General features: G+C 45.3%; 2 protein-coding genes across 6 annotated transcripts; both read left to right on the forward strand.

Annotated features, from left to right (window-relative positions):
• Positions 1-16,231: 16,231 nt before the first annotated feature.
• Positions 16,232-38,983, forward strand: Syx17 (syntaxin 17). 3 transcript variants are annotated; one of them, XM_077646809.1, is made up of 7 exons: positions 16,232-16,366; positions 16,885-17,087; positions 17,503-17,698; positions 17,796-17,989; positions 21,961-22,011; positions 35,468-35,684; positions 38,737-38,983. In XM_077646809.1, exons 2-7 carry the CDS (start codon positions 16,923-16,925, stop codon positions 38,874-38,876), a joined length of 963 nt encoding a protein of 320 aa, XP_077502935.1. In that variant the 5' UTR covers positions 16,232-16,366; positions 16,885-16,922; the 3' UTR covers positions 38,877-38,983. The 3 variants fall into 3 exon arrangements, with proteins under 3 accessions (XP_077502935.1, XP_077502936.1, XP_077502934.1); XM_077646810.1 differs by lacking the exon at positions 16,232-16,366 and having other exon boundaries at positions 16,401-17,087; positions 35,468-35,635; XM_077646808.1 differs by lacking the exon at positions 16,232-16,366 and having other exon boundaries at positions 16,404-17,087.
• Positions 38,984-46,667: 7,684 nt separating this feature from the next.
• Positions 46,668-59,909, forward strand: Ubc2 (ubiquitin conjugating enzyme 2). 3 transcript variants are annotated; one of them, XM_077646812.1, is made up of 6 exons: positions 46,668-46,798; positions 47,173-47,306; positions 47,502-47,552; positions 49,383-49,515; positions 52,361-52,508; positions 58,719-59,909. In XM_077646812.1, exons 2-6 carry the CDS (start codon positions 47,275-47,277, stop codon positions 58,814-58,816), a joined length of 462 nt encoding a protein of 153 aa, XP_077502938.1. In that variant the 5' UTR covers positions 46,668-46,798; positions 47,173-47,274; the 3' UTR covers positions 58,817-59,909. The 3 variants fall into 3 exon arrangements, with proteins under 3 accessions (XP_077502938.1, XP_077502939.1, XP_077502937.1); XM_077646813.1 differs by lacking the exon at positions 46,668-46,798 and adding an exon at positions 46,822-46,979; XM_077646811.1 differs by lacking the exon at positions 46,668-46,798 and having other exon boundaries at positions 47,137-47,306.
• Positions 59,910-65,747: the final 5,838 nt, after the last annotated feature.

The following is a 65,747-nucleotide window of genomic DNA, read 5'->3' on the forward strand; positions in this document are numbered from 1 at the left end:
CTTTCTACGCCCGGTGGCCAAATAACTTACAAGTTTCTCATGCTTCATGCTAGTATTTGTAATTCTTGGTTGTCTTTCCAGAGAAGTATGTATTCAGTAACTAAATCTGTGTCATTACTCCATATTGTAGGTTTATGAATACACAGAGACCCATGGAGTGATAACTGCTAGCCCTATGCCTGGAAATTTTCTTGTGTACATTCATGGGAATGCCTAGACCATGGAAATAAATTTAGATTAATGCTAACAAAGAGAACTTTTTCTCAGGTCATACGAGGCTATCTTAATTCATGTGGGAGCTGGCTCTTCATGAGAGGGGATCTGTCAGACTGAAACCAGCTGATTTTTTGAATTGCAAGCCCAGGAAGTTTCTCTTGCTGCTTTTTCAGCAGACTGACAACCGTGCCGTGTCTTTGTTGCAGCACAGATATTATGCACGATACTCTTAGTCAGGTTTAAATTACTAGGAAGTTTCCCTGAGCCTGCAGTGTCCTCAACGGCCAGTCTGCTTTCACACAGGTGTAAAGGTTCCGAATGGTGGCAGTCATTGAATGAAGTACGTAATGAACACTGAATTCACTTTACTGGCCAAATGTTAAAGGTGTGAGGCATCGGCGCTTTCAACTGGGTGGTCATGCTCATGCTGTGTGGCTCACTACGCGACTGCACATGGGAGCTTAGCAAAAGGAATGCTAATTCCTTTTTAATGCGACAGCATTAGAGGTCCCATTCACAAGAAAGTTGGCTTCTATCCGTCCATGTCACAAAAAAGCAGGTGGCAGTGAAATTAATTCAAATAATTTCAATGCAATTCCCACCTGCTCACCATGGAACTGCGCATCAGCTCTCTCGGTGAGAGATAATACAGCCTCTCAAATAACTGCCTCCAAAAATTAGCCTTATGGGAGCTCAGTAAGAGCAACCAATGTCTCGCAAGCCCCATTGGTGGCTCTGTTTTAAACAGTCACTTGCCGGGGCACTGGCGCATGGCTTAACCACTGCGCCAAGAGTGGTATGAGGAGTCCCCGCAATTTATCAATTTATGAAACAGAAGGAGTTCTTGCGCGGGAGGGACCTTGCACTATTGACTCGCACTCCTAAGGGCAGGTTATGCAGCACCCAAGCTTTTTAAACTTTTGTTCATGTTTTTGGGCTTAACATGCACCGTGGCCTTCCATCTCCGGTTGCATCAGCTCGCCACCTTGTTCGAATCAGCAAGGCAATATCGCCAAACCTTATGGCAGTGAAATGCGCACAGAAACAAAAAAATAAATTTAAGGTAGTGCACAGAGTTTCGCATTTGCAACCAAACTGTTGCCTTATATATAAATACACATATCTTACAGAAACCATCCGTTTCAAAAAATTATCTTGTCGTTATTTATAACAAAGGCCATGCAGCCAGGGTCCAACTAAAAGTATCACCCATACAGGTTGCATGTGAATGCTGGAATGCAACATTTATTACTTCTATTAGTATGCAGATTGATATCACGTTGACGTATGTACAATGTCTTGAAAGCAAATGCATTTTGTCTGTGCTGGCAGAACGTTTTCACGTGCATCTCTGTCGATCAAAGATTACAACAGTATGCTGAAATTCAAAGACGCGCATATAGTTTCACTGGGGGCTGTGTGCAGTCTCGCTGTCATGAGGCCGAAAATGGAATAGTCATTCCTCAGAGATAACCTCATTGAAGTATACGGCCTGACAAGCCGTATATATAACTAGCATAGATCGCATGTGAGAGGTTTCCAATTCTGAACAAAATTGTGCAAAGTAAATGCACTGCGAGCCCGGCGTGACGGCGTGTGCTGCGGCATTGACACCTTCAGCATTCTTCCTTTCGAACCTGCACTGTGGCGGTGCTGTTGCGCGATATTCACCCCGCTACATCTTCCTTAGGCATGATACTTTACACATCGCAGCCAGGCTGGCCAGGCAGACAGGTGCACAACACCAGCAAGAACCAGCGAAAGCGAGCGCGACACGCCCCCGTTTTTTCTGTTGTTGTTGCCTTGGTCACATGGCACATACCCACAACGGGGGATTGGCCAGGGTTCAGTGAGGAGACCCCATAAAATAGGAAAACTGGAATCAAGCTAAAGATTGTGCCTTGGGTGAAATTTCAGAGTAATTTAAATGAAAAGAAAAACAAAATATCGGGAGAGAATATCTGAGAATTAAATAATGAAAGATATGAAAATACACAAATGCTTTTTTGAATGCGGAAATTTTCTAAACAATTAGCACGGGAATCTGCCGGTAGCTATTATAATTGTGGAGGTATTCGCAAACTTGATGCAATGTAAAACCCCTGGCGCTCGCGCCGAAAGAGAGGAGAGGAACCGACAAGGTGAGACCCAATTTTGTAATGGGAATTTCTAGGTGTGTTCTCCTCTGGTGTGCAAATCTCAAGCAAGAGAGTAAGAAATGCTCCAATGTCTCTACTTCACCACAAGCCGCACAAAGGTTTGTGGGACTGAACCCGCATTTACATAAGTACAGATTTAAACAGGGAATCCTGCACCGCATTAGTGTCATGTTTACCTTACACTGCCGGGTTTTACACGCACGAGTCTTCTATGGGTACATGAGATGTTGGTAGTCGACAGTAGAGAGTAAGGGATCGTTGCATGCGGCGGTTATAAACTGAAAACACTGAAATCGAGTCATTCCAAAAAGAGCAAGATTAGGGACGCTACTGGCAACTGGTGCATTTAGAGCTGATTTTGCCAAAAAGTCTGCTGCTTCATTTTGTACAATACGACAGTGGCCTGGTATCCAAACGAAGCGCACCTCTTTCACCCCTTAAGGAAGAAAATGTTTAGTGAGCGTCTCAAAAAAGCGTCTCGTGTGGACTCCAGCGCCAGCAAAACAGAGAGACAATCTGAGAGGAATATCGCCTGAGAAACACTTGTGGGAATTGCCAAATTAAGCGGCCAGCCCCAGAGCCATAAACTCTGCTAGAAATATGGTTGTGTAATCCGGGACTCTGACCGAAAAGCTCCACGAGAGAGACTCTGAGAAAATACTAAACCCTGCCTTCCTGTCGACCCCAGACGCATCTGTAGCAATTGCAGTATGTCCGGGTACTGGGCAAGGTGATTCAAGCGGATTCCAGTTAATATCCTTGCAGGCCGATGCTTCGCATTAGGTGGGAAAATGAAATCAAAAAAATATACACAGGGGACGCTGGCCAACCAACTCTGCATACTAAATTGAGACCCACACCAATGTTGGATAACAGATTCCGAGTAAATACAACCTGGGGTAGGCGGAACCTTCGCCAATGAGGAGTGAGAAAAAGGGCTGGGTGGGAGACGAAAATAGGAGGAGCCACACCAGGAGCAGACTCAAATGCTCGCAAAAAAGTCCTGACAGTTAACAGGTGAAAACGGGAGTTAAGGTAGGGAATACGAGCCTCCAAGTACAGAACTGCGGTGGAAACTGATTGAGGGAGACCTAGGCAGAGACGCAGTGCGCGCCTTTCTAGGAGCAGCAACGGATGAAGCTTATATTTAGGGGAGCCAGGAAAGAGTATGCAGCCAAATTCCAAAATGGGTCTGACATAGGCTTTGTAGAGAAGTACAAGCGTGTCCCGGCGCATACCAAATTTCCTATTACTTATCCGTAGTAGCCTACCTAGTGCACGCTCTCCTCTCTCCATGTTAGTTTTGATGTGGGGCCGCCAATCCAAAGTGGCATCATAAATGACGCCTAGATACCTCAACGATTCTACCTGAGGTATGGTGTCCGAGCGATAGCGTAGTGATACATACAGAGGTATGTTGGTTTTAAAAAGCAGTACGCTGCTTTTGTGCACATATAATACCAAATTTAATGTATCCAGCCAAACCTCGAGCGCATTGAGGTAATCCTGGAGAGAGCGATATAGGGCATGAATGTCTGGTGCAGAAGCAAAGAAGGCTATGTCATCTGCATAAACATATACGTAACTTCAGGGTGAACGGGAATGTCGCACATCAGCAGATTGAATAGAAGTGGCGAAAGCACAGAACCTTGTGGCACGCCTCTGGTTTGGGCATATGTGTCTGAAGTGAAGGAACCGTCAGAGCAAAAGAACTGCTGTCCTGTTAAAAATTCGCGGATCCATGCATAAATGTGGTACGGCGTGCGTAATAATGCCAATTTAGAGAGAAGGATCGAATATTCAACACTGTCATACGTTTTAGCAATGTCAAGCGTCACTAATGCTGATACTTCCTTCTTGTGCATAGCAAGGCCGATTCTGCTCTACAAATCGTCATGGGCAGACCAAATGGAGCATCCCCGGCGAAAGCCAATCTGGACAGAGCCTGACAGAGCTCAATGCATTCACTATTAGATATGTGCGGATAGGCGGCTGTGCACAATTCTTTCTGCTTAATTTATTCTTCTTGCGTAGATGGCGCGATGTGCGCAGCCGATGTAGGCGGCGGATTGCTGTTGAGAAGTTCTAATGCAGCAGATCATTTTATTAACAATTCATTTAAGTTTATACAATAAACAATATGCTCGAACAAAAGTGAACATGTAATCGTTTTGTTTTGCTTGTGTTTTTGTGTTCAGTGACGTAACGGAACATCCGCTGCTGCAGTTTCAGGCCTTTGGAAGCACGCATTGGCGCGCACTCGCTAAGCCTGAAGCTGTGTAAATACGGAAGCAATGTGAAAATTTGGCGCGTTTTATCGCTGAAATCTTGTGGTGCTGGCATCTTCAGACAAGGCAAAAACTTCATGTTTCTTTCGTTTGCCGTGAACACGAGACACCGTTCAGCGGTAACGACGAATCGGTAGTGAAGCGAGGGGCCCCGCTTCGACAGGTGCTACCATGTTGCTCGAACGTATTACGTAAGTACAGCTTCGTAGCGGCGGATGTTCTCGTTAGCTTCAAGACTGCGTTCGCAGAGAATGACCAGTGCAGTCATGTAGATCACCACAAAACGCAAGAGGCCCCTGACGTAGGCCGACCCGGAAATGAATCTGCCGACCTGCGTCCATCATATGAAGACGTATTCTTCAAACCCTTCGGGGTGGACATGAGGGCGCCGTGCACCGATGCCGGTGTAGGGCCACCCAAGAGACAACAATTCTGCTGGCACATCACGAAAGTCGGAGTCTAGAACTGATTCTTCGAGAACATTGGTGTCGAGCTCCGCCAGAACTTGCCCTGTAAACTGTCCGTTTTCACGTTCGCGTCCTACTGCAAACCCGAGTGCAGCGACTGCGCACTTGTGTGCGCGACGCTGCTGGAAGAGCTCCTCGCTATCCACCGGTGCATCTGCAGCGTGCACTTCGGCTACAAGGGCCGACTGTTCGCGCTCAAGCCGAACGCGCTCGACCACCTGATCCTCAACGCCGCGATCGAGCAGTTCCACGTGGACGGTCTGCGGATGTCATCTGCCGAGACCCAACGCCTTCTCAGAGCCATGTGCGTGGCCAGCCGGACAGTATCCAGCTCTCCTACGTGGAACTGCGCCACTGCGAAGTGACGATGTTCTCGGATTACGTACAGTCGACCGCGGCGCTGAAGGAACTATCCCTGGTTCAGCTCGGCCTCACAGTGGTCGAAATCATCGCGCTGTTCAAGGCGCTCGAGTCCAGCAAGACGGTGGAAGTTTTGAAGCAGGAGGTCAACACGGCGGGCATACGAGGAGGCGACTCTGCAGAAAGCGAAACTCCAGGCCAGAAGGGTGATGGCCATGGCGTCTGCATTCGCGGTGAACACCACGCTGATGGCGCTGCGGATTGCGAACAACGTTAGTGAAACAACAGGGACGCGGCAGTTGGCCGGCGCGTTGAAGGTCAACAGCTCACTTATGCTTCTGGACTTGCGTGGCAACGCGATGGGCGTCGAAGGAGCACATGCGATCTCCGAGATGCTTGCTGTGAACGTCAAGCTCGAAGAGCTGCACGTGTGTGGCAATGCCATCTCAGACTCTGGAATCGTTCCCGCCGCAAAGTCTCTTCATAACAATACACTCGAGGTTATGTCGCTATCTGCCAACGGCTTTGGCGAGGACGGAGTCACCGCGCTGGACAGAGTGCTGGCCAACAATGAGACGCTGCCGCGACTCAATGCCATTCTGGAATCCACCAACATTGGCAGGAGGCCTCTGGACGCCTTCACTAATGCCCTGGCATCCAACAAGATCCTACGTGCTGTGCAGCTCTTTGTCTGGTTCTCTCCCGCCATGAACCAGCTCTCGCACGCTCTACGGTTGACTGAGACCCTCCAGTACCTGTGTGTCTGCACGTCCGAGGCCGAATTCGAGCAACTGTGCTCCGCGCTGGGAACGAACCATTCTATCCGGGAGGTCGAGATCAACTGCAAGATCAACATAGAAGGTGGGGCGCGTTGGCCCGCCTCTTCGAGCGGACAAAAGCTATTCATACAGTGGCCATCACCAAGAGGGTGAACACCATGTGCCTCACCCGCATTTTCCATGGCCTGGCCAAGAACAAGAGCATTTGGTGGCTCAGCGTCCAGTGTGGAATTCTCGGGATGAGCGCCTGCAAAGCCATCACCGCCGCTATGGAGGTCAACAGGAGGCTCTGCTGCGGTACCTTAGGCCGGCCCTCTTTGGATGAGGAGTGCCTGAGTGTCATCAGTGCGGCAATTGCGAAGAACCCTATGATCCAGATTATGGGACTGGCTTACACAATTTGCAGTAACGTGGCACTCGAGATTAGGGACAGCCTCCGGCGCAACATGTCCATGATGATGCAAGACGTCGAGTTTGCGCTGGCTCCAACGATGAGCAAGGTGGAAGCTGAGGCACGCTCTACGGTTGACTGAGACCCTCCAGTACCTGTGTGTCTGCACGTCCGAGGCCGAATTCGAGCAACTGTGCTCCGCGCTGGGAACGAACCATTCTATCCGGGAGGTCGAGATCAACTGCAAGATCAACATAGAAGGTGGGGCGCGTTGGCCCGCCTCTTCGAGCGGACAAAAGCTATTCAAACAGTGGCCATCACCAAGAGGGTGAACACCATGTGCCTCACCCGCATTTTCCATGGCCTTGCCAAGAACAAGAGCATTTGGTGGCTCAGCGTCTAGTGTGGAACCCTCGGGATGAGCGCCTGCAAGGCCATCAGCGCCACTATGGAGGTCAACAGGAGGCTCTGCTGCGGTACCTTAGGCCGGCCCTCTTTGGATGAGGAGTGCCTGAGTGTCATCAGTGCGGCAATTGCGAAGAACCCTATGATCCAGATTATGGGACTGGCTTACACGATTTGCAGTAACGCGGCACTCGAGATTAGGGACAGCCTCCGGCGCAACATGTCCATGATGATGCAAGACGTCGAGTTTGCGCTGGCTCCAACGGTGAGCAAGGTGGAAGCTGAGGCACGCTCTACGGTTGACTGAGAGCCTCTAGTACCTGTGTGTCTGCACGTCCGAGGCCGAATTCGAGCAACTGTGCTCCGCGCTGGGAACGAACCATTCTATCCGGGAGGTCGAGATCAACTGCAAGATCAACATAGAAGGTGGGGCGCGTTGGCCCGCCTCTTCGAGTGGACTAAAGCTATTCAAACAGTGGCCATCACCAAGAGGGTGAACACCATGTGCCTCACCTGCATTTTCTATGGCCTGGCCAAGAACAAGAGCATTTGGTGGCTCAGCGTCCAGTGTGGAATTCTCGGGATGAGCGCCTGCAAAGCCATCACCGCCACTATGGAGGTCAACAGGAGGCTCTGCTGCGGTACCTTAGGCCGGCCCTCTTTGGATGAGGAGTGCCTGAAGTGTCATCAGTGCGGCAATTGCGAAGAACCCTATGATCCAGATTATGGGACTGGCTTACACGATTTGCAGTAACGCGGCACTCGAGATTAGGGACAGCCTCCGGCGCAACATGTCCATGATGATGCAAGACGTCGAGTTTGCGCTGGCTCCAACGGTGAGCAAGGTGGAAGCTGAGGCACGCTCTACAATTGACTGAGACCCTCCAGTACCTGTGTGTCTGCACGTCCGAGGCCGAATTCGAGCAACTGTGCTCCGCGCTGGGAACGAACCATTCTATCCGGGAGGTCGAGATCAACTGCAAAATCAACATAGAAGGTGGGGCGCGTTGGCCCGCCTCTTCGAGTGGACTAAAGCTATTCAAACAGTGGCCATCACCAAGAGGGTGAACACCATGTGCCTCACCCGCATTTTCCATGGCCTGGCCAAGAACAAGAGCATTTGGTGGCTCAGCGTCCAGTGTGGAATTCTCGGGATGAGCGCCTGCAAAGCCATCACCGCCGCTATGGAGGTCAACAGGAGGCTCTGCTGCGGTACCTTAGGCCGGCCCTCTTTGGATGAGGAGTGCCTGAGTATCATCAGTGCGGCAATTGCGAAGAACCCTATGATCCAGATTATCGGACTGGCTTACACGATTTGCAGTAACGCCGCACTCGAGATTAGGGACAGCCCACGGCGCAACATGTCCATGATGATGCAAGACGTCGAGTTTGCGCTGGCTCCAACGGTGAGCAAGGAAGCTGAGGCTTTCGAGATGTACAAGGAAAACGCATTCTTTCATCAGGAACTGGGCAAGGCTGCAATAAGCAAGGGTCTTCCATCTGCACTGGCCTTGATAAGGGAGACCGAGCTCTTCATTGAAGACTGCTACTTCCGGATCACGGGGGTAGTGAAGCAGGAGGTCGTATGCGTTCGGCCAGTGTGCAAAACTTAAGTGACAGTGTTCGACCCAACAAGTACTGCTTGAAGGAAGCGCTCTCGTGTCTAAAGGTTTCCGACGTGAGATTGTGAACTGCGGCGGTGATTTTTTTTTTTTTTTTGTCACACGAAGTTAAGCTTATAAAAAACCAGTTTCTTCTGTTTGCAGATGGACAAATTTAACTTCCTTTTTGTCCTTTCAAACATAAAATGCTTGCTGAGGCTTTATTCTAAAACGTGCTTCGGCTTTTGGTGCGCGTACTGAGGTGTTGGCACTCTCCCCCCGCCGCGCGCGAGAGCACTGCCAGCTTGTGGCCACTATATGTTCTGGGAGTGGAGGGCGCTGCAAAAGGCGGGCCCACGCTGGGCGGCTCAGTCAGGCGTGACGCGGCACTGCGCACGTGTTTTTGGCACATTTTGGGGTGTGTGGCTGCAGTGCTGGCTTGTTTTTAACAAGTTCTTTTATTTCGCACCATGACTTGGTGTTTGGCTATCGTTGGCAGAGTAGCCCACAGCAGGTAGTCCTGCGCAATGGGACGAAAGTGCTTCGTGCCGAACTGCAATTCGGGCTACCGGACTTGTCCAGAGCGTGTGCCATTATTCAAAGCTCCGTCTGACAATGCTCGTTTGGAGAGGTGGCACCGTGCGATTCCCAGGGCAGACCGGACGTCAATGCCCACCGACCATGTCTGCGCTAAGCATTTTGCAGAAGACGCGATATCCCGGGCATATTGCGCAGAGCTCGATGGAAGAGTGCTACTTGACGCGGAAAAGAGGCCTGTGCTTTCCAGAGATGCAGTTCCTACCTTATTTCCGAATTGTCCCAAGTATATCACACGGCAAGATAGAAAGCAACCTCGGAAGAGGAAACCTCCTGCACAAGCATCCAAGCAACGTCGGCCCAAAGCCAACGACAACAGTGCGGTGCAGCCTCTCCAACCTTCCCTGCCTGCTTTGGTGCCTGCAGATCCGGGTACAGCCTTGGAGCCAGCAGTTAAGCGACAGCATCTTGACTCTGACACTCTGATGCCATGTCTGGGACTTGATGGTGCTTCAACAAATACACCGCCTTGCCATTTAGTCTCCAATGTGAAAGAGCTTATTGAAAATTATGCCCGTTCTATGATCATTTGCTTTGGAATAAAAATGCCGTTTTCTAAAGCTTTCTTGTTGGGTTATGATCCATAATCTGACGCGCACTTTCATCCCGTCTGATACATTTCCGGCGTGAGAAATTCGTACCTAAAACTTCAGTCGTATATAGCCGCGCTATACTTGTGCGCCGCGTCTTGAAAATAGCCCACTCAGCGAAACAATGTTCGAACGGTCTTCGTATAGAGTGAAGAAGCAACGATATAAGCGTGAAGCAAAAACTTTCTGGTGCAATAATTATCTGCCCTTGTGAGCGGAAAAAGGCACCAGGACCCCCCCCCCCTATATTCATTATGCATAGATATGTGATTAGATCAACGGAAACATGAATTGAGCGAGGAAGCGAAACGTCAATGAGCTTCAAGTGCTGCTCGACGGAGTCCATATCATTAACTCATTTACACAAGATAATTTCATGCAAACAAAATTTTAAGACTGCCACACTACTGATTTGAATTTCAAGCAACGAATTTCCTTAGCGTTTTGAATGAATTCACGCCAGAAAAGCGAAAATCGATCTTGGGCAGCGGAATCTCAAGGCGCCAGAACCGCTCGACTGGATGGATGGATAAGGCTGAACCCTTTAAATCGGGCGATGGCTCAAGCCACCTAGCCATGACTTATGCAATTTTATTCTTGTCTTGATTTTAGCCACCAATCGGATAACCTTCGCTTGGTTACTTCTACCCGCTTAAAATCTAATTTCCCTTCACTGTCCTTAAACACAAATGCCTTAGATAAATCAGCCCCGCTGCTTTCCACAGTAGGGTGAAGCTCTTTACAGAAAAGTATCAAGTGTTCAGCCGTTTCCTTCTCTCTGCACGCAACGCACGTGTCTGTCTCGTGGTACCTGACTCTATATGTCTTAGTCCACAAAACTCCCGTCATGGCTTCAAACAACAAAGGGCTTCCCCTGCAATTATCAAATATTTTCCTTGGCAATTTCCTGCTTAAAAATCCTGTATTTTCCCAGTGCTGGTTTCGTCAGCATCCCTGTTTTCCACAGAGCTCTCTGTTTCTTTAACCTTTTTCTTAAGCGATAATTGCTGATTTGCCCCCTACTGCTGTCCAGATATTTGCTTGTCAATTTTCTAGTTCACTTTCTCCATTTCATGTCAACATTCCTTATGTACAGGTATCTGAAAACTTTCCTAGCCCACTGCTTTTCCCCCAATTTTTCTCAATCGCTCCTCAAATGCTATCACTGCTAGCTTTGCTGCTTTTGAACGACGCCCATCCCATATCACCCTGTACCCCCTGATTTGGTGCATTCCCATGTGCTCCCAAAGCTAGCCTCCCTATGCCACGTTGTTTAGTTTCTAACCTTGCTTGAACATCTGGTCTCATGCACACAACCGCATTGCCGAAAGTCAGGCTAGGAACCATCACCCCTTTCCAAATCCCTCTTACCACATCATAGCTATTGTAATTCCACTGTGCCCTCTTTTTCATGACAGCTGCATTCCTACTAGCTTTATTCATTACATATTTTTCATGCTATGTCGGATACTTAGCACCGTTATTTATCCACACCCCAAGATACTTGTACTCATCCACTACTTCTAGCGTGAACTCCTGTATTCTATGCTCGCCACCCTCATCATTGAATATCGTGACTGCAGATTTTTCCTTACTAAACTTGAAACCTAATCTATCTCCCTCTGTACCACATATGTCTATCAACAGCAAATCATTCTTGTCAGCCATTAGCACTATATCATCTGTGTATATTAGTCCTGGTAATGACTTTAATCCATTTCCCTTGCTTGAAAAAATAAAAGTTGAAGCCTAGTCTGCTCCTCTCTAGCTTGGTCTCCAACCTTGCAGATACAGCATGAACAACAAAGGAGACAGGGGACATCCTTGCCTTAGCCCCCGCTGTATATCTAGAGGCCCTGATACATTTTTTTCCCACTTTATAAGCACTCTGTTACTTTTGTATAGATCTTTTTTATCGCAGCGGTGGCCAAGTGGTTGAGCATCCGCCTCGCATGCGGGAGATGCGAGGTTTGATCCCCAGTGCCGCCGGGTACCCACCGGTGATACAATGGGTGCAAGCTTTCCCCTGGTCTGGTGCTCGGCTTATTTAGGGTGAAATGCTTGGGAATGGGTCTTTGACCCCACCATGAGAAGTCGAAAATACCTTGTGCCATGGGGCTCTTTGGCCATAGATGCCCTTGCGCCATAAAAATCCATAATCATCATCATTATATATATTTTAAAAGATTAATTACTCCATCTTCCACATCCAATGTGCACAGTATGCCCCACAAATACTCTTAAATAATGTTCTCGTAGCTCCCCTAATATCCAGAAATGCTAGCCATAGGGGCCTGTGTTCCTTTTCAGCAATCTGTATACAAAGTGTCAATGACAACAGATTGTCCTCCAGCCTCCTTTGTTTCCAGAACCCATCTTGTAGCTCCCCTAGCACCTCCTCGTTTTCACCCAAACCTGCAATCTGTCCTGTATAATCTGCATCACCACCCTGTAAACCACAGATGTCACTGTTATGGGACGGCAGTTACATCAGCTTTGTCGCCCTTTCCCTTATATATCATGTTCATTCTACTTAATTGCCATTCATCGGAGACTTTCCCACCCGCTATCATGTTATTCACTACCTGTATTAATGTTTGCTTGGATTTTGGTCCAAGCTTCTTTGTTAACATAATCGGAATACAATCTGGTCCTGTTGACATGCCATTAGGAACCTTCTTTGCCCTTCCCCACTCTCCTTGCTCAAGTGAAGCTATTGCAGTAACCGGTCTATCCTCCGTCGATAAATTATGTGCAACATTTCTTTCTTTAAATTTTTCTGTCATCCTTGTTCCTATGTGTTTTATTGCTTCATCCCCTTCTAGTCGAATACCGTGATCTGTAACAATAAACCTTTGCTCTAGCCTAGTCTTATTACTCATTGCATTTAGATGTTTCCAGAATTTCTGAGCTACTTTTCTATCCTTTTTATTTACTTTTGACATCCTTTGGGCACCCTTTCTTCTAATTTTGTCATTAATCAAATAGGATGCTTCCCTTCTACAATTTAAACAATTTATGAACGTATCCCATTTTCTGTCTACTTCAACTTCTGGTTCCCTCCTATTCTTGGAATACCTGTGTTCCCTGGACGCTTCACGACGTTTCTCTATGGCACTCTTGATCTCCTCATCCCACCAACTCTTGGATTTGCGTCTTTTCCCTTTTAGCTTTACTCGCACCTTAGCTAGCTCTAGCTCAAGTAACCGAGTTAATTTGTTATAAGTCCATTCTGTTTCATTATCCTCAACAATTACTTTCTCAATTTGTTTGGCTGCTGCTTCCAATTGCTTTTCTGAGTAAAAATTCCCCTCTGACTGTTCATCTCGCTTCAGTCTTACATTGGTTTCTCTTCTGAAACTCAACTTTATACGCTTGTGGTCACTACCAAGACTTCTGGAACCATGTTCATCTATGCTCATTACCCTTAATCTATTGCACATCCTCTGTGACATTAGTGCATAATCTATCATCGAGTGCAGACTCCCTGCTCCCATGTTATGAGCCCTTCACACTTCTCGATACTGTTGGATACAACTAAATCATGCCTGTCTCTTATGTCCTGCAGCATATGCTTCCTGTCGAATCTGGTTTGGTTTATGGTTTATGGGGGTTTAACGTCCCAAAGCGACTCCGGCTATGAGGGACGCTGTAGGGAAGGGCTCCGGAAATTTCGACCACCTGGGGATCTTTCACGTGCACTGACATCGCACAGCACACGTGCCTCTAGAATTTCGCCTCCATCGAAACTGGGCCGCCGCGGCGTGTATTTAAGCATTTCGTATACATTTATCAAATATTTTTGTTATTTTGTAAAATCTAAAGTAGCGATTGTGGCACCACACAAGCGTAGCGTGAGACACGAGAACCATTTCAATGGCCATTGCTCTATGGGCCATTGAGATTTGCCGTGTAGCAGCGACACAGCTCCTTCGAGTTCGATGGTGATCGAGAATCTCGAAGACCCTCGACTCGATCGGCATTGAAACTGGCCGTGTGACAGGGGTATTAGTGTTCCTGTATATGCTCCTATGCTCCCTGCGGGAGCATATACAGGAACACTATCGATGGAAGGTAGGAGCATCCCCTTTGAAACGGGGCAGTGGTTGTTGCCACTATGCTCAGTTTTTTTTTCCTTTATTTTTATTTACTCTGCTGTAAGTTAATGTTAATACAATTCGCCATTTCCTTAAAAAAAAACGTCTTCCTACACTTTAAAACTTGTGTCACCTCTCTGCTTTTGTACCACCAATCCTCCAATCGCTTTTTGCTAATTTCCACCGCAGATTTATTTACATGACTTGTTATCTCTAAACCCTAAAGCCTCAGGAAGAGTGACTGTGCCTGCATCGACATCGGGACGGATACCATCACATTTTAGGATGAGGTGTTCTATTGTTTCTACAGATTTACCACACACAGCACATGTGTCATCTTCTTCGTTAAATTTTTTTCTGTAGCTGCGCGTTCTAAGACACCCTGACCTAGCTTCAAAGAGGAGGTCTTGAGTTATCATAAAACGTTTCCTTCCTGATCTGCCTTTTCCAGCATCGATATAGTTCTACACTGTGCTTCTTTTCCATTGAATCTATCCAATTTTTACCTTCGACGTTTTTGACCTGTCGTTTAATGCTCTTTCTTTCTCCTTCCTCGTCTCTGGCAAACTTACTGGCCAGCTTTCTAGTTCGTTTCCGCCACTGTGTGTCAACGCTCTTTCTGTACAGGTATTTAAATACCTTAGCTGCCCACCGGTTATCATCCAATTTCCCCTGGCGTTCTTCGTATAGTACTTTACTCTGAGCTTCTTGTGCTTCGAACGTTGCCCAGCCCATATCCCCCTGTACTGCCTTGTTTGTGGTTTTCCCGTGGGCACCTAGTGCTAATCTTCTGACAGTTCTCTGATTTACTTCTAATCGCGACTGAACTTCAGCCCTTAAGCATAGAACCGCATTCCCGAAAGTAAGCCCGGCACCATTATTCCTTTCCAAATACCTCTCAGTACTTCATACCTGTTGTGCCCCCACAATGCCCTATGTTTCATTATCCCGGCATCTCTTCACCCTTTTGCTATGAGAGACTGTTCGTGCTTTTCCGTGTACATATGCCCGTTGTTTACCCATACCCCGAGATATTTGTATTCGGCCACTCGGGGTATTTCATGGCCTTATTGTAAGCTCCTGATCAGTTGTCCCATTGAAAACCATCACACCTGACTTAGTTGCGCTAAAATTGAAACCTAGACTGTCTCCTAGCTTCGTCTCCACAGCAATTCACCAAAGTTTGCAAATCTTCCTGGCTATCTGCTAACAGTACAATATCGTCCGCATACATTAAATCCGGTAGTCGTTGCTCAACAACCTTTCCACCTAATGTGTATGACAGATCATAGCCTAGATTGCTTCCTTGTAGCCTTCTTTCCATACTTATCATATAAAGCATGAACAGCAGCAGTGATAGAAGACAACCTTTCCTTAATCCTTTGTGCATCTGGACAGTTGTTGTACTCTTAATTCCTTCCCATGTTATTTCAACTTCATTTTCTCGATATATTTCCTGTAGAAAATTAATTACCTCATCACTGACACCTTCACCTTTTAATATATTCCGCAGGAGTTCCCTGTTCACGTTGTCGTATGCACCGCCTATATGTCCAAGAAGGCTAAATACAGAGGCAGAGGTCTGTTTTCCGCCTTAGTTATTGGGTATAGCACGAACAGGCAATCATCTAAGCGCCTACCACTTCTGAACCTGTTCTGAAGTTCTCCGAGTATTCTGTTACTTTCTACCCATGACTGCATTTTTATTTTCACCACCTGCATCGCCAGCCTGTATGTAACATGTTATCGTACCGGTCGGAAGGATTTTATGTTCGTCTTATTGCCTTTTCCTTTATAAATCAAATTCATTTTACTCTGTTTCCAGCTGTGCGGAATTTGCTGATTCGTTATGACTGCCTCCAATACTTTTATCAGCGTTTCCTTGCCTCTTTGGCCAAGTTCATTAATTGGCTGACGTACATCTTGGAATATTTGCTTCCGCCTTTTTCCAGTTAAGATTCGTCAGTTCCGCGCTGTTTTCTATTGTGCATTCCTGTGTTGCTCCCTCATTTGGGGTGATTACTCTATCGTCTTTCTTAAATGACTCGATGGATGGATGGATACGGCTGAACCCTTTAAATCGGGCGGTGGCTCAAGCCACCTAGCCATGTCTTGTGAAATTTTACTCCTGTCTTGCTTTTAGCCACCAATCAGATAACCTTCGCTTGGTTACTTCTAACCTCTTAAAATCCACTTTCCCTTCACTATCCCTAAACCCCAATGCCTTGGGTAAGTCAGCCCCGCTGCTTTCCACTGTAGGGCCCGGTGAAGCCCTTTACAGAAAAGTGCCGCCTCGCGGCCAGTGTGCGCAATGGCTTGGCGATCTCGGAGCCCATTGAAATCGAGCTGACGCTTCAGGCATGTTCTCGAGGCAATGCTCTGGTTGCACCGGATACGTGACCTACAGAAGTAACATGTGAGCAAAGGCTAAGTGGTCGAGGTCAGCCTAACCGTGTCCTGACCGCACTGACCTGCAAGTGTTCATTGCACTTCGCAGACAAACGGCCTTCCTGGGCCTGCTTCCAATCCAACCGCTTGGTTGTTTTAACCTAGGCACTCTATGGGCCACGCTAGGGACAACTGACAGAAACAAACTTGAACGCGACGTGAAAAGCGTCACAGAGGAGCGACTGCTGTCCAATCGGCGCTGTCTGTAGAGTTGCCGCTGGCACTTTTCCTGTCCTCTCTGCTACTCAACCACATTGTAACGACATCGACGTATCCAACCTCTCCCCGTGTTCGTGCTATTTTTGTGAGCGTGCGCAATGGTCGCGTGTATGTTACTCACTGTTAGTTTAGGGACAGGATTCGGCGCACTTATCGCATGCCTTTCATAATAGGGAGAAGTGACAGCTCAGGTTAGCTGTGAACTCAGCCGAGTATTCATAGTGTGTCATCCTTGCATTATCAAGTTTCATATGCCGTCCCCGACAGCGGGTTCACTTGCAGTTTGTTCTGGACTAGTCAATGAAATGGTGGATTCGGATTTAAGAGACAGCGCACATCGAGAAATTGCTGCAGAGCCCTCTGTCAAGTTCCCTCTGCGAAGAGTAAAGCTTGTAGTTCACCGGATCACGAAAGTGGCGATTCCACATCACCTCGACATTCTTTCGAAGCAGCGAAGTATCATTGGAAAGGTTAGTTGGATCCCAGTTTACTGTTCGTGCAGGTGTACCTTTATAAATGTTCCGAACGACAGTTTTGCTTGTCTGGAAGTGCAGAAGTTCGCACGAAACCAGCTGACTATCCTCGCACATTGTGCTACCAGCTAAAGTGCTTTTGTGTTGGAAATCATGGTTGAGGCCGAATTGCATGCATTTATATTAACTGATTATATAATTGGGGCTCAGAACCACCTGTTATATGTGGCCGTAGTGTTACTGTCATCACTTGCGCTTTTTTCTTTAATATCTTGCGACGTACGCGCGGTACTACTCAGAATAGCAGGCTGCATATATTTTGCTGAGATGCATGTGTGTTCGTGTTTGAACTTTTTCAAGGTTTACATAAAGAAGACATTTCTGTCAACCTTTATTTTTTTGCTCATTTTAGTGCCAGAAGCTGAAACAGTGGGACAAACTGCATGATGAACAGATTAGAGCATCTCTCACCATCAAGCAGCTTAAGGCTGACCTGTATGAGCTGGAAACGCTCAGGAGCCAGGTAGATCCGACGGACCTGCAGCAATTTGAACATTTGGTGCGACCAGCTTCAGAAGCTACGTTTGAGCAAGTGCGCTCGTTCACAGGTGAATTAGATATTGCAGTGTTTTCAAACTATTTTAGTACTCCAGAGTAGTGTAATATGAAAAAAAGAAAGCTTGCCTTTTTTTCTATGCTTTGCAGAAATATGCCTTCCTGTGGGGCCTGTTATTGATTTCTCGGCACAGCACACTTGTTTACCAGAAGTTGTGCCTGCAGCTGCTACTGACACTGACGTGCCTTCACTAGAGAAGATCACAGTATCAGATCAGGCATTTTATGTTGAGCATATTCCTGACAACACAGCAGCTTTCAAGTCTTGGAATTCCCTCAAGAAGGTAACAGTGTCAAAATTTTCTGAGAGTTGAGTTACAACTTACTGACTGCAAAAATTAGAGTAGTGGTATTTAACACTAAACAACCTTTATCTTTGCATTTACTTCAAGTACAGTTAATTAATGAAGTTTTAAAACACATGTTCCCACTGCTGCTTCCCTGGTAATTGTGTAGCAAACTTGTATGTATACTGGTTCTTACACTGATACAGGTTAACTGGTGGTTGCAGTAGTAGCAGTTGCACATTATTAGAATAATATGTTTCTGTGTACGTCCTTTGTTTACTTTAAGCTATTTTCATAATGTGTCACTAACTGGCCCAAACATTCTACACTTGTGTGGTTGCATATAAATTACTTATTATTCTTGAATTTTGTGTACCAGTAAAAGCAGTTAAATTATGAAGACCCTCTTTTTCTTATTTATTCACTGATAAATGAGGAGCATTAGTGCATGACATGAGGAGCATGACACCATTTTTCAGCCTCAAACTGTTTATTGCATGCTATTTGCTATACATCTCGGAACAACTGTACAAAATGAGTGCATGTGGAGCTGGCAGTAATTTGTAATTCAACTTTTAATATTTCTCCTGAACCGTGTGGCAGTCAGGCAGCACTATGGTGCTCGCGGTTCGTGACATAAACCGACAGTTGCATGCCTGCACGTGACTGAACGACTGAACTGCGCGTAGTGAGCATAAGGGAGTGAGTTGTTCGTTTCGGCTTGGGGTGCAGTGGGGTGAAGGAGGATAGTTGCAGGGAGACAAAGGCCTGCGTCCTCCCCTTTCCTGTTTATAGCATCTGCCGAGTTTCAGTGACTTCACAACAGTGTGCCATGGCCGGACTCAAGTAGGTGTGTGCTCTGCTCCGCACTGACCGTGCGCACGGAAGTTTTGCAGCAGACGGCACTGTCGGTTTTTGATGTCACTCTGGCAGCTTCAATAGGTCGTCGCTGTCAAGGGGAGAGGCTTAGAGCCGACAACTTCGAATTACAATTTCTAGCTCAAGTACAAGTGTAGAGTCTGAATTCTTTCAAAATTGCCGTTTGGGCGAGTTGGTGGGACATGATTCGAAATGACCAGCGCGGAAACAGACGGGGACACGAGAAGAAAAAACACTGACGACAGGACGGGCGCTGACTAACAACTCTTTATTGTCGAGGGAAACCCAGCACAATATATACCAAAAACCACGTGACAGTCAAGGGGCCAAAGATTACAACCTAATCCACAGTCATCAAGGGGCAGCCAACACATGTATGAACCAGAAGGAAAAAAAAACACCAAAAAATGAAAAGGGGGGTGAAACTTTATGAAGTGAACATATCAAAAAGCACTCTAACCAGCAAAAACCAAGGAAAACACACATGCCAAACAACATCTTGGCCAAAGGGCGGTGTCAAGAACACTAACAGCAACAACGAGCGAGCCTAAAAGGGTTTGGTTTAGTTTAGTTTATGGGGTTTAACGTCCCAAAGCGATTCAGGCTGTGAGGGACGCCGTAGTGAAGGGCTCCGGAAATTTCGACCACTTGGGGTTCTTTAACGTGCACTGACATCGCACAGTACACGGGCCTCTAGAATTTCGCCTCCATCGAAATTCGACCACCGCTGTCGGGATCGAACCCGCGTCTTTCGGGCCAGCAGCCGAGCGCCATAACCACTCAGCCACCGCGGCGAAAGGCCCGAGCAAGCGAAGCAAAAGCAGAGTCAGAAATCTAAAATCAGATAAAATGTCATACAACCCTACGGATGCCACAAACAGCTAAAAACAAACGAATACAACCTAAAATGGAGCAAAAACTTGTCAACGCCAAGAAGGTAAGAGGTAAAAACAGTCTACATGTAAAACACAATTTGGACGATTACCATTTATGAGCCGCACCAAAAACCTGAGGAGAAGAATGCACACAAGCTAACACGAGAAAACTTCATGAGCAAACGGGAATTGGCAGGTGCGCTTCCTTGACCATGCCTAAAGATTCCTGATTTTGCATGTTCGCCTGCCAATTCCCGTTTGCTCATGAAGTTTTCTCAGTTAGCCTGTGCGCATTCTTCTCCTCAGGTTTTTGGTGCGGCTCATAAATGGTAATCGTCCAAATTGTGTTTTACATGTAGACTGTTTTTACCTCTTACCTTCTTGGCGTTGACAAGTTCTTGCTTCATTTTAGGTTGTATTCGTTTGTTTTTAGTTGTTTGTGGCATCCGTAGGGTTGTATGACATTTTATCTGATTTTAGATTTCTGACTGCTTTTGCTTCGCTTGCTTATGCCCTTTTAGGCTCACTCGTTGTTGCTGTTAAAGTGCTCTTGACACCGCCCTTTGGCTGCTATGTTGTTTGGCACGTGTTTTTTCCTTGGTTTTTGCTGGTTAGAGTGCTTTTTGATATGTTCACTTCATAAAGTCCCCCCCTCCTTCACTTTTTGGTGTTTTTTTTTCCTTTTGGTTCATACATGTGTTGGCCACCCCTTGATGACTGTGGATTACGTTGTAATCTTTGGCCCCCTGACTGTCACGTGGTTTTTGGCACATGTTGTGCTCGGTTTTCCTTGACAATAAAGAGTTGCTAGTCAGCGCCCGTCCTGTCGTCAGTGTTTTTTCTTCTCGTGTCCCCGTCTGTTTCCGCGCTGGTCATTTTTAAGTGCACGTAATCAACGTCGTGGCTAGTAGCTGCAACTTAAAAGCACGATTTGTTGGTAGACCATGTCATGACCCCTTTAAATATAATTTGCCGTATTTACTTGAATCTAGGCCGGCCTCGATTCTAGTTGAGTTGAGCTGTTGAATGCTAGAGGTAGGATTAGCCTTGCTTATTCTGCCGGCAATTGCTCCACCGTAGCATCACTTCTATGTTAGTGATGTCCTAAAACCTGTCGAATCTACCCCGCTATGCGCACAGTCACTTATAATAGCACGTGTTCTACTCCTGCAGTCATCATCTATGCACACATTCACTCCACATAGTCCACTCCAGAAGTCACCATTTATGCAGCTGACACCCAAAAGTTGAAGGCCAAATAAGAAAAAACTTTCCAGTAAACCGGCCAAAGAAACAATTGAGAACGACAGCACGGACAGCATGCAAACAATATTAATTTCCACAAACCTGTTCCCGCTCACTCGTCGTCCTCGCCATTGCTGACCACCTTATCACTATCCTCTTCGTACAGTGCACAATCTCCTGTGCCATCAAGGCATTAGAAATGCTGCACTTTTGGAATGAGCGTGCAGCCAAGCTTTCCAGAATGTCATCTCAGGCTGCAGTGATCCAGCTAGCTACAACTCCTAGCAACGTGCTTTTAATGCGGCTTGTTGGAGTTAACTCACGTGTTTCATCGCTAGTACCATAAGTTGCCTGAAAAAGGTTTGCGGCTGGACCTAAAAAACTGTATTTCTTTGGCAACCCGGCGTGCAATGCTCCAGCTTTCTAGAAAACACTACCTGACACAAAGGGTCCAGCTAAAAATAGCGTTAAATAGAATTTCGAAGTTAAATTATAATCAGATATGCCCTGCTTTCTTGTCAGCTTCTCACTTTGGCCTGTAGTAGCATTTTTGTGGTCACTGGAAGTGCCACTGACCTCCGCGATTTCGCAAACTCTGCTAGTGCTGATTCCACTTTGGGGGGGGGGGGGGGGGGGGGGGGTCTTTCTTTGTGCCTGTGAAGGCCCTCCTGATTGCGGTGCAAGCAATAAGTCAGTCACAAATACAATGACAAAATCCTCAAATGTAGGCCAGCCTAAGAGTTTCATATCTCATGTTTTTAAAAGAACTATCAGCCTAGATTCGAATAAATTCGATAAGCGGCCTACCAATTTCATGTATGCTCTGCATTGTACAAATTCAGGCCAGGCTGTCATTACGAACTCAGTCAAATGGATTTTGATCAAGCCTTCTCGGCAATGATGTTTAAATTTTAAAGTTTTTCTTTTTACTAGTTGTGCCAAACCTCATTTACATGGTCCTTATTACAGGATCTCCATGATCTTCATGATTTGGTGACGAGCTTCAGCAGCCTTGTTCATGTATGTATATACATTACTCTTTGCATTCCGAAACCAGTGCAATGCCGAATAACAGAATCACGATGGCCTATCAGTTAGTTCAAGATAGCTAACACTTTCGCATTCAGTCACATCATTCAAAAATATTGAGCATTCCTACAATTCAATATGTTGATCATTTGAAGCAAGTTGTAGTGCAAAATCAGCAGCATCATGGAACATGTTATCAAAAACTGGCTTACTTGATTGTATTCATTGGAGCTATTAGTCTTCTAAAAGAGTCCTGAAGCACCTCCTGAACTTGGCAAATAAACCCACCTTGTTTTTAGCTCATGTGCAAAGGATCATAAGGAACTAGTATAAATGCTCTGTCTACAACAGAGAACTTGCAAACTTGCTCCGAAATAGCTTTGCATTTCCTGCTTCAGCTTCAAATTGTTTCTCTTTGTTCATCTTCTGTATTATCATTCCTTCTTTACCACGTCACAGCCGGTTGGAGGTGAGATTCTGTTAGTGTCACAGCTGGGGGGGAGCACCAATGGCAGCTAAGGTAGCAGGCTGAGCAAATAGAGCAATTTGTGTTCCCAAATGGCACGAATCAGCTCATACGCACATAAGCAAAAAAAACAGAAGCTGCAAGGTGCAGTCTGAGTGGATAAGGAGAGCACCTCTCGGTGCCATCACAGATGCAAGCCTTCCATTGCCGTTTGAGAAATGAGAGTCAAAACATGAGGGCAGCTGAAAGGCAATAATTGGTTATTGGTAACTGTGCCCCTGTCCCGCCAAGCGCTTCCACCGCCGGCTTGCGGTAAGCGTCGCCGCGCGGCCTGTTCTGCGTCTCTGTCAGGAAAACTCCCCAGCCACCGCACTTTTGGGCTGGAAGGGAAGGCGTCTATCAGTGGCGTTCGGCAGCTCATAGCCGGAGGATATGAGCCCATAAAGATGTCCAAGGTTTCCCAGTGGGGGATGAAACATTACCAGAGGCACAAAACTTTTTTAAATGAACCATATTCACGATGTGAAAGAGGCTATATGTCAAGCCATTGGAGTGATGTGTCCAGCTAATGTGTTGCGAAAACACACAACAATGTACCGTCAGAGACTGAGTTGACAGTCATCTCAAACATCTCAAAGCTGGTGTTTAGGCGCTCACACCTTATATTTATAATTTGTTTGTGCAGCTAATACTCTACAGGCATTTTAATGGTACCAACAGCAACGGTAATACCGGCCTCGCATTGTGCCAGCACGTTGCCGCTCTTTCCATCTTCAAGTGCAGTGGCTTGCTTTCCCAAACCAGCTGCCCACAAGCCAGCACAGTGTCTAGAGATATTCTCCAACTCACAAGTTCTTGTTGTGCACCGAAATTTCTACAAGCCGGCACAAGCTCTCAGCTTTTAAGAGTGTGTAGCTGATTCATGTTTACACCTCGCGTGTTGCGTTGCATTTGAGTAGCTTTCTCTCTGCTGAAGGAAATTGTATGATGGAGTGCAGACTTGTTTATTCTACGTTCTCAAAAGAAAATGCTCGCATTTCATGTCAAGGTGAGAAAACTGTTGTACCATTGTATCTCAGGTGTAGAGGCAAATTTGGCTCTGTTCTCAAGTCGCACCATTATTGTTGTGGTTTCCAGTGCTTTGGGGCTCGAAATGAAAGCATGCTGAAATTGTGCTTTAAGTTTTGTCTCCGTTTCTGTTGAGAGAACATTCCTTCACTGTGGCAACCCCACCTGCTTTGGAGAAGGAAATTACGGCTGCAGCGCTGAAGCCTTTTGGAGTCCAAATAATTCTTTGTGTATTTTCTGCTCATTACTGATGTGTATTGTAGTCTAGTAAGCCACGCATGGTAGTCCGAGAAAGGATAAAGAAGGCAGCTGGGCCAAGCTGCTTTATCGCTATGCACGGAAGGCTGGCTTTTGGAATTTAGAAGAGAGTTTATGCTGCTCTCAAGGATCTATGTGGGCAGGGATCGACCGAGTGGCAAGCCGTCTGCACACTGCTGAAAACTGCTTTCTGTAACACCACAAAAGGTTATCCAAGAAACTAGCTTATTCAAACTTTTACAAGTCTAGCAAGCGTCTACTTTCTTAAAGTGTTATAGATGATAAATTTGAACGGAAAATTGTTTCTGACGACGAATGGGTAGAATCCAGCACTCGCGTGTGTCTTCTCTTACTGGTCGTGTTATTAACCTGAAAAAAATATACTTCTTAGCAAATTTATGAAGGTATGGTTTGACCCCGGCATGAGTCCAGCTATTTTTTTGGCACGAAAGATGCCCCAGAAGAAGGCATATAGGCTCTTCCTGACGACACACACCATGCTGCCGGAGCCGTTGGACTGCCCCACCTTCGAGATAGAGACCCGTATGCCACCTCGAGTGGCGCACATATCACGCTGGTATTAGATACACAGGGTGCTTATACAAATCATTTTTGAAGTGTTCTTTCTGTAGTGAATTTATTTTGCAAGTTGTGGAGTAAAGTACTCTTGAGATTTTGCAATTAAGTAACAGGTGTTTGAAGCCCCCTTTAAATTTTGGCATTCTGCCTAAAGTTTGGCATTCTGCCTAAAGTTTGAGTATCATTACAGGCTTGTCGAGCAGAAGGACTTGTTTATATTTTGTGGCTCTTGCTTAGCTAACTGCCTTTGGTGCAAAGATCCCACTGAAGCAAATATGAGCATGGAAGATTAACTGGTAACTGGTGCAAAACAATTGTTATGCTTTGCCACTGAGTGAAGTGACCAAAAGCTGCAGAAGATGCTACATAAAGCATGATTGTCATGTACAAATGTAGCAGAAACAGAGCTTCCCTTGCGTAGCCTTGCTTAGTAAAGCAACCTATGCGGCCTTGGCTTTCTCTCCAAAGAATGCAATAATACTATGTAAACACAAAACTGGTTGCTAACATATAGTTAGTTGCTGGTACTATGCACTACAAAAGCAGCTTCTTTCATGTCTTCCTTTTAGGATTGTGCTTAGAGGTGTAGATTTCTCCTTAGGATCACCGAATATGCTCTTGCTAAGCTTGGTTACACAGAAGGCACCTGAAAACTTTTTCAAGCTTATTCATGCATTGAGTGGAAGATTTTTTTGGCAACAAAGAGAGTTTATGCATCAGTAGTGAGGTTGACACAATAAGGTATCATGTTTAAATATGCTTAGAAATAAGGAGAGAACAGAGCAAAAAGTGCTAATGTGCGCTCAGTATTAATATACTCGCCAGCTTAGTAACTGCATGTATGTTCAGTGTTGGCAATCTTTGTGTGCTTCTGTGGGGCAAAAAACAGTTTCTACATGTGCAGATTGTTTTGACTGTAGTTGGGGCTTCACAAGTAAGACTCTGCCCGGAGGGGGGTGTCTGCAGCTTGCAGACACATTGGTGAGTGGCGACACCACAGGTTTCCGAGCATCCGCAGGGACATCCCCGCAGGGGGATGGTGAACGGTGCATCACCACGGACCCGAGCACCCGCGCCTGGCCGTGCTTGGCATCGCCGTGTCCGGGGAAAAGGGGATCCTGGTGGTTGAGCTGATGCCGAGCGTTTGGACCTTTAAGGCCGCTCGGTGGAGGCAACACACCACTTTGGCCCCAGCTTTCTGTAGACGGCATCTCCAGCCTGACCCGAACAGGGGAAATCGGCAGTCGCCTTTTCCTGTCCTCCCCTCCATCTTTTACTTTCCTATCTCTTTCTTACAACTCTCCCTGTTTCCTCCTCCTTCTTGGTTTTTCCTTTTTTCTTGCTGCCGAGGGTTAACCTTGTGTGCCGAACTACCCTGAGTTTCGTCATATTTGGTTATAGCAGTGGTTTACAGCTGGCGTGGGCAGGGCTTGCTTGCAAGTTCCTGTCCCGTCCCTTTGTTGGGCTCCATGGTAGGTGGCTGGAACCATGGCCGAAGAACATAATTTTTTATGGCTTCCTCCTTGCTTATTAATGATCGCCCTCTGAAAAGGGGGTGGACCGATGTCGCATCCCAGTTTTTGAACAAAAAAAAAAGACAACTTTTCCGAAGTACCACATCGTCCGCAGTAAAGAAACAGAAAAGCCAGCCAGACAAATATCCCCGTTCCTTGCTTCAAGAGTTCTTACAGATTCCTTGTGCCCTCAGTACAAAGTCACAAAGTTGGCTAGTGGCGACCTCCTGCTTGAACTGCTGAACATAACTCAAACATCAAAGCTTGCAAACATTGAAACTTTTGGCGATATTCCTGTCTCTGCCACACCACACAAATCATTGAACACAGTACGTGGTGTCATCTCAGACAATGACTTTCTGCACCTAACAGAGGAAGAGATGCTTGAAGGACTGACTCCTCAAAATGTAACCAACGTCCATGGAGTTACAATCCGCAGAGACAACAAAGAGATTCCGACAAAACACCTGGTCCTGACGTTTGCCTCTTGCACCCTACCCGAGTCAATCGAGGTAGGCTATGCAAAAATCTCTGTTCGTCCGTATATACCCAACCCTAGACGCAGTTTCAAATGCCAGAAGTTCGGTCACGGCTCCCAAAGCTGCCGCGGCTGTAACACCTCTGCTAAATGTGCCTCAAATGACCACCAATCAGACTGCGGTGCCGCACCACACTGTGCAGACTGCAAAGGCGACCACGCTGCTTATTAAGGTCTTGTCCTGCCTGAAAGAAAGAAAAGGAAATAATTACAATAAAGACAAAAGATAATATCATATTCAAAGACGCAAGAAGGGGTTATGCAATGTCACAAGGCACTTTCTCCTTCACACCCCACACAAACTCCGCCGATGTGGTGCCCAGCTCACACATAGTGAGGCTGAGGCAGGGCCATCCGCGCCTCCGGCAGATGCAGCGAGAGCTTCTATGCCACCCCCGAAAAAGGGCCCGTCGGCCACCAAGTCGGCAGCCCGCAAGGCTTCCCCTACTCGGGAGAAGCCCACAACCTCCCTGCCCGTGGGCTTCCTGTCGAACTCCAACGCCTCCAGTGAGGCGATGGACACAAGTCGGAGCTCGCCTCTGCAGTGGCGGAGCTCTCTTGATCGCAAAAAAGAAAAAACGCTAATAACAGGCCCATAGCAAGGAGGGACCTAAGGTCTCTATACATTCATACATTCACCCCCCCCCCCCCCCCCCCCCCCCCCCCCAAAGTCATCATGGCGTTCCTTATCCACTGGAACTGCCTGGGAATTCTAAATAACTATAGTGATGCAACAGATATTTTAAATTCTCTATCTCCTGTAGCACTGTGTCTGCAGGACACCAACTTGGGACCTTCTCATAAAAATATTTTTTAAAAGTATATAGTCTTTTGCCGTGACCGTGAGCAGGCAAATAGGCCCTCTGGAGGTGTTGCTGTTGTAGTGCAGAGTGGCGTTGCAGCCCATGAAATAAAGCTCCAGACGAATTATGAAGCCATTGCAGTCACCGTCCTAAGCTTTAAAACAATTACCATATGCTCTATATATATTCTACCACATCTCACTATAACACTACAAGATCTAGAGGAACTTTTTAGGCAGCTACCAGAGTCATATCTGGTAGTCGGGATTTTAATGCGCACTCCTTGTTTTGGGGGAGGGAGCAGACAGACACTCGAGGTCGGGTTTTAGAAAATTTTATTCTGTGCAACAATGTCTGCCTGCTCAACACAAGCAAACCCACATGTTGCTCCTCATCCTCAGGAAAGATGAGTTGTATAGGCTTGTCTTTTAGCTCTCCATCTGTTTTAACGATTTTGAGTGGGATGTTCTGAAGAACCTATACGGAAGTGATCACCTCCCAGTGGTAATTAACTTTTCATTGCCATCATCAATCATTCCAACTAAACCACGCCGCTGGAAGCTGCACTTGGTGGACTGGCCACTATTTTGAGAAGAGGCCTCTCTGGAGAAATATTTTCGGATGATCTTAGCATTGACAAACTAAATGAAATTTTTACATGTATCACTGCGGCTGCACGTCTAGTTATTCCGCAATCGTCAGGAGTAGTACGCCAAAACCACTAGGTTTGGTATAACCAAGATCGCAGAGAAGCAAAAAAGAAACAGAATAAAGCTTGGGGAATTTTTCGCAGGTATCCAACGGCCGAGAACCTTATAAGCTTTAAAAAGGCGCACGCAAAAACGCCACATATCCGTCTTGATGCTGAAAAAACTTCATGGAAAAACTGTGTCGTCCATAAATAGTTCAGTTACATAAAAAAAAAGAAATGTGGGAACAAGTCCGAAACTTAATGGCAGCTTTTCTCCTTTCACAATTCCTTTCCTAATACCTACTGATAGACAAACAAGCATTAGCAAACAGGCCGACAAACTAGGGGAACACTTCGTCACGGTTTTTTTGCTCCTCACACTGCACGCAATCATTTTTAAAGTACAAGAACACAACTGAAAAACAACAGCTGCCGACAAGTGGCAGTGCTTACATTACAATAAATTAATTACACTACAATAAATCCGTACAGTACTTTCGGCTGGCAAACAGACAGAACCAGGCCTAGATGAAATTCATTATGAAATGCTTGCTCACTTCTCCGAAGATGCTGTAGAAGCTCTTCTGAAATTCTTCAGTAAAATATGGCAGTCTGGAAAAATGCCAGAGGAGTAGAAAAACGCCGTGGTTGTGCCATTTCTGAAATCTGGAAAACACCAACTTCAGCTGATAGTTACAGGCCAATAGCACTTACGAGTTGTCTTGCTAAATGTTTTGAAAGTGTGCTAAATATTAGGTTAATGATATGTAAGTTGATATGTAAGATGTAAGTTGATACATGACAAACTTCTTGATACCCACCACTGTGGAGTGAATAAAACATGCTGTACAAATGACCATGTCGTCCGTCTTGAAAACACAGTCTGTGAAGCATTCATACACAAACAGCACTGTCTGGCAGTATATTTTGACTTTGAAAAAGCTTATGATACCACCTGGAGGTTTGGGATTCTTCGTGACCTTGTGGATCTAGGTAACTGTGGCAGGATGCTGAACTGTTTAAAAGACTTTCTTTCTGACCGTCCATTTCGTGTATGTCTAGGTTGCACGCTTTCGAAAAAATTCATCTAAGAAAATGGCGTACCGCAGGGGTGTATTCTAAGTAGCACACTCTTCATTGTAAAAATCAACACAATATCACAGATAATTCCAAAGTCCATCATGTATTCCGTATATGTTGACGACCTTCAAATTTCATGCACATCTTCCAGCTTATCAACATGCGAAAGACAAATACAGCTTACACTGAACAAACTAGCGACTTGGGCAGACCAGAATGGATTTAAGTTCTGTCCACAAAAAAGAGTTGCCATCTTTTTCTCACTGAAAAGAGGCGTGCAGATTGATCCCACCCTGCACTTGAATGAAATAGTTCTACAAGTAAAACAAGAGCATAAATTCCTAAGCATAACTTTTTACAGAAAGCTCACGTTCTTACCGCACATAAACACCCTCAAAATGAAAGCTTCTCGATCCCTAAATATACTGAAGATACTCTCACAAACACTGGGGGTCTGATAGGTTATGCCTTTTACAGATCGACTGCTCCATAGTACGGTCCACTTTGGACGATGGATGCATTGTGTATGGGTCTGCAAGACCATCATACCTCAAAAAACTGGATCCTGTACAAAACCTGGACCTCCCTCTATCAACTGGTGCATACAGAACATCCCCCATAAACAGTCTATATGTAGAAACAAATGAACCATCTTTTGCAAACAGAAGAGCAATGCTTACCTGTGCATTATATGTACTGAAAATAAGATCCTTACCGAAACACCTTTGTTACCCCATAGTTACCAAGTGCACATCTAGAAGACTGTTCAATAATAAACCACAATCAATCAAACCTTTATTATTACGCTTTGAAGATGCATGTCATGAACTCTGAATACTAGATGCCCTCCCTAAAATTGCCCCGAGACCCGATCCATTGCCACCATGGTACTGCCTTCCCGCTACGTGCGACTTCATGCTAACACAATTTCGTAAAAAACAAACCACATGAACACCTACTACAAGAATACTTGGCTTTGAAAGAGAAATATTCAAACTACATGGAGTTTTACACAGATGGCTCGAAAACAGCGATGTACGTCGGAAGTGCCGTAGTACAGGGGAAATGGGAAAATATAGTAAGATTGCCAAGTTATGTATCAATCTTTACTCCCGAATGTTATGCAGTGTGTATGGCTGTGGACAAAATAGTACATGAGAGCATCGAAAACAGTATAATATACACAGATTCCCTGAGCCTACTCACAGCGCTGCAGTAAAAAAATGCAGTTGAACCCTTAGTAGGCAGCATCATACACAACATAGAAAAAGTCACAACACAAGGACATATAAGGTTCTGCTGGGTCCCGAGCCACGTCGGCATAGAGGGTAATGAGAGAGCAGACTCAGCAGCAGCAAGAGCTCAAAATGGTGAAATCAAAAATGTGAGCGTACCTTTTAAAGACTGCATGAAGTTGATACATAACAAATTAAAGAACAAATGGCAGAAAGAGTGGGATAATGAACTGAACAACAAACTACACTTCATAAAGCCTATCTTGGGGGAATGGAAGTAATGCAGACACCAGTTTCACTGAAAGTAATGTTATGTCGCCTTTGCATGAGACACACGCACCTGACACACAACTACTTACTTACAAAAGAAGACAAACCTGTTTGTGAAAGATGCGGACATGAGCTCACACTAAACCACATCTTATTTGCATGTTTAAGCCTAGAAAAACTAAGAAAGAAGTATTTTAGTGAATTTTATAATCAATGCATTCCATTTCATCCAGCACTACTCTTGAGTGATAATGCAATTGTTGACATTTCTTATGTTTTTAACTTTTTATGAGGGGTTGGTTGTCTTAATGAACTGTAAATGCCTCACTTTTCTTTGATGCACCTCAGCCGCTTTCTCATTTTTGAGAAGTCTGAGATGTCCGTTTCATTGGTTGGGGGCCTCGACATCCTTCCTCTGCAAAGGATGGCCGCTGGGGTTACCTGACCCTCTTTAAAGCTTTTACCATTAGCCATTTCAAAAAATTTTCTCCCCTTTACCTTCACTAGATGGTATGAAATAACATTTGAGGTCCTTTACACCACCATATCATTTTTTTTTTTTCATATAAAATGCGGCACAAGAAAATTTTTTATACCTTGCGTTTGGCGCATGATGGCCTTAGCCGCCTATGTACCATAAGACCCAACAAACCCACACCCCATGTGAATTATGCGAGGATGAACTAACACTAAGCGATGTTTTATTTTCTTGCAGAAAGCTCGAAACACTTCAGAAAAAGCATTTTGCAGTTTTTTACCATGAACACATGCCATTCCACCCAACATTACTCTTAGGTGAAGATAAACTTGTTGACATTTCACAGGTTTTTAAGTTTTTAAAAAGAGCAGGTGTTGTAAAAAAAATTGTAGGCTTGTAACAACAAACATTTTTCAACCACACCTCAGCCATTTTCTCACCACGAGAAGAAGGCTGAGGTGGCTGTTTCACTGGTTGAGAGCCTCAACATCCTTGCCCAGCCAAGGATGGCCGGTGAGGCCACCTGACCTTCTTTAAAGCATTTATCATTAGTTATCTTGAAATTATGCCCCTTATCTTCACTAGGTAGAACAAAAAAACTCTTTGTACCCTGCACACCACCTTGTTTTCAGACTTTTTATAAAATCCTGCACAGAACAATTTTCTATACCTTGTGTTTGGCACATGATAGCCTTAGATGCTTATGTGCCACTAAACACAACACAACAAGTAAGACTCAGCCATTTGCCTAGCATTACAGTGTCTATCTCTCTTTAGCGTTAACTCTCGTAGCGAACCCCCGTTATGACAGTGTCACTGGGACAGTAAAAAAAAAACTCAATAAAAGAGGCAGTCCTGTAAAGGTGGAGCAGCATTAAAATAATTATAGCTTATATTTGTACCCCAGGGGCAGATCTCAAGGTGTATGTCAAATGTTGACTCCTGTATTAATATTCATTTCATATTTACTGCCTAGCCTGTATATCCTCCTTCCAGTTGCTTTGTAGATGCCTCCCCACCCCTGCTTCTCTTCCACACTTGATTAACATATGTTAAGGATAGTGTAACACAGTGATAAAATGTATCTACCATGACAGATGCTGATAATGCAAGCTCAACTTTTACTAAATATAGCAGGTTATTGTTCATGGTTGTAACCTCGATGCGAAAGTGGTACCAGTCAGTAGACATATGAGACAGGATAGGGAAAAAAGGTTGTGTGGTATGATGCAGTTCCAGCTAAATAATGGTAACTGACATTATGAAATAACGTGGCCAAGGGGTGAATGCATTGCATGGTTGCCAGTGATTGTTGCGGTTATAAACTCATCATGAGGCAACAGAGATGGAAGGCATGGTTTCTTTCCATATAAGATGTTTTTTGTTTTGATTTGAAAAAGTGAAATGAACAAAGAGTTACTCTGAATAAATGTGAGTGAAATGTCAAAGCTACAGTTTCCTGTATTCCCACAGTATTCCCAATATTACAGTTTTCAGTGACCTAGTGTTTTATGAAGCAGTACTCAGGACATTGGGTAGCATTAATGTGAATAGTAAAATGGACAAAGTTACATTGAGTAAACGAGAGTGAAATGTCATGGCTACAATTTCCCATAGTCCCACATGCCTAGCATATTACAGTTTTCAGTAACCTAGTATTTTATGAAGCAGTAACTTGAACGAAGGCAGGGCATTAGAGAGTTTTAATGTAAATGGCCAAGCATACATTAACTATTTCGTTACTGCAGAGCATCTGTGTTAGGTTGGCCTCAGTGTGGATGGCAAGCTGCTAAATAGAAGATACAAATTCTGAAAGGGGTATTTAGTATACAGGCATATTGATGAAAGGACTTTTGCCTAGCTTTACTCTTAAGTCCCTGTAGCCAATCACTACACTACCTACCTGTGTCAGTGATATTAGATTGAAGGCAGTAATTTTAATTGTTTATTCTAATAAAATTAAAGAGCCAGCGTGGCAAAGAAAGCACTAAAAACTTTAGAGTGCATTTTTTGCCGAGGCGTGCACCACTGTTTGGATTCTGGATTCTGTTTCATGTGAGCATTTGTGCCTCTATAACACGAAAAACCGCAAAAGGCACAGGACGGAGGAGGCGCCTTATGATGTCACCTGTCATCGTCCTGTGTGTTTTGTGATTTTTCATTGTCATAATGTTTTACCAACTGGCTTAAAACTATACCCTTTTATGTCATATGTGCCTCATGATCTGCAATAGACTGCACTATACCGTTGTATGTGCATTCACACAAAAAAAAAAGTGTGGCAAGGGGCGAAGCCAAGGCAGCCTCATTTTGCAAAGGGGACATGGTATGGGAAGCTGTGACATCACTACTTTTCCTGCAAGTTCCATGTATTAGATTAATTTTGTATTGCTTCTAGAGAAAGCACTGTCAGCTTCAATATTTTATGGACTATAGCAGAATGAAGTTTGCTTCTGAATTCCGGGCAGCAAGGCAGCAAGGTGCATTGGTTGCATACAATGAGTTCAGATTGGATTTGTCGTTTCCAGGCTGTATGCCCAGGCTGCGAAACAAGTCAGTTCTGCTTCTTTTGTGGTTAGTGAGCTTTTGTGGATGATAGTGCCTGGTCCAATTAGGTAAATGTTATTTAAAAAGGTAAGTGATTAATTCCAATACACTGTAGCGCAGCAAAAGACGAGGACACAAGAGACGAGAGATGAACACCACGAGCGCTATGGTGGCCAGCAAAAGACGAGGACACAAGAGACGAGAGACGAACACCACGAGCGCTAACGCCACCATAGCGCTCGTGGTGTTCGTCTCTCGTCTCTTGTGTCCTCGTCTTTTGCTGCGCTACAGTGTATTGGAACTATGTACCAACAAGCCCAAATAGCCACGCTACTAAGTGATTAATGGCAACTAATTATTAAAGTAGGCAGAACTAAAAAGATACTGGCCGTTACTTTATGCAACTCCTAACAACATTCACTTTATTTCAGTGTGGAAGAATGTTTTTTTTTTTTAAATCTTGATCAATTATATCTCTGACAGCCTGTATATGTGCAAGTGAAGGTGCTTTATTCATGAAGAACAAAGCCAACTGATGTCTGCCAGCTCATCACAGCATTTGTACAGTTGAGTCCTATGGTATCAAACCCGGATATTTTGAATTATTGGTTATATCAAACACAAAGTTTATCCCCCTTGAAATTGTTGTGAAAAAGTATGGAAAGTCGCGCTGCATGTCGAACTACAATTTCGCTTGTTGTTCGATATGTCACACTGCGTGCCGTGGCCCTGCAAGTAGCACTTCTCTTAAAGATGCTCTTCAATCACTTTCCACGAGGAGCTTTAATTACCTCAGGCAGCTGTAGCGCTGTGAAATTGCATGACGAGGTGAACATGGGGTGTGCTTGAAGATGGCCTAGCTTGGTCTCTTGCACTCAAATATTTCAACACCACGTTGCTGTCGTGCGATGAAGCCAACCTACCTAACTAAAGCCTTGCGGTGGTCGTTGCCTAGCTTGTATCGCTGCTGAATATGTTGCAGAAACCACTTGTACCTTGAGCGATTATTCTTTTTATAGTGTACTGGCGGCAGAATTAGACATTTTATGATAGGAAGTTGATAGTTTCAAAGCACCGTCCGCAGTGGCTTTGGTGCCAAGCAGGTTAGACCTAGCTACGCCTAGCGAGAAGTGCGCTGCCAGCACACTGGCGGGCGTCATGTCGCTGCAAGAAGCGCATCACTAGCATGGGTGCAATGTATTCTCGCTTCTAGGTTACAAGGAAACTTGTCTATTGCCATTTTTTTATATATCGAATTATCAATATATTGAACTATTTTGTGCTCTGTTCTAGTTAGATATGTCCAGGTTCGATTGTAGTTGCAAAGCACACTTGAATGATGTAATGATATTGGGGGGGAGTCGCAGTGTTATTGCACACAAGCTTTAGAGATGAAGAAATATGTAGCGCAGCCAAGACACAGACAGATGGGGACAGATAGGATGGGTGTGTATCCAATCAGTCCATGCCTTGGTCGCACTATATATTTCTTCTTTAACTTTAGAGGTGTTTGTTATTCAAAAGTGAGACTGTGTATCAGCATTGTTCAAATATGTCTCTGCAAAAAGGAATCCTTATTAGCACCATGTCTGCTGTAGCTTAAAAATATCTTGGCTTTTATTTATGCTCAATAAAATTCCTGGTAATGTGTACTCTTTGTCAAAAGTTTACAGGCCACCAGGACTTCTACTCTGCAACCTAGCAGGGGGCTCTTGTAGCCCTTTTAACTCGGCCTTTCTTGACACTCATGGTATCCTATACTTGCTAGTGTTGTATTGTTTTTATAACGTCTCAAGTGTGATTTCAGGGCCATACCTGAGCTCTAGTGTTGTGTCTTTTTTGTAATTGTGTAATTTTTGTCTGTCCGTTTTGGGCTACCAAATGCTTCACTTTGCCTTTGTAAATTGATCTGTTGTGCAGGCTCAACAGGATAAAGTGGAAACAATAGAGGAGAATGTAACCCGTGCAGATGAGCAGGTGGCATACAGTGTGGTGCATCTGGCACAGGCCGCTAAGCTGCGCAAAGCTATGCTACCAGTGACTGGAGCCCTCATCGGCCTGACCGTTGGTGGCCCCGTGGGCCTGCTGGTGGGCATGAAAGTTGCTCTGGGTTGTGCTCTTGGTGCTGGATTCTTAGGTACGCACCATCCAGCTTCCAGGCAGCCTGAAAGCAAGACTTTCAGCTTACTGTGTTATCAAATTTTGTTGCTTTTAAAATGTAGCTTATGGGCAGCTTTTTTTTTTCTTTCATTTCATTCACACTGAAGGCCTGTGTATGCATTACAAGAGTGAGGTGGGAGGAGCACCAAACAACAAAATCATTCAGTTTAACAATAATTGCACGTCAGAATTATTTTAAATAAGTTTGCAGTGAATGCATAATAACTGAAATGTGAAAAAAAAAGGTTGGGGGGACACTTAAAAACAAAACGAGTTTTTGATGTTTAGTTACTAGACTGTATCTTTGAATTCTTGAGTAAATTTTTTGCAAGTAGTAACAAGAGCATCTGAACTGGGAAAGGCATTTTATTATATGTGCTTGTAGCTATTAGTCGTTCTCAGAAGCCACCGCTGTTTCATTTTTCTGCTAGTCAAAATAAAAAGATAAGAAAAAGATGAGCTACAGAAGCTGTAACTGACCATATGTGGATGCCACCTTAGAGCTGACTTCAAACAATGCCTGAAAGCTTGCAGTGCAAGCACGCAGGCTGTGGCACTACAAACCATTCCCTGACACAGAAGTACAGCCATTTGTCTCAAACTTTACTTTTGGCATGCAAAATTGGCACAAGATTGCATTTGGATGTGCTGTTAGGGTTAGCGATCCCATCCATCCCATCATCCCACCACTGGTATGTTGTATAACACTGTCATATTTATTTTAGTTTTTATGCTATTGTATCATGTTGTGTGATGTAGTTGCTGAGAAGCTGGAGAAGGAAAAAGAATCAAAGCATCAGACGTAGTGCAGAAAACATAATTTGTTTGAAAATTGAATGTGACTTCAAGAATAATGCAGCACAGCTGAGATAAACACAAAAAAGTTTGCGTGCACAGGTATACTTTACTCCTGACTATTTTGTTTCTCAAAGAAGGAGTAATTCGGTACATCAAGACACGTGCAGAGCTAAAACAAATAACAAAAAACCCAGAAATAAAAAAACACATAAGAGCAGCCTGCATATGGTCAATAAGAAACCTCAACTCATTTTTGTGCAGGACAACAGATGGTTTATTTACATTAGAACCCTTTCTGAGTCTTGAAAAATGCCTCGAACAGCTCACATACAACAGCATGTGACTGAGCCAGACAGCAAAGGCACGTGCAGGCAAGATTTATAGTAATGTGGCAGGTGCAAGCCAGTTTGATTCTTGGTCAACAACGTGCTTTCTGAATTCATCCTTGGTGCACAGCTTTCCGCAGATTAATGGGCTTTGAATGCCTGCCACACTTTTTTTATGTTTGTTTTGGTTGCGCCACGTTGTCCTTGAAGTCGCACCAACTATCCCTTCGAAGGATGCAACAAATTTATGTTCTTTCTTGGTTGATAAAATCATGTCAGGAGGAAGGATTAGCTGAGAAGTGCTGAGACCATGCAAGCTCATTCTTTGCAGCCCACTATGAGATAGGTCATGCAAGCATGTAGAGAGCAGCCCACGGCTGGTATCTCTGCCATGCCATCTGCTGTTGTGTGAGATAAAGGGTAGCTTGAAGGTAAATCATGCAATTTGAAAGCATTCACTTCTTGACTGTCAGATGTTACATATATCTGGCGCATGTCCTTTGGCCAGTGTTCTTAAACAGAATGAAAGTTAAGCACTTTGCGGATTGTCCACTTACACTGCGTGGAACAGAAGTCACTTGCCCACATGTACCCTCCCATAGTGGACCACATTGCAGCACTTGTAAATAACACCTGCTGTGTTGTAAGTTGCACTCTTCAGAAACTGAAAGGTGGACAATGGGCAAATGTGAGTCACATGTTTTTCTTCTCTCTCTCTCTGGCCTTAATCATTTTAGGTGCGAGTGTATACATCAGCTGGCACAAAGTGCACGTGAATAAAGGAAAGATGGTTTCAGCTGTTGTGTACATGCACGAAATTGTGCTCACTACTTGTTTCTGAGCATCATGCAGAAGGCATGACTACCTTGCTGTCCTTATTCCTTAACGGACAAAATAGCGCATTAGCTTCACATGCTGTAATGGAATGCATACACAGGTCCCAGGTTCAAAGATATAAATAGGAAAGAAAACTAGGTTTTGGTTCAAAAGGGCACATATTCATGAAGTTGACCCATAGTTTAGAAAAGAGAAAGTGAGATGACTTTAAAGATGGCCAAGTCAAGACCCTGGAGGTGCTGTTCCACTATTTTAAAAAGTGTTTTATTTTGCTTGTGCAATAATGTATTCATTCACTTTACTTTGGCAACAGACTTGTTGCAAAGCTATATAGACTGCTTGAATCAGACCATTGGCTGCAGTCAGCAGCATCTAGAGGGCTACAAACAGTTTCCTCCAATAACACAATGTTAACTCTGGTATCTCACCTTATTTTAAAGACAGCAGAATTACACTTGCTTCTGACTTTACACAAGCTTTTTTTTGTGCAAGAAGCCTTGAAGATATCTGGCCTTTGAAAAATTGTGGAGAGCATCGCACAGCTAGGGAGCATAAATGGGCAGCTGTTTATTGATCACACCTCTGGCAAGTGCTCAGAACTGCATGATCTCAGTTTAATTTCAAAGTGTTTGATGCCTAGGTCAATGGCTGGTAAGCAGTGCCACAGCATACCTCTGTGACTAAGGCATTGTGCTAGCATTAGATACTGTGAGGCTTAATGAATGTTTTAAGCACAAGTTGTGTTAAACCATTGTGTTAAGGGGGGTTTGCTATTGTGGAGGTGGTTCCTGACAAGGGAATGATTACAGTTAACATTGCTCGTGAAAGCTGTACAGCAGTCTATTCCAGCAAGGCTGTTAAGAAACTTCTTTTACATTGTAGGATTAAGCATATTGTGCTAACACAGCTCATACCTACTTATTTTGTCCCGCCCTGCCATCTGCTAGCTATCCTGGTTAGCTCAATCCTGAGTATGGCTGCCATAATCGAGTGCAAGTATATTACTGGGTGGATAACTTTTAGTGAAAAGGCCGTGTCGCTTTATTTTAGTTTATTTTATGTTTGCAGGTTACACTGGAGGGAAGGTGCTACAGCGCAGGTCAGAGCAAGACAAGGTGCCTGAAGACATGGAATTGAAAGAAATGCCTAAAAGGCATGTAACGGACGAGACACTCTTAACCACATCTCCTGTCAAACCTGTCATTTAATAATGTCAACTGTGTAAATTAAGCAGTCACTTCACTAGTCTGTATTACTCGATTTTTGCCATTGTGTGCGAATCTTTTCACAATAAACGTAGCACTTATTAGTTTCACCTTGATGGCTGCTTCCAGTGGTCAAGGAAAAAATTCACTCGCTGATGAGCGAGTGCACCGACAAACATGGTAGTAGTAGTAGTAGTAGTAGCAGTTAGTGGTGTTATTAAAATAATAATAAAAAGGAAGGAAAAGATTTTTGCTAGCCCCGGCATCTGCCATTGATACTGGAGCAACTGAGCTGGGGCAGCGGAAATAAAGGATAGCAGGCAGAATGGAGAAATGAAATGAAAGAGGTGAGGGGACAGGAAGAGAGGATAGGGGGATAGGTAATACACAAACTATTTACTCAATAAGAAATGTGTACAGGTTGTGCGCATTATTAGTTCATGATGGAGCAAATGGTATTAGCGCGGGTGTGCACTTTCTAGTGACATTTTCGGAAGGTGCATTCCACTTGTTCCCCGATGCATATTTATGACGCAAATTGCTCATTTATTTTATCTCGTATTTTGGCAAGATAACCGCTGGTCCATAAGGGTAACGGAGTGGATTCCAAGAGAAAGCGTAGCAGGGTGCAGCAGACGGTTAGGTGGGCGGATGAGATTAAGAAGTTTGCTGGCAAAGGACAGGGTTAATTGGAGAGACATAAGAGAGGCCTTTGCCCTGCAGTGGGTGTAGTAAGGCTGATGATGATGATGATGAGCAACGCGTACTGCTGCAGCCGGATAAGTTCCAAGGCCACGCAAGATTGCGTGAACCAGGAGGCACTATGCAAACCCTGGTTCGAACCCGACCGCGTTCGTTCGTTCGTGGCTGCTGCTGCTTCGTCACCGCCTGCCTGCTTCGTTTCCTGGTGGTGCCGGGCATTTCCTTTGGTGAGCCCGTTCCACGTTCGGGGGGTTTTTGCCAGGGTTCAGGGTAACTGTGCTTACTCGGGTGATGTAAGGTTGCCGGCGCACTGTGTGTAGGCATGTCCATCACCTCCCCGGGAGGAGGCTCGGCAGCCTGGTTCGCCAGCCTGCCGGCCAAAAGCTTGCCTTTGAATTCTTTTCTAAAAAATGGTGTCGATTCAATTGCCGTGGCGCTTGTACCGATTGGAGATGGAATTCTCAAAATGAAGAACCCGAAAACAATACAGGAACAACTAAAAAATCTAACCAGTCACTATCTCGACATCTCTGAAGTGCAACCTTTTGGAAGGCGTGGCATTGTTTGTAAGTCAGCAAACATTGAGTGTGTGTCGGATCTGCTCCGGTGTAAAACCTTCGCTTCTCTGCCGGTTAAAGTCTTCATTCCTGAGCAGCTTGTGTGCATTAAGGGCATTGTCCGTGGAGTGGACCCGTCATCTTCAATTCATGAAATTCTGGAGGAGTTTCAGGAAGCCGGGGCGGGCATTATTACTGTATACCACTGCTCTCGCGAGATGGCTGGAGTACATGTTGCAACGGAGTCAGTCATAACTTTTGCTGGTCGCACATGCCCCTCGGAGTTGAAAATTTGGCCAATTGTCTACCGCGTGGACCCGCTGCATCCTCGACCCCTGCAATGTACTAACTGTTGGATATTTCGACATAGTGGTAGAGCCTGTAAGTCAGCGACCCGATTCCGGGTGTGTGGCGAAGGTCACTCTTCCGACATTTGCACCACTGAACAACCAAGCTGTTGTCTATGCAATAACAGTCACAGCGCCGATGATGCCACTTATGAAAGCCGATCACAGGAGCAAAGTTTATTGGAATTAATTGAGCAGAATTGCTGCTCACGGGCAGACGCTTATGCGCTCCTTAACCGCAGAAAACATTCATGTGCCAGCCTTGTGCGTTCCTCTACTCCTGACATCGAGGCCACATTGTCTCCCTCAATAGTGGCAACCGTCGAAAAAGCACTCCCAATGGTGGCCGAGCGCATGCTCAGCAGCTTCCCGCAGGCGTTGTCTGATATTGTTGCAAATCAGGCTATTTCTCAACCTCAGCTTGTAGTTCCACCAGCATCAACATCACAGCAAGCCTGTGCTCAAAGTTTCGTTGCCACGTCGTCACCCAAGGTGCCGTCTCACGTGCCGCCTCTCGACAGCGTCCCTGTAAGTCTTTCTCGCAACACTGTTCGCACTAATGATGTAGAAATGGCTTGTCCTACGCAGAAGCGTCGGGCTTCAACCTCTCCTTCTAAGTCCTCCGTTCCCCAGCTCAATACCAAAAAAGGGCTTTGTAGTGTATCTTCCAAGTCAGATATTCTACAAGAGGCTGTTTCAGCCTCACTTCTCGAATAGGCATCATGGCGGGTGTAAAGGTTCTCCAGTGGAATGGCCGCTCTATTGCATCTTCTCTTCCTGATTTAAAAATTCTTCTATCTTCTTTATCTTCTCATAACCCAGATATCGTGCTCTTGCAAGAAACTTGGCTCTCCCCTGTTAAGTAATTTTCTTTAAACAGGTTTTGTGTTTTCCGTGTGGACCGCATAAATGGTAGGGGCGGCGGGTTGGTGACGCTGATTTCGCCAAAATTGTGTCACCGGGTTTTAATAACTAAAAAAGTAATGGATTCTAATTGCGAGCTTCTAGCAATAGATCTCACTTTTCCGCACTTCTCTACTGTCACAGTTGCAAACATCTATTTTCCAAATGGAGTATGCAGAACAGACCACCTAGACAGCTTACTTGCAAACTCTAGCAGGGTAATCATTGCTGGGGACTTCAACACACACCACGTCGTCTGGGGTTCCTATACTGATTCACATGGGCATATGTTATGGGCATGGATGTCTGCAAATGATGTGCGGTGTTGCAATTCTCGGGCCATAACCTTCATCCGCAGACACTCACGCTCAGTTCTCGATTTGTCCTTGGCAGCAAGAGGAGTAGGTATAGGGGCATGGTCCACAATTGACTGTGGCACATCTAGTGACCACCTGCCAATTACTTTCACAATATTGGTGAGCCCCTTCCGAGATCATGGTTCTACCCGAAAATGAGTTAATCTTGCAGCATACAAATCATCTTTGCGCGCCTCCCTTACATCTGATCCTTGTTCATGTAGGACCAACAGGGCTCAGCGAGTGTTTTCTTCAGTTTTGAAGGCTACAGAGATCTCCCAGTTCACTGTGCGTTCTGCTATTTGCAATAAATCACCATCCCCATGGTGGAATGATGCGTTTGAGACAGCTTTCTGTCGTAGGAAAGCAGCGTGTAAGACCCTTTCGCCTAATCAGAACCCGGCAAATTGGATCAACTACAAATTTTTCTTGGCCTCGTTTAAAAGAACCATAGCAAAAGCAAAGGATGACTAAAATCAAAATTTGAACGCATATTTGTCAAACCCAAAAAATAGGAAGCCTTTGTATCGTTTTATGGAACGGAATGTGAACTCCTCAGCCATGCAGTTAATCAGCTCAGTGGTGCTCTCTCCACATGAGGCGAAAGATGAGTTAGAGCGAATTGCCCAAGGGCTTGCTTCACGTTTTCAGGAGCAGCGTAGAGTCCCTCTGTTCACCCCCTACCCCTGCTCAGACTATGTTGTGGTTGACAAATCAGAGTTAACAACTGCAGTGTCTTTAATGCAATCCTCAGCTCTGGGTTGGGATGGTGTTACGATCGGTATGTTGAAAATCTTGGCGCAAGGCTTCACTCAGGACCTCCTCGATCTGGTCAATACATCATTGGAAACTGCGTGGTTGCCGCAATCCAGGAAGGTGGCGAAAATAATATTGCTCTTAAAAGATTCAAAGAAAGGCTTCCATATTGATAACATTCGGCCGATAGCTCTAACATGCAATTTGGTAAAGTTCACAGAAAGAATTGTGCACAGCCGCCTATCCGCGCATGTTTCAGTAGTGAATGCACTGAGCTCTGCACAGATTGGCTTTCGCCGGGGAAGCTCCATTTGGTCTGCCCATGTCGATTTGGAGAGCAGAGTCCGCCTTGCTATGCGCAAGAAAGAAGTATCAGCATTAGTGACGCTTGACATTGCTAAAGCTTACGACAGTGTTGAATATTCGATCCTTCTCTCTAAATTGGCATTATTGCACCTGCCGTACTACATTTATGCATGGATCCGCGAATTTTTAACAGGATGGCAGTTCTTTTGCTCTGACGGTTCCTTCACTTCAGATACCTATGCCCAAACCAGAGGCGTGCCACAAGGTTCTGTACTTTCGCCACTTCTATTCAATCTGGTGATGTGCGACATTCCAGTACACCCTGATGTTACAGTATATGTTTATGCAGACGACATAGCCTTCTTTGCTTCTGCAGCAGACATTCATGCCCTATATCGTTCTCTCCAGGATTACCTCAGCGCGCTCGAGGTTTGCTGGATACATTAAATTTGGTACTAAATGTGCACAAAAGCAGCGTACTGGTTTTTAAAACCAACATGCCTCTATATACATCGCTACGCTATCGCTCGGACAGCATACCTCGAGTAGAATCGTTGAGATATCTAGGCGTCATTTATGATGCCAATTTGGATTGGTGGCCCCACATCAAGACTAAGGTGTAGAGAGGAGAGCGTGCACTAGGTAGGCTACTACTGATAAGTAATAGGAAATTTGGTATGTGCCGGGACACGCTTGTACTTCTCTACAAAGCCTATGTCAGACCCATTTTGGAATTTGGCTGCATACTTTTTTCTGGCTCCTCTAAATATAAGCTTCATCCGTTGCTGCTGCTAGAAAGGCGCACACTGTGTCTCTGCCTAGGTCTCCCTCAATCAGTTTCCACTGCAGTTCTGTAATTGGAGGCTCGTATTCCCGACCTTAACTCCCATTTTCACCTTTTAACTGTCAGGACTTTTTTGCAGGCATTTGAGTCGTCTTCTGGTGTGGCTACAGCTATTTTCGTCTCGCACACAGCAATTTTTCTCACTCCTCATTGGCCAAGGTTCCGCCTCCCTCAAGTTGCATTTACTCGGAACCTTTTAGCCAACATTGGTGTGGATCTCAATTTAGTATGCAGAGTTGCTTGGGCAGCGTCCCCTGTGGATATTACTTTTGATTATATTTTCCCACCTAATGCGAAGCGTCTGCCTGCAAGGACATTAACTGGAATCCTCTTTGATAACCTTGCCCAGTACCTGCAACATACTGTAATTTCTACAGATGCGTCTGGGGTTGACAGGGAGGCAGGTGTTGGTATTTTTTTAGATTCTCTCTCGTGGAGCTTTTCGGTTAGAGTCCCGGATTACACAACCATATTTCTAGCAGAGTTTATGGCTCTGGGGCTGGCCGCTTTGAAAATTCCCACAACTGTTTCTCAGGTGATATTCCTCTCAGATTGTCTCTCTGTTTTGCTGGCGCTGGATTCCATACGAGACGCTCACTAACCTTTTTTATTCCTGGTTGAGTGAAAGAGGTGCGCTTCGTTTGGATACCAGGCCACTGCAGTATTTTACAAAATGAAGCAGCAGAGTTTTTGGCAAAATCGGCTCTAAATGACCAGTTGCAGGTACCGTCCCCAATTTTGTTCTTTTCGGCATGACTCGATTTCAGTGTTTTCAGTTTATAACCGCCGCGTGCAACGATCCCTTACTCTCTATTGTCGACTACCAACATCTCATGTACCCATGGAAGACTCGTGCATGTAAAACGCGGCAGTGTGAGGTAGCGATGACACTCTTGCAGTGCAGGATTCCCAGTTTAAATCTTTACTTATGTAGATGCGGGTTCAGTCGCACAAACCTTTGTGCGGCTTGTGGTGAAGTCGAGACATTGGAGCATTTCCTACTCTCTTGCCGGAGGTTTGCACATCAGAGGATAGCACACCTAGAAATTCCCATTACGAAGTTGGGTCTCACCTTGTTGGTTCCCCTCCTCCTCTCTTTCTGCGCAAGCGCCAGGGGTTTTGCATTGTGTCAAGTTTGCGAATACCCCCACAATTATATAACAGCTACCGGCAGATTCCCTTGCTAATTGTTTCAAAAATTTCCGCATTCGCAATAGCGTTTGGGTACTTTCATATCTTTAATTATGTAGTTCTCAGATATTCTCTCCCGATATTTTGTTTCTTCTTTTTCTTTTAAATTACTCTAAAATTTCACCCAAGGCACAATCATTAGCTTGACACCAGTTTACCCTATTCTATGGGGCCTTCCCACTGAACCCTGGCCAATCCCCCGTCGTGGGTATGTGCCATGTGACCAAGGCAACAACAACCCGACCGCGGTGGCCGCGTTTCGATGGAGGCGACCGTGTGCTGCGAGATGTTAGTGGTAGGTTTGGTTTTTTTTTTGGAGGGAAAGGAAATGGCACAGTATGTCTCACATATCGGCGGACACCTGAACCGCGCCGTAACGGAAGGAGTGAAAGAAGAAACAAAGAGGTGCCGTAGTGGAGGGCTCCGGAATAATTTTGCCCATCTGGGGTTTTTAACGTGCACTGACATCGCACAGCACACGGGCACCTTAGCGTTTCGCCTTCATCGAAACGCAGCCGCAGCGGTCGGGTTCGAACCCGGGAACTCCGGATCAGTAGCCGAGCACTCTTAACCACTGAGCCACCGCGGCGGGTCGAGTTGTCAGAGTACGTTAAAAATCCCCAGGTGGTCGAAATTATTCCGGAGCCCTCCACTACGGTACCGCTTATTTCACTCCCTCCTTTATCCCTTCCCTTACGGCGCCGTTCGGGTGTCCACCGAGATATGTGAGACAGTTACTGCGCCATTTCCTTTATTCAGAAACCAATTTTAATTTTTTTCACTATGCGAACATAAAAGTTGAAGCAGTGCAGTCTATGCAAGTCATGGTGAATTCCAATCGCAGGCCCGGAGCGGTCTGCACGCTCTGTGACAGAGCGCCTCAATCCGGCGCAGAGCACGCGACCTGAAATTGCGATTGGAGTACACTTGCTCTGGCCAGAGCGTGTAGGGCGCCGCTGCATGAGAACGTCACGCAAACTTCCGGTCGGATCCGCCTATTTCGGCGGAGCAGTCCCGACTGCTCCACGGAGCAATCTCGGCTCGGCAACCGCTCCCTGTCTACGATTGGAAGACGCGATCCATAGCTCAGATCTGCGTTTGGAATACAGTTGCTCCGAAAAGAGCCGGAAACGTTGCTCCAGAAGTGCTCCAACTCTGCGATTGGAAGTCACCATCAGATTGTCTGCGTTTCCTCGTTTCAGCGCGTGCAAACTGGGTAGAGTTTATCGCTACTCTATGCTGCATAAGAAAAAATAATGGTCTCATATGATCCGCAAAGGCAGTATGCAGACCACGAACAAACTAGCATGGGCTTGAAGACACGTGCATGCATTTAGTTCCCTGTACCCAAATTGGTTACTACTGAACATTTCGGAAGGCTACTGTAATGTAGAGTGCAGCAACGTTATGAGCCTCCGGGATATGAACGCTTGAGTGCAGTGGGGCCGTGCGGGGGCCCAAGGACCTGCGCGTCCTAAACAACCCTGTATGTAATAAAGTTTCCACCACCACCACCAACCGAACCACCTTTTAACTGTTAACAGTGCCGAATAATAACAAAAAACTACAAACGCTATTTCCAAGTTCCCACAAAAGAAACTATGCTACGACCTCAAACGCGGCCGTGGCTCGGCGGGTGAACTTGCTAAACCGCTGAACACGCGCAAAGCCGCCTAAGCGCGTTCATGTCTGTTAGTTATATAAGGGGACACTAATCGTGCCAGCATATTCACATTCCTTGTTTACGTAAAGTAGCATGCAGCACTGGGAAGCTGTCACAAAAAAGAATATTTTCGAGAATATTGCAGCTCGCTCATGGGGGAGTGACGATGCATTTGGTAACTGCAGCAGCGAGGGAGTGTTTCCGTTGCTTAGAACAGCGTACAACACTACCTGACACTACCGCGACAACAGGGGCGCAGCGTACGCGTTCTGCTGTTCGTCAGTGGGAGCTCGAGCTTCTGTAAGTCGGGATTTTTTTGTTTTTGTTTTGCGGTTTCAGTAGTAAACTAAGTAACTTACAGCTGCATTTGTATCTCGAAACGCCATGTGGAAGGTGCGCTTAGCGTTGTCGTGGCTCTTTACGAGAGACATGGCTTCGCTGGGGAAGTCCGTCTTCCATTCAGGTCTTTGTTAGGACTGAGGTATTTCTGTCGGTAGCGTTCGTGTTTATAAGCTTATACACGTGCCGTTTGTGTGCGCTGTATTGCATGCTCATCGCAGTAACAGCAATATCCAAGTGCTTGCGCATCGTCTGGTCTGCCGAGGCGCATGTTTTGGGCGTGCGTATCACTCGATTGCGTTCCTGAGTGCGATATGTCCGGTGATCGAACGCAGGCCGGACCATCAAGGCCCGCGTCTTCCACAACTAGAGGAAATTCATCGGTGACTGTTGAACATCCCGGAGGAGACCGAAAGGCGCCGAAGTCAACCCCCAAAATGTCGAAGGCTTTGAGCACAAGTGCCAAGAGGTGAGTGGGCCAATCGTCCTTAGGACTAAGGCGGCACCCACGTCGTGACGAACTGTGGGTTTCATAAGTTGCCCCGTTTGCTGAACTCTGCTAAAATCTTGGTTTGTCACTGGTTGGCCAGTTTTAACTTGGCCTATGTATGTAAGCTAGAGTCAACAGTGTGCTAAGCGTTGTTATCGCTACTTGTTTGCACAGGATCCAGAAGGAGCTTGCGGAAATTACATTGGACCCGCCGCCTAATTGCAGGTTTGTTCCCCGTTCTGATCAATATTCGAACTCTGTACTGTGCAACACGAGGTCGCTAATTCGTTTGAAACAAAATGGTCGCTTTGTAGACATAGCGCCTGACGGCTGTATTAAGCAACGCTGAAACGTGTGCCGAAATCGTACGCTGTCAATACTTCAGGTTGAAAGCATCGTGACAGTGAGCGCTGTTCAGTGGTGTAGTGAAGGTTGCAGTTCCATATAGCCAGAGACCTGTATAGCACAACATATAATGAATAATTTTGTAGAAATCTGTTCTTGTTGTTGGCCATGTGAAAGACCCCGACCGAGGCATATATATTTTTCTATTAGGTAGACTTCTCTGGAGGCGTTCTTGGAATCTTTTTAGCGGCGCATGTTACGTACCGTTTGTTAGCAGTTACAGTTAACACCAGACTGGGGGAAAGGATGTTGTTTGTGAAGATCTGACCTGCTGTGACCACTACACAGAGTGCAATCTATGCCCACATCTTTCGTTACAGCCACTCCTATGTCAGTTTTCCTCGCTCTGGTTCTGTTCTCTAGCACATTAACTTAATGGCACACAAAATCATAGTGCAAACATCTGGCCAACCCACTCTACATTTGGAGGCTTGGGAACTTTAGACTTGGATCGGAAAGTGAAGGTATCTGTTGTGGTCGTTCAAGGGAAAGGAAAATGCAGTCTAAATAATGATAAGGAGCTTAAGTTTTCTTGTAGTTATGATCAGTCAAGATACTTGACCTTGTTCATCTTGTCATTACAATTTCTTACACTGGTGTTTTGTACTATTAAATTCGACAGTTTCCACTGCAACTGTTCAGGGACACTTTCTTAATGCGTAATTAGACTGCATTCATAAGTTGGGTTGAGCTGGTGGATTAAGTGATCTTTGCGCTGACTCCGGTGGTTGCTGCTGCAATAGCTGTAATTTTTTTAGTGCCTTCAGTGCAGTTGTAAAATGACCTGTGGCAGCAAACTTGTACATATGACTGATTTGTAAAGCTCATTATTATTTGCTGTTTTATAAGTTTCTGTGCAAAGCACTTTGAAAATCTGTGAATCTCAAGGATGGTGGCTGCTGTGACATCAGTGCAAACTGTACGTAGTGTGTTTGGCCTACAGACTTTCTTTCATGACATGGGCTCCTTTGATATGGTTTCAGATGCCTGCATAGGGGTTGTAGTAGTATAGGTTTTCACAAAGTGCCATCTAGAACATTGTCATGGCATGCATCAGAACTTTGCTCCATTATAACTGTCTTGAACTATGTGGTGTGGCTTGTCCTGAATGCCGAGTGTTGACAGCTGCTCAGCTACTTCATAGTGCCAATGACTTGGTGTGTGAACATGCTGTAAAGCATATTCTTTGTTGCCTCTCGGAAGTGCTCTCAGTCTATAGATGCCAGGCCAGAAATGCCTCAAGCAGCTGGAACATGAAAGTGTTAATAGTGCAGACTTAGGTATAGCTCTAGAGCTTGCAAAAGCATGTGACAGGGTTGTAGCGGGATATGCAACCTCTTATATGCTTCCATTTCACATCACAGCACAGCTGTTGATCCAGTTACGTAGGCAGGTTTGTCTTTTTGAGGGAGATTCTGTATCAGTGTTGGGCATGTCCATTTTTCAAAATTGCAATCTTGTATTTACTTTATTATTTTTTTCTTACACTGTTGACTTGAGCTGCCTGCATCACTGAGGCAAAAACAGTTACTAAAAGCTAGCATGAACTATCAGCTGCAGGTGTTTATTGTAGTGCTTGACATTCACGTTTATGTCAGTTACTAGGTTTGTTGAAGAGTGCTCTACAAATTTGTTTGTTGTTTTTAACAGTGCGGGACCCAAGGGAGATAACCTCTACGAATGGGTGTCAACCATCCTTGGACCTCCAGGGTCCGTGTACGAGGGTGGTGTGTTTTTCTTGGACATTCACTTCAGCCCAGACTACCCTTTCAAGCCACCAAAGGTGATGATATGTTGCATGCCACTTGATCTCTCTGGCTTGTTTTGATTATGAGGCAGTGGTGTAATTGGAGTGACTGAGGGGCTTCAACTTAGTGAGTTTTTGACTTCGTGTATAAACCATGCTACTTTGAGCCTCTGGTTAGCCCTTGAGATGTTCCTGATTTAATTTACATGGAGCACGGAATAGAGACACCTGACATTGTTTTAGCCAAATATATGTATTGCTGTGTGTTTTATTGTGGTGACAAGTCATGTCATTTTCTTCTGATGTCTTTAAAATGGCAACATAGCAGTCTTTTTTTTTTTTTCATTGTCATTGTTATGGTTATGGTTTTACATGATAACATTTTGGGAGGTAGCTTCAACTTACCTTTCTTATTAGTTTTTTCGTATATGGCCCTTAGTATTCAAAATGTGAAGCTTGAACTGTAGTTGGCTAAAAGAATGGTTTAGCTTTGCCTGCTGCCATCACTTAGTGCCAGTGTAGTCTACTATCATTGTCGCCATGGTGTAACTGGTAGTGTTCAGAACTGGGTTGCAGACACAGTGCCACTACCTGCCGCGGTGGCTCAGTGGTTAGGGCGCTTGGCTACCGAGCCGGAGTTCCCGGGTTCGAACCCGGCTGCGGCGGCTGTATTTCGGTGGAGGCGAAACGCAAAATACAGCGTTGTGCTGTGGAGTGTCAGTGCATGTTAAAGATACCCAGGTGGTCGAAATTATTCCAGAGCCCTTCACTACGGCACCTCTTTCTTCCTTTCTTCTTTCACTCCTTATTTATCCCTTTCCTCAAAAACCAATTTTCATTTTCATGGTGACACTTTCAAAAGAGTGGTCGTTGACTTGCTGTTGAGCCAGTGTGGCTTGGCCTATCCAAATCTTGCTGGGGAGCATCAGTGAATACACTTTCAGAATAGGGAGCCGGATGCACTATCCACTCGACCACTGCTATAACTGGAGACCCAGTCGGTTATGGAGGAAAAGCGGGGCACCTGGCACCCCACGATTTCTCCATCTCCCGTAACTGATAATGTCCCCCTATTCTAATACTCCCTAATATCATCACTACTAGTTGTGGTTGTTGGCTGTACACGTAGTGGGAATCAGATTGAAAAGTAGAGGTGGGATTTTTTTGGTGGTGCTTGTGAAATGCCTGAATGCATGAGAAACCTGCAAGTGTAAAGTAGGAATTTGGACATGCCACTAGAAACAAACCCCTGATATTATCTCTTCAGTGCCTTTTTTAAGACAGTTCTTCCTGTATTTGTGTTCTTATTAAACTTTTATTTATACTTTTCTTAATTGCAAATGCAAAGGAAAGTTAGCTTTGAGTCATGTGAACATTGTTTTGCGTGGAAATGTTTTTTATTATTAGGCACAGTATTCATGAACAACAAATGTGATTTTAGGTTAGGTTCTCTAATTATGTTGTTTTCTTTCTTTTTTTACAAACTAAGAATACAGGACAGAATAACTAAACAGATATAGGGGGAAAAAATTATTTCAGTACTACTCAAATTGTGACTTAATGTAAGGTTGTTCCAGTCAAATATTGTACTCTGAGAAAACAGAATGGCTGCTAAAAAAGGCTAAAAAAGTTTTTAGCAGCCATTCTGTTAGTATTACAGTTTATATTGGAGATTCCCAGTGAAATCTTTCTGAAAATCAAACTGAAGAGAGTTTTTTTCTTATTCAGCCATTGTTTTGGTGTGAGCATGCAGGTTTACATCCATGCAGAGATCTTTAGCACTTCTTTTTGTATTCTAACAAGTTAGTTTATGAAGCTTTGTATGTATGCATGGGAATTTTTGTTCAGAGAGAAAAAAAAACTTATTGTGACCAATAAACAAGCTGTAGCATATCAGAAGGTGAAGACAGAAACGAAGGCGAACAGCACGAGTGCTAACTTCTAACAAATTTTTCTTCTTCTCAAGTGGAAAATGACATGTTAGCAAACATGCAAAGAGGTCCTGTGTAACAAACGTCAGCTTTTTGTCACATAGGAATAAGGATGGAGTACTAACACGTTTGTCCTGTTGTTTGAACCCTTTGTTGTTGTATGTAACATCTTTATTCGAAATAAAGCATTTTGGACATAATTGGAGGGGACACTTAAGCTCCGCCTTAAGGATATGATGCAATAACGTTGATGTGTTAATGCCCATATATGAGGAATTCGTCATCAGCCAGATTGCGCCTACTGCAGGACAAAGTCCTCTCCCATATCTCTCCAATTAACCCTGTCCTTTGCTGTCATATGTCCCTGGCAGTTCTGATACCGCTAAAGCCGCCGTGGAGGCTCGGTGGTTATGGTGTTTAGCTGCTGACACGAAAGACACGGGTTCAGTCCCGGCCGCGGCAGTCTCATTTCGATGAAGGTGAAATGCTGAGGCCTGTGTACTGTGCAATGTCAGTGCATGTTAAAGAACCTCGGGGGTAGAAATTATCTGGAGCCCTCCACTAATGGCGTCCCTCATAGACCAAATCTCTTTGGGACGTTAAATCTCATAAATCAAACCAAACTTCTCACTATATGCTGCAGATCTTCTGATGTTATGCTGCCATTCAAGTCTGCTAGTTTCACTGTGCTACATCACAAAGTGCTGCACTTCCTGGTCTGGTTCCAGCACTGTCCTTAATTTGTTCAAAGTTGGGTTGACCTTTAATGCTCCATGAAAGTATATGTGTGTGTGCACCTGTGAAACTGCACTGCTTAGTGATCATTTTAAAAGAATTTACCTGTTCATCCATATAGAAAATTTTACAGTATTGACCTTGTCTTGTCAACCTCCCCGAGGCTTACTGCTGCTGACTTGTCGTGATTTGGCCTTTGTGTGGTCTTTCCGCAGGTTACATTTCGTACCCGCATCTACCACTGTAACATCAACAGCCAAGGAGTCATATGTCTAGATATTCTTAAGGACAACTGGAGTCCAGCGCTCACCATTTCCAAAGTTTTACTTTCAATATGCTCTCTACTCACAGACTGCAACCCAGGTGAGTGGCATAGAAGCTACAGCCTATAAATATTGTACCATACTTGTTGTGCCTTGAGTGCGACAGCTGTTAATGCTGGTCATGTTGAGCAAAGTCTGTGTCTGTTGTGGCATCAATACAGGCTTTCTCTAGTCTTTACTTTAGCTTTGGAACATTGGTTGACCCTCAAGAATGTTTGCAGTGAGCTAGCAAAACATGTAGCACTTTTGCAGTTGTTGCAGCTGCCAGAGTGCCTCATGCTCTCCATTGGAAAGTACACTGCTGTGCTGTGCTCTACTGCCAACACGTTTAACAAAAATGCTCACCCACACTTCCTGGGCTTTCATTTTCATATTAAGGGGGGACATGGTTCGTTATGAAAAAATTGCTATGAAAATTTGTAGGTACATAAATTTCAGCATGCTGATCTCAAATATGAATTTGAGATTTTTTCTTTCTATTGTATGTAGCTTTTTATGAGGAGCTTCTGACAGGGTTTTAGAGAAAGCTGCTGAACAGATTCTCATAATCTGTATGTTGCTAGATTCTAGAAGGATCAAGGATTGCAACAAGGGTAATAGCATGTTTCTAGCCCTTCTAGTTCAAAAGTTGTGGTTGAAGAACTGAAATTGTAGTTAACTTTAATTTTAGCAAATAACAAATTTGTGTTTACACCTAGCTACCATCTGAAACCCTTATTGCAATCACCGCCTATTTAGCTACTAAATGACACAGAAGTTACCAAAATCTGATGTGCAGAAGCAGAGATAGCAGTAGACTGCCATGTGACGAAAATAATCGAACTGAGAAAATTGCAAAAAAAAACAAATTACAATGCTTTCTTTATGCACAGTTGTGCAAAAAAAGTAGTGTCAAGCTTCAGAATGTCCCAGGCGAGTAATGTTCATCAGTTTTTCTTTGGTGATGTCGCTTTGCGGCAGAGATGAAGCAGGCTGAGGCTGCACACTTCCGCTCGGAGCCTATAGCTCGGCGAGAGTCTTTCTCCTGTGCCCTCTGGCTGGCTATGTGGTTTTGTCCCACTTGGAACTCTTGCAGAATGCGTGACGCAGCCTCCTGTGTCCCAGAATTAAACCGCATGACTGCCTCAGTGACAGCCACTTCAACAGATATCAGCGAAGCATGCTTTGTCTTAGGCATCAAAGACCAAATCACTGAATGCAGTGTCTCATTTGCATTCTGCGTTTGTCCTCGTAAACGTAAACACTACAATTGCTTGCCTTTTCTAACTGATCGTTAGACATGAATAAATGTTTAGCTGTGAGAATGTACGCTTCAAGCAATTATTCTGTAGTTCACGACTTTTAAAACAGATAAAAGCAGTCATTCTGTGACGACAGTAAGAGGAAAATTCGGTATATTTATGTCAGAGACCTGAAACAGACCGTCCCCTCGCTCTAACAATGGACTAATTGTTGATTTGTAGCCTTGGAGCTGAGCGGCCAGCTCTGAACTGACCATGGTGTGAGGGCATGGCTTCCCCTTTTTCATCCCCCTTGTGTAGTGCTGCAAATTTGTATTTTTGTCCGTCTCGGGTTTCACCAAAATGTAATGATTCTTGCTAAAAACCACCGAAATTTTCAAAGCGATAGAGAAAAAAAGGTTCTGACTGCCACTGAAAATGGTTGCTTCCTTCAGATTCATACGTTCTACAATCTTGCACAGGTGGCCTCTGATCCCTTTTTGAATATTGGTAGGGGGCCTACGACCCTCCTAGACCTTCCTGACTTGAAGCACTGGTCATAGCGCGCTGTGTTTGCCAGTAGCGGCTCAGCTAAGTGGCGGTCCTTTGCGACCATCTGCGCGTCTTCATTGCTCGGTCGGCCACATTTCTTTGGAGGTGCTTCTCTATCGGCTATTTGCATGAAAAACGCTTCGGCGCTGGAGTCGTCCAGCGTTCTCTTTGTACAGACATAGGTTTCAACACCCGTGAGCAGTAAGCCCATTTCGTGCCATACGTACACAAAAAAACAGCGCGTTGTGGGGAGAAACGTTGCTTTGATACTTTGGGCATTAAGGCGCCATGTCCACATTTGTGGACGCACCACTCTGGACGTCCACTGCAGCACTTTTTCTTCGTCTGTGACAATGAAAATTGGTGTGCCATTTGTACATTAACCTATTGACACATTCTGAGCTTGAATTGTATAACTCACGATCATTTGCAAAGACAGAATGCAAAAGGGAAAGCTATTTACTTGACGACGTGATGCGCATTTTTTTTTTTTTTAACAAACGCATTTCCCCGTAGCTGCAAGAGCTGGCACCACAAACTTGAGAGGGAAGATCAAAATGGTAAGAGCGCGGTATTCAAAGGTGGAAATTCGCCTCGCGTACGAAAACATGAGGAGGCTTAGGTCGCGTCCCCCAGCGCCTGAAGGGGTTATACGCGGGTTTTTGCGGTATTCCGGAAACCTCCACTATGGCACCTCTTTCTTCTTTTCTTGTTTCACTCCCTCGTGACTTCCCTTATCCTGAGGGACACTTCGGAGGTTTGGTTTGGTTTATGGGGGTTTAACGTCCCAAAGCGACTCAGGCTATGAGAGACGCCGTAGTGAAGGGCTCCGGGAATTTCGACCACCTGGGGTTCTTTAACGTGCACTCACATCGCACAGTACGGCCTCTAGAATTTCGCCTCCATCGAAATTCGACCGCCGTGGCCTGGATCGAACCCGTGTCTTTCGAGCCAGCATCTGAGTGCCATAACCACTCAGCCACCGCGGCGGCGGACACTTCGGAGGGAACCAGCCACTAGATGGTTTAATTGGTCTTTCGCCCCTATACTCGGATAGGACGATCGATTTGCACGTCAGAATCGCTTCGGACCTCCACCAGAGTTTCCTCTGGCCTCGTCCTACCCGGGCATAGTTCACCTTCTTTCAAGTGCCAGCGTGTGCGCTCTTGCTCTGTCCACGCGGTTTGAGTGTCCACGGCATATGTCAGACAATTGCTGCACCATTTCCTTTCCTCAAAAAAAAAAAAAAAAAATTCTAACGAAGGAGGAGAACTTCCTATTTCCGTTTTTAGAAACTGGATGGAGCGGACAGCTGAAGTGGACAGAAAATGGGATACCTTCATGAAGTTTAGAAGGGAAGAATCCTACTTGATTAATGAGAAGATTAGAACAAACGGTACCCAATGGGTGTCAAAAGTAAATAAAAAGGATAGAAAAGCAGCTCAAATTCTGGAAACATCTAAATACAGTGAGTAATAAGACTAGGCTAGAAGAAATGTTGCACATCATTTATCGAAAGAGGATAGACCGGTTATTGCAATTGCTTCACTTGGACAGAGAGAGTGCTAAACGGCAGAGAAGATTCCTGATTCATATTTGAACAGCGCAATAAAACAACGGGACACAACGAAGAAAGGACACCACAAGCGCTGTGGTGTCCTTTCTTCGTTGTGTCCCGTTGTTTTATTGCGCTGTTCAAATATGAATCAATACCAACTCGCCCAGTTCGCAGCTTTAATGAAGATTCCTGGTGGCACGCCTACAGGACCAGATGGTATTCCGATAATGTTAATAAAGAAGCTAGGACCAAAATCCAAGCAAACATTAATAGAGGTAGGGAACAAAACAATAGTTGATGGCAAAGCTCCCAATGAATGGTGATTAAGTAGAATGAACATTATGTATAAGGGAAAGGGGGACAAAGCTGACATAAGCAACTGCCGTCCCATAACAGTGACATCTCTGGTTTACAGGGTGGTGATGCAGATTATAAAGGGGAGACTGCAGGCTTGGGTGGAGAATGAGGGGGTGCTAGGGGAGCTACAGAATTGGTTCCGGAAACAAAGGAGGTTGGAGGACAATCTGTTTTCATTGACGCTGTGTGTAGGGATTGCTGAAAAAGGAACACATGCCCCCGTGGCTAGTATTTCTGGATATCAGGGGAGCCTGCGACATAGTTATTCAATAGGATTTGTGGGACATACTGTGCACATTGGAGGTGGAAGAATGAGTCATTAATATATATATATATATAAAGGTAACAGAGTGCTTATAAAAGGGGAATAAAATGTATCAGGGCATGGTGATGCAGATTATAAAGGACAGACTGCAGGTTTGGGTGGAGAACGAGGGGCTGCCAGGGGAGCTACAAAATGGGTTCCGGAAGCAAAGGAGGTTGGAGGACAATCTGTTTTCATTGAGGCTGTGTGTAGGGATTGCTGAAAAAGGAACACATGCCCCTGTGGCTAGTATTTCTGGATATCAGGGGAGCCTGCGACATCGTTATTCAAGAGGATTTGTGGGACATACTGTGCACATTGGTAATTAATGTATACATAAAAAAGATATATATAAAGGTAACAGAGTGCTTATAAAATGGAAAAAAATGTATCGGGGCCTATAGAGTTACAGCGGGGGCGTGGGCAAGGATGTCCTCTGTCTCCTTTGTTGTTCATGTTGTACCTGCAAGGGTTGGAGACCAAGCTAGAGGGGAGCGGACTAGGCTTCAACCTATCTTTTTTCAAGCAGGGGGAATTGATTAAACAGACATTACCAGGACTAATATACGCGGACGATATAGTGATAATGGCTGACAACAAGGAAAACCTGCAGAAGTTGTTAGACATATGCAGTACAGAGGGAGATCGATTAGGTTTCAAGTTTAGTAAGAAAAAATCTGCAGTCATATTTAATGATGAGGGCGGCGAGCATAGGATACCGGAGTTCACGCCAGAAGTAGTGGATGAATACAAGTATCTTGCAGTGTGGATAAATAACGGTGTTGAGTATCTGACAGAGCATGAAAAATATGTAATGAATAAAGCTAATAGGAATGAAGCTGTCGTGAAAAATAGGGCACTGTGGAATTACAATAGGTATGAAGTGGTAAGAGGGATCTGGAAAGGGGTGATGGTTCCTAGCCTGACTTTCGGTAATGCGGTCCTGTGCATGACACCAGATGTTCAAGCAAGGTTGGAAATTAAGCAACGTAGCGTAGGGAGTCTAGCTTTGGGAGCTCTTGGCAATACACCATATCAGTGGGTACAGGTGGATATGGGATGGGCATTGTTCAAAAGCAGAGAAGCTAGCAGTAAGATAGCATTTGAGGAGTGATTGAGAAAAACGGGGAAAAGCAGTGGGCTAGGAAAGTTTTCAGATTCCTGTACATAAGGAATGTTGACACTAAATGCAGAAAGTGAACTAGAAAATTGACAAGCAATTATCTGGACAGCAGTCGGGGGCAACTCAGCAATTATCGGTTAAGAAAAAGGTTAAAGAAACGGAGAGAGCTCTGTGGAAAACAGGGATGCTGATGAAATCAGCACTGGGAACATACAGGATTTTTAAGCAGGATATTGCCAAAGAAAATATCTGTGATAATTGTAGGGGAAGCTCTTTGTTGTTTGAGGCCAGGACGGGAGTTATGCGGACTAAGACATGTAGAGTCAGGTACCATGAGATACACGTTGTGCGGTGCTTGTGGAGAGGAAGAGGAAACTACTGAACACTTGATACTTTTCTGTAAAGGGCTTCATCCTGCAGTGGAAAGCAGCGGGGCTGATTTATCCAAAACATTGGGGTTTAAGGACAGTGAAGGAAAAGTAGGTTTTAAGTGGGTAGAAGTAACAAAGCGAAGGTTATCTGATTGGTGGCTAAAATCAAGACTGCCAAAATTTCACAAATGATGGCTAGGTGGCTTGACCCACTGCCCGATTTAAAGGGTTCAGCCTTATCCATCCATCCATCCATCCTGCGCATGCGCAGAAACTTTTCCGCAAGTGGTCAATTGCCAGTCCTAGCTGCTGAGTGTCAAGTGTACCTGAAAACTGCTCATGAACTGAAACCGATGCGCAGTATCTAAACAAGACGAACGAGGTGAAGATTTCAATATCCCATCTTTGTTGGCTGGAATGGAAGAAATGACCTCAACACACTCTTCCGTTGCTCTCAAATATTTGTCTGGCACAATCAGTTCTCTTGACGCAGAGGGATCATCAGTTGTTACGGAGATCTAGCATCAAACAAGCACCATTCTTTGAAACAATTTAGAGGAGAAATTACTTCATGCTGAGTTAAAATAGCCACCTTCCATTTTCGAAGAGGGACTTCTGCAGCATGCAAAGCATCTGCTAAAAAAATAAATTTGCATGTTTCTTTCATGAGTTTACGCTTCCCACAGAATTTAAATTTTCCACCTGATTGCAGTGCCTGAAAACTAGAACTTGTGGTGTGCTTACAATGTATGTTTTCAATTTCAGCGGACCCGCTGGTGGGCAGCATTGCCACGCAGTTCATGCAGCAAAGGGAGGAGCATGACCGCATTGCCCGGCTGTGGACAAAGCGTTATGCTACATAAGCTTAGCTATCCAAGTAGTGGTTGCAACGACATTAATTATTGCAGCGTACACGCTCCTCTTTCCTCGCCCTCTCCACCACCAAAGTTTTTTTTTTCCCTCCCTTTCATTCTTCTTTGAGAATTCACATTAGGCTTTATTTGATGCCAGTGGCAGCGCGCCTCACTGGCAGCACCTCTCCTGTTCCCTTGCCCCCCTTATATCTAGTTGAATGTTCTTTTTCCGAATACCCAGGTGTAGCATTATCTATTTTAGGGCAAATCGCAAGTGAGATTCCCTTTGCGTAAGCGTGTGTGTACATAGTTTATTTTTCGACTTTAAGTACATGTAAGTTAATCATGTGCTCCCCCACCCCTTTTTTGGTCTAAATTTGTGTTTGTGCTGCTACTTTGAATTAATCTTGTCTTAGTGGTTTTGTTGAATCATGAATCGATTAATTTTGTCGAATCATGAATCGATTAATTTTGTTGAATCATGGATCGAGTAGTATTGTCGAATTATGAATCGAATAGTATTGTCGAATCGTGATTCGAATAATTTTTTTTAACGTGATTCGAATAAGTTGTCGAATCGTGAAGTAGCAGACAAAACTAGTGTGTGTAAGGACAATAAGAGCTTCCTTGTCCTGTTCTCGGTTCGCTATTATACCCTGCCCTTTTTCAACTACTTATGTTAGAGCGTGCAAATAGCAGCGCTTCCCTTTCTAGTGGCATGACCGAGATGGTAGGGGCCTATAGTCTTAAGTCCATACACCTCGGGAGTGAGCGCAGAAAGTGGATAGCTGGCATGATGCCCACGCACTTTGAAGCCATCTTACAAGTTGTGTGTACCCATAGCCGAGATCATGGTGGACTTTGTGACCCGAATTCGCCCGTATGTGTGCTGATTGCACAAAAATTGAACTGTGTGTACCCTTTTCATGCTCTCACAAGTATAAATGCATACGTCTGGTTCATTGAATTGAGAATGTTTTTTTACTGGTAAAACTGACTCTGGCATGCTGACATGTTTCATTCCAGCTGTAGGCTTGGACGAGTGCGATGATGTGAACAGTAAACCAGTTCTGATTGAATAAAAGAAAATGGAACAGGTTTAGATGTTGCTTGGGTGTGTGTGTTCTCGTTGGTCAGTGTTGCACGCTTTTTTTCTGGCTCGTCTTGGGGTGAGGGGAATTTCATTTACAAAACTTACACATAGGGAACACTGAAAGGGTGCTCACATCAAGTGAGCTTCATGCGGCAGCGGCGAACATTTTAGGCCATATTCATCAATTCTTTTCCCATGTAGCTGTGTATGCTGCACGTGTCAGTTCTGTTTGCTTGTTACATAGTGTTTGTGGTGTTGTGTAATTTAAATCTTCTATACAAAGTACATAAACAATAAAAAAGGCAAAACTGAAGTTTTTCATGTCTTCTTTCGATACTTCTGCATTTCATCAAAAATGAAAGTATGCCCAGTGTCATGTTGTGCATGTTATAAAGGCCCTTTAGTGCTGCCAAAACTGGTAGCAATGAAACCTGCAGTCTGTCTACTGTGTTCAAAATGTCAGCGTACCATGTTTGTGCAAGCATCTCCGCTTCTTTATAGGGACACTGAGGACACGAAGTTTGCCTGCCACGTTTGGTTACTGCATTCTAATGAGGCTATTACCACTCAAATTCGAGCTTTTATAAGCTATGATTGACTGGTATTGCTGCCAAACCCTTTCCGCAACCAGAATGTTTCGACGTGCAATTTTACATGCGCAGTTTGAATGCTGCTTCCTGGCCGCAGTCAAGGAGCCCCCAATGCACATCACTGTCTAGTTTGAGTGGATTGATGGGGAAAATAACTCGACTTCTCAGCAATGAATGCATGTTTTGCTGCCTGACAAATGTCAACAGCCACAAAAGTGCAGCTATCAAGAACATTTTGTTGCTGTCCTCTGGATACATGCTGCGCTGGGTCCCAATGGCAGGTGACAACGTATCTCTTCTCTGCACTTAACTGTGAACAGCCTCCCATGGCGTGTGGGAATAGTGTGGCGTGTGGGAATAGTGGAGACACTAGAAAAACCGACAAGAGCGTTAAATTTGCCGCGTGACAAGTAGAAAATACGATTAGAAATCAAAATCCCTTTTCACTTCTATGGCTGTTGGCAATAATAGCAGTTCATCTTTTTTCCTGTTATTGCAAAAGCACTCCTAAACCCTTCTTGGGATAATGGGACATGTGTCCCATTCCCCATACTAAAGGGCTAGTGAAAGGTAGTGGGACAGGAGTCCCACTTATGTTCCTTAAAGGTTTCAATGCTTGGCTTTAAGCAACTATTGAACTAAAAGATCAGTGGCCCTCTAACGAAGGGTGGCCTCTCCCACCCAGTCCGCAAGCTTGGCTTGCGTGTTCTTGTCCGGCTCTCTCGGGAGCTGAAGCCAGGCGAATAATTGGTTGGAAGATTGGTTTTTAGGGAAAAGAAATGGCGCAGTATCTGTCTCGCATATCGGCGGAAACCTGAGCCGTGCCGTGAGGAAAGGGAGTGAAAGAAGGAAGAAAGGTGCCGTATTGGAGGGCCCCGGAAAGATTTCAACCACCTGGGGATCTTTAACGTGCACTGACATCGCACAGCACACGGGCGCCTTAGCGTTTCGCCTCCATTGAAACGCAGCCGCCGCGGTCGGGTTCGAACCCGGTAACTACGGATCAGTAGCCGAACGCCTTAATTTCTGTTCCTGGGAAAAGGGAGAGGCGAATAATGGGAGCCGGCCGTCGGGGCTAGTACGGCCTTTCGCTGCCACCGGAGTAGGATCACCGTCGCGCCGTCAACGCAGACCGTTCGCAGCTGTTCTGTCTGAGTTTTCGACTGCATTCATGTTGTTTCGAGTACAATCAAAACTTTTTTAAAAGGGAGCTCGCAAGCACTTGTCGCTAAGGGTAACCGGCCCATTTTAGTCGTGTCGTTTGCGGCTATTGCTGCGCAGTGCGCTCGCGCGTCGTCTGCTGCGCTGATATGACGGCGTGCGCCTGCTTAAATCCAATTTGTGAAAAATGGTTCTGTCACCTTCAAGTTCGCTTGCCTGAGGGTCGTTATTTGAAAGCAGTGTTTGGCAGCAGCTAATACTGGAAGCTTGATCGCTGAAAAAGCTCCATTGCGTGTTGTCTACTCATGTAACAGACGACACAAGCCGGAAGGGCATGCGCTAAGCAGCACGTAAAGCCGTTAGACTGCTTCCAAAGCGATACCTGATCCTGCGTTTCCTTTGTAAAGTTTTTGAGAGTTACCATTGTCGCCACCGAAGCCACAGCTGACGCCAGAAAATGTGGAGCTGTGCCATGTGGTTTCGTCATTTGATCTGCCGCGCACTTCCTGTAGCACTGGTTTCTCGAGTCACAGTGTTGACGCTCAACTTGAGCGTGTGCGGTACGCGCGAAAAATGCGCCCTGCTGTCAGTGTCATCAGTTATGTAACGTGAGGCCACGGAGGAAGACTACAAGGAGTGGAAACTCAGTGTCATCAGTTATGTAACGTGAGGCCACGGAGGAAGACTATAAGGAGTGAAAACTACCCCGTCTGCGGCGACTAGAAACGGTCACACGCCCGCGGCGCCACTCTCCTGCTGGCGGCCTGGAAAGAAACTACCGAAATACAACGTCACGGCGTGCCCGCTGACGCCAACACCCGTGTCGTCTGCTTGTCGTCTGCTTTGAGCGCCGGAGCCGCCTGCCCGTGAGCTGCATTTTTTTTTTTCGCTGCTGCTTCTACGAGGCGCCGCCACTGCATGCGGCCCCGTCGGCGCATACAAATGCGACTTTATCTGCTGGTCGCCTGCGCTCGCTCGCGCTGACGGGTTTCACCTCCTATATAGTCTTGCTCCATGCGTGAGGCGCTGAACCATCTGCCTGCAGATCAGACTGCGCGGATTACATCAGCGCAACGGGCCTTCACTCCTTTTAACTTCTTGTCTCCCGCGTTCCTTCCCCTTTTTTCAACTTATGACCCATATGGCACACTTTTCGAATACAAAAAAAAAAGATGCAGAGCTTCATGTATTCGATATCGGTGCGTTGTGAGTCAAAACTTACTCCAACTCGAAAAAAAAAAAACATTCTGGAGTCCAACTCCCAAATGGCAGTAAAGCGTATGCCACTCTCGCAATTTGGCGTACTTTCGCGAAAGGGGCTTTCTTGCAATATCTTTAACTACTTCATGCTTGTCAGTAACATTGAATGCGTAGTTGCAGAGTAGCGGCCTCAGGAAACGAACCGATATAAGGTTCATGAGCTCAAGCCTGTGCTCGTTGCTGCCATCGCTCTTGCCTTTCAGCAGCTTTGAAGCACAAAGAGCTGGGACAGCGTGTTCTACTAATGTAGTGAGACTGTTGCAAGGTCTGATCTTTCTGCAGGGCGCAGTCAGCAAGAGCTCTTAATATGTCGAGAACGAAGAGAAGTTGATCTGACGGGTAGAGCAGCCCATCTTGATTTTGGCTGCAGGTGAACTGAAAGAGTGGCTGGTTGCTAACTGGTTTCGTACCCAAAGTAAGGCAGTTCTCCCAATCTATATGCTCGCCGACAACTCGTGCAGAGTAATCACCCACATAAGCAGTAGCCGAGATCTGAAGCAATGGCAGGTGCTGTGGCAAAATTGCGGTAGCAAGCCTCTGAAGCACCAATCTTGCTCTCGACAGCTTCGGCGCTGCTTGCACAGTCGGCGTCAGGGAGGAGCTGAAGTAGAGGTTGGTTGCGCAGAATAAAGGAGATCAGTGGGTATGAGTCTTGACATCGAAGCACATTCTTTGTGGGCAATATTGGATGCTGAATTAGACGCAGCGATCCCGGCCGGTCTTCAGTAGCTTTCCGAGACCTGACAGTGCAGCCCGAACATCCAACATGTCGTTACACCCGGATGGCATTCGCAAACTACCAAACAGGGATTCAATTGGATTGCTGCTGAATTTTTGGGTGGGGACGAAAAAGAACTTCTCTTCTGTCAGCAGATATTTGACACACGCCACTGTGGAATAGGTAGTGATCAGAATCGCCTGATACGTTCCATCTGTGAGAAATTCATGGGTATGCCCACATCTTTTTTTTTTAGACCTAAATACAGAGGGACAGATTGCATGCGGGATAGGTACTTGAAAAAGCCCCCAGGAAAGGTAATTAAACACGCATGCAAACACGAAAGCAAGAATAGTACTGCGCGCGGCCGATCAGCGCAAGCCCAGCTTCTTGAATATGTTCTCGAGGAGAGCAGGCATCGAGGCACCCGACGCGCCCGACGTATTCTTAACGTATTCTACTCACACAGCGCTGCCATGCGGCAGCCGCGAGCGGCGGCGGAGCTGGCGCCCGACGGCCTGAGGAGAGCGTTCGCCCAGGCACAGAGAGTATAAAGGAGGCCCTGGCCCTAACCAATGAACCGCCGCGGTGGGGAAGAAGCCAGGCGGCTGAAACCATTTTTAAACAAAGCATTGCAACATTTGGCCTCCACCTCAAAAGGTTCCAATGCTTTGTTTAAATGGTTCAGCCACGTCCACTAGATGGGGTACGTAGTGAGTCGAGGCCTTGAAACTTTTTTTTTCCAGGCGTGTTGCAAGTTTTTGTCTTATTCGATCTGGCAAAAATCAAAATGTCTGGTAAGCAATTCCTTTCTTCAGCGTAGAGAGGAACAACTCTAGATCACAATGTGCGCTTCTTCTGAAGATTTGAAAGGACATTTAATAAGAGGAAGTTTTTTTTACCATGCTGAAAACACCTGGTCCCGGCCGGCGAAGTTCTAGATGCCCGTGTACTGTGCGATGTCAGTGCACGTTAAAGAACCCCAGGTGGTCGAAATTTCCGGAGCCCTTCACTACGGCGTCCCTCATAGCCTGAGTCGCTTTGGGACGTTAAACCTCCATAAACCAAACCAAACCACAATGTACATAAGCTCTGTATTAGACAACCACTCTTTTCTTCAATGCATTCTGACTTGATGGCGAAAATATAAATAAATAAATAAATAAATAAATAAATAAAAGAAATGAGAGGGAAGAATAGGGTGCCTCGCCTCGCCAGGCAACTTCCTGGAAGATCTGCTCTGCTGGGATCGATCGGCTAAGTTTCGGGTGGCTGGTTGTGGCCTTTTCTCTCTGCGTCTTTGCGCGGTAAGGCAGTAAGCCCGGGCTATGTCGACCCAGTCTCCCGGTCAGGGGAGCTCCCTCTGGTCGGCTTCTCTGTCCCCTGATATCCTGACGTTGGAAGCTTTTTTGCGCAGTGGTGTCGGCAGTATCCCTGTCGCGCTGGTGCCTAAGGATGGTGGTGTAATCAAGATGAACAACCCTGGTGCTGTTCGGGCTGCTCTCCAGTCGGCGACTTCTCATTATTGGTCGATCTCAGAGGTACGCCAGTTTGGACGCGGCGGGATTCTTTGCAGATCGCCAGACCTCGCCTCTGTAAGAGATTTGCTAAACTCCTCATCCTTTGCCTCCCTTCGGGTAAGTTCCTTCATCCCTTCACATCTGGCGTGCACGAAAGGTATTGTACGAGGCGTAGACTCTTCCCTGTCTCCGGCAGAGACTCTTGAGCTTCTGTCGGCTGCAGGTGTTGTTGCTGTGCACCGCTGTAGTCGGGATGTAAACAACTTGCGGATGCCCACTGAATCTGTGATTGCTACCTTTGCCGGCACTTCCTGCCCCTCTGAAATCAAGGCATGGCCTCTAATTTTTCGAGTAGACCCGCTATCATCTCGGCCTCTGCAGTGTAACAAATGCTGGCGCTATGGACATAGCGCCGGCGGTTGCAAATCCAACTTGAGGTGTTGCAACTGTGGGGATGGTCATTCAACGAGCACCTGCACTGAGAAGAATGAGAAGTGTTGCCTTTGCGGTGGTGCCCACTCTGCAAACTACTCAAATTGTCCCTCTCGAGCTCAGGAAATCCAAATTCTGGAGATAATCGACAGGAAACGCTGTTCGC

Source organism: Amblyomma americanum, chromosome 1 (assembly GCF_052857255.1).
Source record: "Amblyomma americanum isolate KBUSLIRL-KWMA chromosome 1, ASM5285725v1, whole genome shotgun sequence".
Lineage (NCBI taxonomy): Eukaryota > Metazoa > Arthropoda > Arachnida > Ixodida > Ixodidae > Amblyomma > Amblyomma americanum.

Excerpts from the sequence above, each read along its gene's own strand:
- Syx17 (XM_077646808.1), top strand. The coding sequence starts at position 16,869 with ATGCCGTCCCCGACAGCGGGTTCACTTGCAGTTTGTTCTGGACTAGTC. Across the intron at positions 17,088-17,502 it reads AGCGAAGTATCATTGGAAAG|TGCCAGAAGCTGAAACAGTG; the intron begins GTTAGTTGGATC and ends TGCTCATTTTAG. Across the intron at positions 17,990-21,960 it reads CTTGGAATTCCCTCAAGAAG|GATCTCCATGATCTTCATGA; the intron begins GTAACAGTGTCA and ends TCCTTATTACAG.
- Ubc2 (XM_077646811.1), top strand. The coding sequence starts at position 47,152 with ATGTCCGGTGATCGAACGCAGGCCGGACCATCAAGGCCCGCGTCTTCC. Across the intron at positions 49,516-52,360 it reads ACCCTTTCAAGCCACCAAAG|GTTACATTTCGTACCCGCAT; the intron begins GTGATGATATGT and ends GTCTTTCCGCAG. Across the intron at positions 52,509-58,718 it reads ACTCACAGACTGCAACCCAG|CGGACCCGCTGGTGGGCAGC; the intron begins GTGAGTGGCATA and ends TTTCAATTTCAG.